Genomic DNA, 70,900 nt, shown 5'->3' on the forward strand with positions numbered 1-70,900 from the left:
CTGCTATTATAAACATCTTTGTGTATAGAGTGTTTTCTTCTTTTGACCTCTTTTCTTGGGGATAAGTTCACAGATAATAGTGATGTTTCTGTTATTCTGTTTGCCCAGTTGCCCTTCCAAGAGAGTGTTCATGATTTTTAAAGTTCCCCCAAATTAAATGTGTATCTGTTTTCCAGAATTTCAAAACTAGTTTTCTTGGGTTGTTACTAGTATAATAGCTATAAAATAAATCCTCAGTTTTAAGTTCTCCTTCCTTACATTTTAACTAGTTTTCATATTTATTATTTTATTTTTTCTAGCCTGTCTTAGAAGAAAGCATCCAAAAAAGACACTTTTAGAGGGAATCAGACGTGGCTCAAGCAATCGGGCTCCTGTCTACCATGTAGGAGGTCCAGGGTTCGATACCCAGGGCCGATAGTCACAATTCAAACATCTGACAAAGGACCTGCTCCAGAATCATATCCGCTCCCAAAGAGTCATTACAAAAAGGACAGACCCACCAGGATAAATGTGTCGTGAAAGACGTGCCAATGGCCGGACACCGATGGAAAGATGCTCAACTGCACTAGGCATCGGGGAAATGCAAGGTGAAACATAACGTGGACTGAAACAGATATTTTTACACCAATGTTCACAGCAGCATTACTCAAACAGCCAAAAGGTGGAAACAGCCCAAGTGCCCATGCACAGAGGACTGGGTAAACAAAAACATACGATGGCTATCTTCCAGCCGCAGAAGGAATGAACCGCTGATACAGGCCGTGCACAGATGGACCCTGAAGACGTGAAGCTAAGTGAGGGGAGCAGGCACAGAAGGACTAATACTGTCTTGTTCTGCTCATGAAATATCCAGAATAAGCAAATTCATACAGACAGAAACTCTATTAGAGGTTACTAGGGGCGGGGAGGAAGGGGAATGGGGGATTATTGTTTAATAGGTACAAAGTTTCTGTTTGAAGTGATGAAGTTTGGTAATGGGCTCTTTTTTAAAAAGATTTATTTATTTATTTATTTATTTTTTAGTCCCCCCTCGCCCCACCCTGCTGTTTTTGCTGTCTGTGTTCATTCACTGAGTGATCTTCTGTATCTATTTCTCTTTTTGGACTTTTCTTCTCATTTTTTCTCCTCTAGGATTCACTGGGATTCAATCCTGGGCACCTCTCATGTGGAGAGAGGGCCCCTGTCAGCAGCACTACCTCGGTTCCTGGTCTCTGCTGCACTTCCCCTTGACTCTCCCCTTCATCTTGCTGTGTGACTCACTTGCATGGGCACTGGCTCACCGCACGGGCACTGGCTCACCACGCGGGCACTGGCTCACCGCGCGGGCACTGGCTCACCGCGGGCACTGGCTCACCACGCGGGCACTGGCTCACCACGCGGGCACTGGCTCACCGCGCGGGCACTGGCTCACCACGCGGGCACTGGCTCACCGCGCGGGCACTGGCTCACCATGGGCACTGGCTCACCGCGCGGGCACTGGCTCACCGCGTGGGCACTGGCTCACCATGGGCACTGGCTCACCGCGCGGGCACTGGCTCACCGCGTGGGCACTGGCTCACCATGGGCACTGGCTCACCGCGGGCACTGGCTCACCACGCGGGCACTGGCTCACCGCGGGCACTGGCTCACCACGCGGGCACTGGCTCACTGCGCGGGCACTGGCTCACCGTGCGGGCACTGGCTCACCATGGGCACTGGCTCACCGCGCGGGCACTGGCTCACCGCGCGGGCACTGGCTCACCATGGGCACTGGCTCACCGCGCGGGCACTGGCTCACCGCGTGGGCACTGGCTCACCATGGGCACTGGCTCACTGCGCGGGCACTGGCTCACTGCGGGCACTGGCTCACTGCGGGCACTGGCTCACCGCGCGGGCACTGGCTCACTGCGGGCACTGGCTCACCATGGGCACGGGCTCACCGCGCGGGCACTGGCTCACCGCGTGGGCACTGGCTCACCATGGGCACTGGCTCACTGCGCGGGCACTGGCTCACTGCGGGCACTGGCTCACTGCGGGCACTGGCTCACCGCGCGGGCACTGGCTCACTGCGGGCACTGGCTCACCATGGGCACTGGCTCACCGCGTGGGCACTGGCTCACCATGGGCACTGGCTCACTGCGCGGGCACTGGCTCACTGCGGGCACTGGCTCACCGCGGGCACTGGCTCACCGCACGGGCACTGGCTCACCGCACGGGCACTGGCTCACCGCGGGCACTGGCTCACCGCGTGGGCACTGGCTCACCGCACGGGCACTGGCTCACCGCACGGGCACTGGCTCACCGCGGGCACTGGCTCACCGCGTGGGCACTGGCTCACCGCAGGCACTGGCTCACCGCGTGGGCACTGGCTCACCGCGGGCACTGGCTCACCGCGGGCACTGGCTCACCACGTGGGCACTGGCTCACCGCGCGGGCACTGGCTCACCGCGGGCACTGGCTCACCGCGCGGGCACTGGCTCACCGCGGGCACTGGCTCACCGCGCGGGGCACTGGCTCACCGTGCGGGCACTGGCTCACCGCGCGGGCACTGGCTCACCGCGCGGGCACTGGCTCACTGCGGGCACTGGCTCACCGCGCGGGCACTGGCTCACCGCGCGGGCACTGGCTCACCATGGGCACTGGCTCACCGCGCGGGCACTGGCTCACCGCGTGGGCACTGGCTCACCATGGGCACTGGCTCACTGCGCGGGCACTGGCTCACTGCGGGCACTGGCTCACTGCGGGCACTGGCTCACCGCGCGGGCACTGGCTCACTGCGGGCACTGGCTCACCATGGGCACGGGCTCACCGCGCGGGCACTGGCTCACCGCGTGGGCACTGGCTCACCATGGGCACTGGCTCACTGCGCGGGCACTGGCTCACTGCGGGCACTGGCTCACTGCGGGCACTGGCTCACCGCGCGGGCACTGGCTCACTGCGGGCACTGGCTCACCATGGGCACTGGCTCACCGCGTGGGCACTGGCTCACCATGGGCACTGGCTCACTGCGCGGGCACTGGCTCACTGCGGGCACTGGCTCACCGCGGGCACTGGCTCACCGCACGGGCACTGGCTCACCGCACGGGCACTGGCTCACCGCGGGCACTGGCTCACCGCGTGGGCACTGGCTCACCGCACGGGCACTGGCTCACCGCACGGGCACTGGCTCACCGCGGGCACTGGCTCACCGCGTGGGCACTGGCTCACCGCAGGCACTGGCTCACCGCGTGGGCACTGGCTCACCGCGGGCACTGGCTCACCGCGGGCACTGGCTCACCACGTGGGCACTGGCTCACCGCGCGGGCACTGGCTCACCGCGGGCACTGGCTCACCGCGGGCACTGGCTCACCGCGCGGGCACTGGCTCACCGTGCGGGCACTGGCTCACCGCGCGGGCACTGGCTCACCGCGCGGGCACTGGCTCACTGCGGGCACTGGCTCACCGCGCGGGCACTGGCTCACCACATAGGCACCCTTGCCGTGGGCTGCTCGGCTCGCCTCTCAGGCACTCACATGGGCCCTCGGCTCACCACACGGGCACTGGCTTGCCACGTGGACACTCACATGGGCACTCAGCTTACTGTGTGGACACTTGGCTCACCACATGGACACTGGCTTACCGTGCAGGCACGCTTTCTCTTCTTCTTTTTCACCACGAGACCCCAGCGATCGAACCCAGGTCCTCCCATATGGTATTCGGAAACCCTATCACTTGAGCCACATCTGCTTCCCAGTAATGGACTCTTTTTGGATTCTTTTTAATTAAAATACCTTTGACATCCATCTAACTTGGATATTAGCACAAAATTGTAAATTTTAACTAATGCCGCTGAACTATACACTTAAAAATGGTTAAAATGGCAAATTTTGTGTTTTATCTATATATATTACCACAATAAAAATAAATAACACAATGTAATACCAACACACTCCTGCCGTAAGGAAAAAGGAACAGACACCCAGGTCTGGCCTTTCCCAGCGTCTCCTGAGGCTGCCACCTGCGCCCAGGACCAGCAGCAGGCACACCCGGCGGAAGTCAGGCACGTGTTCATCCAGTACGGGCGGAATGTGCACGGCAACGCCACTCAAGTACCCAAACCACAGTGACCCGCAGGTGCCGGAACCACGGGAGAAATTACCACAGGGGACACAGGAGGACAGTGAAAACCCAAGAGCGCTCACTGGATAGTCCTACTCCATTTATTCGGGTCCAGATAGTGCCTCAGGGGCTTTGGGAGACGCTACCATCCTGTGTCTTGGTCTGGAGGCTGGTTTTGTAAAATATTCATAGAGTCCATCATGGTTTACCCATTTCAATACTAAATATCCTCTGAGACCATGGTTTGTTTTTTGTTCATGGTTTGTTTTTTGTTTTTTTAAAGATTTATTTATCTCCCCCCCCCACCCCAATTGTCTATTCTCTGTGTCTATTTGCTGCGTCTTCTTTATCCGCTTCTGTTGTTGTCAGCGGCACGGGAATCTGTGTCTCTTTTTGTTGCATCATCTTGTTGTGTCAGCTCTCCGTGTGTGCGGCACCATTCCTGAGCAGGCTGCACTTTCTTTCGCGCTGGGCGGCTCTCCTTATGGGCGCACTCCTTGCGCGTGGGGCTCCCCTACGTGGGGGACACCCCTGCGTGGCACGGCACTCCTTGCGCACATCAGCACTGCGCATGGGCCAGCTCCACACGGGTCAAGGAGGCCTGGGGTTTGAACCATGGACCTCCCATGTGGTAGACGGACGCCCTAACCACTGGGCCAAGTCTGCCGCCCGAGACCCCGTTCATGAAGAGGCCTGCTGAGGAGATACTTGAAACACATAAAAACACATTTGTGTATCATTTAGATCTTTGCCTACACCCTATTAAATAAGGGCTTTTCTTCTATAATCTTTTCATCTTTCTCTAAAGATGCGTCTCTAGGTGTTTCTATAGATATTTACAATTTGAGAAAATTTTAATTTTCATATTTAATGAATAGGTTTCCCCCCACAACAAGATTTTGAATGTAAATGAGTGGAAGGTTTGCTATTTCTCTGGGGAATCTTTTCAAATAATTTTTATTTATGTTGCCCTTGGTTTTTCTCTTCTTATGTGTTTTTCAAGAGCATTTTACCACACACTCCTGTGTTCTCTGACTCCTGCGTCTTCACAAGGTCCTTGGAAGCAGGGAGAGGACGATGCTGCCAGCCCCTCCCTAGGTTGACCCAGGAGAAGGGGGCGCTTGGCCCCGCCGAGTCCAGGGCCGGGAGAGGGAGGCGGGGCCTCTCGTTCAGCCCCTTCCTGTACCGCGTCCCAACCTCTGTAAACGGCTTTGGGAGAGGAGGGCCCTCACATCGGCAGCGCCTGGGCTGCCCCTGCCCTCGACCAGACCGACGGCCAGGCCTGGTGCTGGCAGCCGCATTCCACGGAGGAGACAGACGGTCAACGAGCCCCAGCAGGTGCAGGAAGTCAACAGGGCGGCTGCATGGCGGCCGCCCCCCCAGGAGGCCGCTCGAGCCACCAGCCCAGGGCAGGCTGTCCAGGGGCAGGCGGGAGCGTCCGGAGCCCGAGTGCAGGGCCTGGCTGCGGGGGCTCGGCCGCCGAGCCTCCTCCTCTGGGGGCTGCAGGCCTGTGCAGCCCTGGCCTGGGCCCTCAGCACCCGAAGGCTTCCTCCTGTAAAACGGGGACGGTGATGTCAGCTTGCAGGGGTCGCTGCGAGAATTGCAAGGTGTCTGGACATGACCTTCCTCAGGTGGTAGTTTATTTGAGGAGGCTTGGGAGCATGATGGGGATTGTGGGGCAAAGAGCAGCGGCGGAACCTGCCGCCCAGCTGGGCACCGGACAGGCTGTCGTGCTGGGGGCAGCAAACGCTGTTTCTCGTGAGCCGTGGCTCCCCGCGTGGACAGCCTCCTAAAGGCCAGGGCACAGGGCACCCTGCTCAGCGGCGGGTGCTCAGCCGGCGTTTGTTGGATGAAATTGAGCCGTATTCCAGAGGTAGAGCCTAGACGTTTTTATATCGTAAAAGTGCCTTGATTATAGGAATGTAGGAATATAAGGGATTGGGAAGCGGGAAAAATAATCCATTTCCACATCCCCCGATGATGCCCAGCAAACAATAAGCTGTCATTTTCCCCTACGTATATTCTTAGATTTTACACAATATTCTTAAAACTACCATCATTTTTCAGCCTTCCCCCCACTTATTCAGTTATGGTCTATCTGATAGAACAGTGAGACTGGAAGCTTCCACGTTGTTTTATCGATGAATCCTTTAATAAACGAAATCTTTTGTCGACCCCCCACACGCCCAGCTGTGCTAACATTTTCTTCAGCTGCGTCCATCCTCCGAGTCAGAGGCCTGGTGCTTACTGAGGACAGCGAGTCAAGAAACGATGGGGCGCTTTCGAGGAAGACAGACCTGGGGGCTGGAGCCTCCACTGATGTCCCCGACACCCCCAAACCGCAAGCTGCAGGTGGCCTGGCTGGAGGCGCCTCGTGGGGCGCGGCCAGGACCTCAGGGGACGCGTGGGTGCCTTGGGGACCAACCCAGGCAGCTCTGGTCCTTCAGAGGCTGGGATTTTGCCCGGTCCCCGCACCTCCAGACCTGCACCCCACCCCTGCTCCTGCTGTGGGGCCTGACGCCTCCCACCCGCCCTCTCCTCAACCTGCTACCCAACTTCCACTTCCAACACTGTTCTCGGAGATGGCGGAGAGAGCCTGTGTGTGCTCTGTGCTTCCTCCGGGCAGAGGCCTCTCTGGTCCCGGTTGGGGGACGACCAGCACGGCATCCGTGTGTGCACTGCCCTCCCAACAGAGTCACAGGAAGGGACCAGAGCTGTGTAAAATAAGTGGTGTACAATACAGTGCAACACAACACACCCAACACAACACAATAAAATAAAACGAAGTTTTTAAAAAATATTTTTTTTATTCCCCCCCTTGCTGCTTGCTTTGCTGTCTGCTCTGTGTCCACTCACTGCGCGTTGTCTGCTTGTCTCCCTTTGTTGCCTCGTCTTGCTGCGTCAGCTCTCGGCTGTGCGGGAGCCGGCCATCAGCTCTCTGCGGCACACGGGCGAGCTTGACTTCACAAGGAGCCCCAGGACGTGAACCCACGGCCTCCCATGTGGTAGACGGGAGCCCAGATGATTGAGCCGCAGCCGCTTCCCTAAAATGAAATTTTTTTCTTTAATGAAATTTTGATAACACAAAGACAATGCACTTCTGGAATGTACAAGGGTATGCAAATCCCAGCAGAAAACAATACCAAGGGATTAGGAAAGAGTTGTTTGTTGAGAAGTAATACTTTCATGGGATATTCAGTGATTGTCTGGCAGAGGGAACACCGAAGTGACACCTGGGCTCCAGCAGCAGAAGGGACGCCCCTGCCGGTCCCCGGGCACGCGGCGGCCTCGTGGCCAGGGCTCGGGGCGCGGACCCCGCACGCGGGCTGCCCTCGCATCTATTCTGATGAAACAGGGGCTCCGGCTTCTTCCTCAACCACCGTTTTCAGGGGGGACCGCGCGCCCCTGGGGGCCTGACACGACCTCGAGGACGGGAAGGGGGTCTAAGCCGTCTTCTGGGAACGCCGTCAGAACCGCGGCGCCTCCTGGGCCGCCCACGTCCGCGGAGCCCTGGTCCCCCGAGGCCGAGCGGCCGGAGGCGGCTTCGCGGGGCGCCCGGAGGCGGCGGGCGGCGCTTAGGAAGTGACGTGCCGACCCGCGGGCGGGACTTCCGGCGCGGGCGGGCGCTGCCTTTCCGGAGTACGAGAGCGGCCTCGCGCCCCCCGCCCGGGTCAGGCTGCGCCGAGGGCCCGAGGGGCGCGGCCTGCCGTCTCGGGGGCCTCCAGGCTTGGCGAGGAGGGGGCGGCTGAGGGGGCGGCGCCGGGGGTGTGCACCGCCGGACAGGGCGGCGCCCCGCGTGGACCCGCAGTCCCGGGGGTCCCCGACGCCCACCACCCGCCCGCAGCGGCGGCGCAGCGCGTCCTGCAGGTCGAGCCCTTCAGCAGGGAGGACGCGCCGCGCCGTCGCGGGCCCACCGCCCCGCCGGGCCCACCGGTCCCGGGACCTCGGCGCACCCCGGGGCTTCCGGGGCGCCAGCCGCGTCACGGGCCCCCGCCCCCCAGTCGACTGCTCTCGCTCTGCTCCAGTTTTAAACGGCCTGTTTCCACCCGCAAACGTGGGCCGCACCTCATGCTCCACGTGGGAATATAGAACACCCGACAGTCTGCCGGGCGCCGGCCGAGCCCCCGCGGGGCCAAGGCCGGATTCCCAGGCCACGGCCCGCCCGGCGCCACCCCGGCGGTGTCCCGGGGAGCGGGCGCTGCCCACGCGGCTGCGCCCCTCCGCGCACTGGCTCCTTCCGGCCGCCGCTGGCTCTGCAGTCCGCCCACCGCGCTGCTCCTGCGGCGAGTGAGCCCCAAGGGCGCAGGGTAGACCGTGCTCGCGGCGCTTCAGAGGTAGTGTCTGAAACAGAAGGGGGCCATCCCGGGTTAGTCGCGGAGGGGCCCTGATGCAGAACACGGAAGCCTGTTGGCCTTTATAAAGGGCATTTATCTGGCGTAGGAGCTTACAGACACCAGGCCATACAGCACAAGTCACTTCCCTCACCAAAGTCTCTTTCCACGTGTTGGAGGAACACGGCTGCCCACGGCTGCGAGGGCTCAGGCTTCCTGGGCTCCCCCCTCCCAGGGCTGGCTTCTCTCTGGGCTCAGGTTCCTCTCTTCCCAGGACTTGCTTCTTCCTGGGCTCAGGGTTCCTCTCTTCCTGGGCTGGCTTCTCTTTCCTCTGTGAGCTTACTTCCCCGGGGCTCCAGCTTAAGGCTCCAGCATCAAACTCCAGCATCAAAGCTCCAACATTAAAAACCCTCCAACTCTGTTCTTTGCCATCCCTTTTATTGATGTGGCCCAATCAAAGCCCTAATCATAATTTAACCACACCCAGGTACAGACCAATATCTATTTCTGGAATTCATAACTATATCAAACTGCTACATATCCCATACTATTTTTCTTATTACACGTAGAAATGGTATTTTGGGTAATTTGGGTTAAATGAAATATATTGTTAAAATTAATCCCACCTGTTTCTTCATACTTTTTAATGGGACTAGGAGCAAATTTTAAAATTACATGTGGCTCACATTCTATTTCTTTTGGACAACGGTACTTTAGAGTATTCAAAAACTTCCATTTTTTGAGCAATTATGACCTGCCAAGCACTGGCTACGTGCTTTACATACTATCTTACTCAATCCTGACAACCCTAAAAGGTGATACTGTCCCATTTATATGACAATAAGAGAAGTGAAGCAAGAGAGGTTGTCAGAGGGAGACTGTCATAAAGTGGCAATCTGTTACTGTTGTGTGCATGTGCCGCGTGCGACACGCGTGGGTGTGTGAACAATGGCACCTTCACAACTCAACACAGGCGCCTCTTGTCATCAGTTTGCTTGTACATACTCAACGCAATGAGCTGCTCTGCTTCTGGGATGGCTGAGCAGCTCCTTTAGGGCCAACCTTCCTGGGGTTAACAACATATAAACAACTTGGAATGTTCTGGAGAGCAACCAGAGCAGGCAGACGCTTGAGGGGAGCTACGGCTCGGAGACGGGCTTGGCACTGGGCAAGGACAGGGGCTACAGCTTTTAGCCCCTTCTCTGCACTGTGAGCTGACAGAAAAATCACAGAATTGCTGGCCTGAGGAATCAGAACAGAGATGAGGGAAATCACAGATGCTGCGAAGTGCAGAGATCCCGAAAGGAAGAGAGCCAGAGCAGGGAGAGCCAGGACTTGCGCAACTGAACGCTGCATCGCAGCATGGTGGCGGCCAGGGCGAGCTGAGGTGTGCGTTGCCACCCCCCTGAGAATAAAGTCTGAAGTCTGAGGCCCACCAAGTTACAATCCGGCTAAAAGTGGGAGGGAACGGGCACGGGCAGGAGCACTGCCAGAGACGTGACAGTGTGAATGCAGTTACGCCTTCCTGTGGCGTGGGGCCTCGTAACTGGATGCATCATTGAGGCCCAAGCCAGGCTGGGCGTCCAGCCTCATTAGGTCTTCTTTAAACTGAGAGCTGAAAGCAGAAACACACAGGAAAAAGAGAACCGCCACCTTTACCCTGCCACGTGCAAGGATTCCAGGCTCGCCTACAGCTGCAGAAAGAAGCCCCAAGAGGCCTGTGGAGGTGCCTGGGCGGCCGCAGCTGACCTCCAGAAGAAAGCAGAGTGCCCGGCAGGCGCAGCAAGACAACAGACCTGTTGACAGCCGACCTGTGGTGAGAAAGCATCGGACAACGCCTCGATTTGGACATTTTCTCACAGCCTCGGACCTGTGATTTTACCCTAAATAAATTCCCTTCATAAGAGCCAACCCATTTCTGGTATTTTGCATTGGCAGCCCTTCGGCAAACTAAGACAAGAGGTATAGAACAGGATACACAATCTGTAATACATTATTCACAATGTCCAAGATACAATCCAAAACTATTAGACAGCTGACATCAGGAAATTGAGATCTCTCAAGAGAAAATAGGCTGACTGAGCCTGAGAAGATGCAAAGACTGGAATTAGCAGACAATGATTTGAAAGGAGCTATTACAACTACACTCAAGGACATAAAAGAAAGTATGCTTGTGAGAAATGAAAAGATAGGAAATTCCAGCAGAGAACAGAAACTAGAAGAAAAGAGGAATTATCAAAGAAAATTCTAGAACAGAAAAATTAAAAATTCCTTCTATGGGCTTGGCAGAATGGAAATGACAAAGTCAGTGAACTTAAAGATATAGCATAAAAATTATTTACTCTGATGAAAAGAAACAAGTTTGGGGGGACAAAAAAAAAAAGAACACAGAATCAAATCAAAGGCTTGAGGTTTAGCATGTTTGTAATTGAAGTTCCAGGAGAGGAGAGAAAAAATGGGACAAGAAAAATACGTAGAAAACCGCACACCTAGACACACCTGAAAGAAGACAAAGAGACATTATAAAAAGGGGATCAACAACTTGAATGTCCACTGACTTGTCTTAAGAAACAGTGGAGGCCAGAAGATGATGGAACAAGATCTTTAAAGTGATGAAAAGAAAAAAAAAATAAAAGACAATTTATCACCAACAGTCAGGGCTACCAAAAACGCCAAAGGAAGTTCTTCAGGTTGAAAGAAAATAATACCAGAGGGAAACTCAGAAGTGGTAAATATAAGGCGACACTGTACATACACATATAACTTTTTTTTTTTTTTGGAGGTACCAGAGATTGAACCTGAGACCACGTACATGTGGAGGCTTTCAACCACTGAGCTACACCGGCTTCACTAAAGTGGTACAATATTAACATGAAGTAGACTGAAAAATTTTAATGTACATTATAATCCCTACAGAACCACTTTAACAATTAGGCAGAGTATAGCTAAAAACCAACAGACAGACAACCAGCAGGATAGTGGCAGAGTAAGGAGCTCCTAGAGTCAGCTCCTGCTACAGGGCAGTTATAAATGCCCAGAACTCTCTGGAGCTGCTGAAGCACCTGTCTGGGGGCTCCAGGAGGCCAGAAGAACATCCTGCAATGCCCTTGGGGGAGTGGAAGGAGATGTCTCATCTGCAGAGAAGACTTGTAAGTAGAGGCTCCACACCACGGAGGCTGGTGCCATCCTCCATTGGAGGCACAAGCTGCCTCGGGAGCTGTTCCACGGCTGAATTGAAAGCGCCACTTCCCAAAAATGGGGGAGGAAGAGACGGTTGGGCACCAATTTCAGCTGCTGATGAGTAAATTCAGCAGGCTAAAGTATAATCCTGAGAACAGCTAAAGTTTGAGCCTGTCCAAGTAGAAAGAGGCCAGGAACCGCCATCTGAACTCTGCGCCTGGCACAAGGGGAAGCAGGGCAGACTGAGAATCCCAGTGCTGGTGGGGACCGGTGTCTTTCCACCCAGGTCAGATTGCAGCTCTAGCCTAGGTCCCAGTGCCACCTCCAGCAGGGAGGAAGCTGCAGGGACCTGTGCTAGCCCCTTCGGGAAATTACCAGCCAAGCCGCAGAGGCTGGTGATTATCCTACTCTGGCAGCACAAGCTGCCTCAGGAGCTGTTCTGTGGCTGGAATTGGAAGCTCCATTTCCCAAAAACGCGAGGAAGAGACGGTTGGGTGCCGATTTCAGCTACTGATGATAGACTTGGTTGGCTAAGATATAACCCTGGGAACAACTGGGGTATGAATCTGCCCAAGTGAGAAAGAGGCCGGCGACCACTATTTTGACTCCGCCCCCAGCCAGAGGGGAAGCCAAGACCAAAAATCACAGTGATGGTAGGAACCAGTTTCTTTCATGCAGATCAGCCTGCAGCCCCAGCCTGGGCTTCAGCACCGCCTCTGGCAGGGAGGAGGCTGGGGCCCCTGCACCAGCCTGTCCAGGTAACTGCAAGTAACTCTGGCTGGCACAGTCTGAAAACCAGAAGTCTACTGGGGCAACTGCAGTCATCTTGGACCCGCACTGCATAGATTGCTGCCCACAACTGCAGCTCCACCCCCGTTGCAGGCAGGAGAGAAAGAGGCATGAAGCTTCATCAGTCTCTCCGGGCAACTACAACCTAGGCCTGCATAACTTGGATTATTCCACACAGCTGTGACTCTGTCCCTACCCCTGGCAAAGGAAAAAAGTTGGGAGAAGCTTCATTGGTCCCTGGCGCAATGAGGGCAGCTTGAGCCTCCACGGTTTTTAGCACCAATTACATCCTTGACTCCTACTGCACAACCAGTAAGGGAGAAAGGGCAGGAAGCTCTAAACTAAAGAGAAAAACTGTGCCCAGAATACTCTAGTAAGCCAGATGCCAAGACACCAACAAAAAATGTCAATCCACACCAAGAAACAAGAAGATATGGCCCAGTTAAAGGAAAAAGATACGCCTCTAGATGACATAAAGAAGTTGAGACAATTAATCATGGATGTTCAAATCTTAATATACTCAATGAGATGGCTAAAGATTAAGGATATTAAGAAGACACTCGATGAATACAAAGAAGAGTTTGAAAGCATACATAAAAAATAATAGATCTTATGGGAATGAAAGATGCAATAAATTAAAATTTAAAAAATTGGAGTCATATAATAGCAGATTTGAGGAGGCAGAAGAGAGGACTGGTGAGTTTTAAGAAATAGCCTCTGAAAGGGAACATACAAAAGAACAGATGAAGAAAAGAATGGAAAAAATTGAACAAGGTCTCAGAGAACTAAATGACAGCAAAAGGCATGCAAACATACGTGCCATGGGTGTCCCAGAAGAAGAGAAGGGAAAAGGGGCAAAAGAAATATTTGAAGAAATTATGGTAGAAAATGTCCCAACCCTACTGAAGGACATAGATATCCATGTTCAAGACGTACAACGTATTCCCATCCAAAAAAACCTGAAAAGACCAACTCTGAGACACACACTCATCAGAATGTCAAATGCCGAAGACAAAAGATTCTGAGAGCAGCAAGAGAAAAGCAATGCATAACATACAAGGGATATCCAATAAGATTAAGTGCTGATTTCCCACCAGAAACCATGGAGCCAAGAAGACAGTGGTCTGATATATTTAAGATATATTTAAGAGAATAACTTCCAGCCAAGAATCTTATATCGGGCAAGACTGTCTTTCAAAAATGAGGGCAAGATTACAATATTCACAGATAAACAGAAACTGAGAGATTTCTAAGCAAGAGACCAGATTTTCAGGAAATATAAAGGGTGTGCTAGAACCTGAAAAGACAGGAGAGAGGGGCCTAGAAGAGAGTCTAGAAAAGAAGATTGTGTCAATAAAAGTAACTAAAAGTGTCGAAAGAGTGGTGAAAATAAAATATGGCAGGTAAAACTCAAATAGTCAAGAATAAACTTGCCCAACAATGTAAAGCACTTGTATTCAGAAAACTGCAACTCATTGTTAAAAGAAATTTTAAAAGGCCTAAATAATTGGAAGAACCTTCCATGTTCATGGATTGGAAGACTAAATATCATTAAGATGTCAATTCTACTCAAATTGATATACAGATTCAATGTGATCCTGATAAAAATTCCACCAGCATTAAAAAAGTTGAAAACACGATCATCAAACTTATTTGGAAGGGTAAGGGGTCCTGAATAGCCAGAAAACATCATAAAAAGGAAAAGCAGGGAAGCCTCTGTGGCCCAATCAGTTGGGCTCCCGTCTACCATATGGGAGGCCCTGGGTTCACGCCCTGGGGCCTCCCTGCGAAGGTAGGCTCTCCCGCACGCTATGGAGAGCTGTCCAGCCCCCAAGCACTGCGGAGCACTGCATGGCCTGCAGACATCACGGAGAGCCGACTCAGCATGGTGACACAACAAAGAAGGGAGACAAGCAAGAACACAGAAGAGCATACAGAGAATGGACACAGAGAGCAGACAGCAAGCAAGCCGCAAGGGGGGAGGGGAAATAAAATAATAGACTTCGAAGAATGAAAAAAAAAAAAAAAAAAGGAAAAGCAAACCCTCAACCCAGACTTTAAATCATATTACCTAACTATAGTGGTAAAAACAGCATGGTACTGGCATAAAGACAGACCAATAGAACCAAATTGATGGTTCAGAAGCAGACCCTCACACGTATGGTCATTTTTGACTAGCCTGTCAAACCTACGCAGCTCAGACAGAACAGTTCATTCAACAAATGGTGCTGAAAGAACTGGATATCTATAGCCAAAAGAAGGAAAGAGGACCCCTATCTCACACCTTATCCAAAAATTAACTCAAAATGGATCAAAAACCTAAAAATAAAAGCAAGAACCATAAAACTTCTAGAAGAAATTGTAGAAAAATATCTTCAAGACCTAGTGGTTTTAAAATTTTTTTATTTCTCTCCCCTTTCCCCTCACTGTCTGCTCTGTGTCCATTCACTTTGTGTTCTTCAATGTCCGCTTGCATTCTTGTCTTGCAGCACTGGGTAACGGTGTCACTTTTTTTTGTTGCGTCATCTTGCTGTGTCAGCTGTGTGCAGTGCCACTCATGCGTGGGCTGCATTTTTTTCACACGGGGTGGCTCTCCTCGCAGGGCGCACTCCTTGGCGTGGCTGCATTGCATGTGGGCCAGCTTACCACAGGGGTAAGGAGGCCCCGGGGATCAAACCCCAGACCCTCCACAGGGTAGGCAGACTCTATCAGTTGAGCTACAGCCACTTTCCTAGGTGTGGATTCTTAAAGGAGGTAAGAGGAGGACTGAGATGGACTACTGATGTTTAATGTATGCAGTTTTTATTAGCTTTACTGTAAAAGTGTGGAAATGTATAGAGTAGATAACACAGTGATAGTTTATAAATGGGGATGTGGCTGAAAATGTTCTCTAGATATATAAATGCCAATTGACAGAATGTTAGAGAATTATCTAGGAACTGAATAGCACAGTAAACCAAGAGGTGGACGAGAGTTGATGGTACGCATGCAAGTTTCCTTTGTGAGAGAGAGCAAATGCACATCACTACTGCAGGTGATGGGAATGAGAAGCATGGGAAAGACACAGCTGGAGTGACCTACGGGCTGTGGTTAGTAGTAATAATGTAATATTCTTACATCTATGCCAAAGATGTACTGTGTTAATAATGAGGCACTGTGGAAAATGTGAACCAAATGTACACTACGGACATGGTAACAATCAGATAGTATCTTACCTGCAGCAAATGTTCACCAGTGTGGTATGTTCATGGAGGGGTGTTTTTGGAAATTCTGTACACGTGCATGATTGTCTTATAAGTTTACAACTTCTGTCACAAAAAATATATTTAAAAAATAAAAGGGTGGGGTGGGAAAAGCACACCAAATGTAAGCTAAGGACTGATTAACGATTTTTTTAAATGATTTTTTTTTATCGCCCCCCTTTGTAGTTTTTTTGCATGTGGCCTGCTGTGTCCACTCACTGTGTATTCCTCTGTGTATTTATCTTTTATTTCCCCTCCCCCCTTGCACCTTGCTGGCTATCTGCTGTGCCCATTTGTTGTGCTCTCTTCTGTGTTCTTGCTTCCCTTCTTTGCTGCATCACATCGCTGAGGCGGCACTCTGTGGCATCTGCAGGCCAGGCGGCTCTCAAGCAGTGTGCAGGCCAGCCTGCCTTCACGAGGCGGCCCCCAGACGCGAACCCAGGGCCTCCCGTATGGAAGACGGGAGCTCATCTGATTGAGCCACAGCTATTTCCCAGTAGTAAGATTTTGACAATATTCTTTCATAATTTATAACAAATGTCTCATGCCAATGCAAGTGTCGGGGGAGGGTTGACGTGTTGGAACCCTATATGATGTTATGCATATTTGCTTTGTAAGCTCAAAACTTTCACTAAACACTTGTTTATGTATGTTCATGCATAAATGATATAAAGATAATAATAAGGTTGGTTGGGCAAAAAATACTTTGGTTAGTAGTAACATTTTAGTTAGTAGTAATGCTCTTTAATCATTAGTTAAAAAGGTTTAACAATACAAGTTATTGGTGGCAGGGTGAGTTATGGGAGTCCTGTATGATGTTATTTATGTTTGTTTTGTAAGTTTACAACTATTATTACACTTATTGTTTATGTATGAGTGATGTACTTCAGTAAATTAATTTAAAAAATACTTAAAAGAAAAAGATATCAAAGAAACAATGAAAAAACAGCCGATAAAAAATAATTCTAAAATAATCAACTAAATGACAGACCTAAATCCAACCATGTCAACTATTACATTTAATGTAATTACATTTAATTACAGATTTAACAGATACTCTAATGAAAAGATAGAAATTGTCAGGATAGATAAAAATGAAGGACCCAAGTATGTGCTGGCACTAAAAACCAACTTAACATATAAAGACAGAGTGCTAGAAAGTATATAGATAGAAAAAGGTATACTAGGCAAACAGCAAGCATGAGAAGACTGGAATGCCTTAAGATCAGATAGGGGAGCCGAGATGCTCAGGTGACAGAGTGCCTTCTTCCACACAGGAGATCCTGGGTTTGGTTCCCGGTCCCTCCTAAATTAGAGAAGACGAGCAGACACAGAGAGCAGATAGTGACTGAAAACAATGGGGGGTGGGGAGATAATATTAAAACAAATTAAAACAAAATCATCAGATCAGATCAGATCAGATAGGGGTGGAGGTGGCTCACGGCTGAGCACCTGCTTCCCACACAGGACGTCCTGGGTTCCGTTCCGCTACCTCCTGAAAAAACAAAAATAATAAAACAAACAGAATCAATTCAGGGAAGCTGATGTGGCTCAGTGGTTGAACACAGCTTCCCATATACAAGGTCCTGGGTTCAAAAATAAAAAATAAAAAAAATAAAAAATAAAAAATTCAAAGGCTATGAGCCAAAAAGCATTACAAGCGATAAAGGAGGACATTTTATATTGATAAAATGATCAGATCACTAAGAGAATATAACATAACGAGAGCTTCAAAATATGAAGCAAAAACTGACAGAATTAAAGACATTTCCACAATCATAACTGAAGATTTTACCACTCCTCTCTCAGCAACTGATAGGAAAAAATAATAATAATAAAGACAAGATGATCTAAACAACACTATCAGCCACCTAATTTTTTTTTTTCATTTTGTTTCACCTAACTTAATTTATATTACAAAATATATTTACTCAACAACTCAGAATATATCTTCTCTTCAAAGGTCAGGTCTACATGACACATTCACCAACACAGATAAAATGCAGGGGCCATAAACAAGTTTCAGTAAAGTTAAAAGGATTGAAATCATAAAATGATGTCCTCTGGCCTCAATGGAACTAAAATATAAATCATTAACAGTAAGACATTTAGGGGGAAAAAAAACAAACAAAACAGTAAGATATTTAGGGGAGAAAAAAACAAAATCCATGGGTCAAAGAAGAATATACAAAGGAAATTAGAAAATATTTTCAAGTAAGTAACAAAAACATATTAAAATTTCTCAGATGCACCTAAAGCAGTGCTTAAAGGGAAATTTATAGCTTTAAATATTTTATATTAGGGAAAAATATCTAAAATCAATGACTTAAGATTCATCTTAAAAAGCTAAAGAAGAAAGTAAATCCAAACTAAGTATTAGAAAGGAAAAAAGAAAACAGAAATCACCAGCATGACAATGAAAGAGGCTATCTCCATCAATCTTACAGACATCAACAGGTAAGAAGGACTATTATGAATAACTCTATGTTCACAAATTCCACAACTTAGATGAAATGGATAAATTCCTTAAAACCAAAATGACACAAGATGAAACCAAAACTCTGAACAGCTTTATATTGCTTAAATAACTTAGACTTGTTATCTAAAACCTGCCCACAAAGAAATCTTATGGCCAGATGGTTTTACAAATTATTTCTATAAATGTAACAATAAAAAAAGATAAAAAAAGAACTGGGTTATTAAAAAGTTAGCTTTTAATGGCCATTATGTAGGTTATAAGTGCCAGATATCCAAAGAAATAAGAAACCAGGTCTGATGAGATTCATTTCTTCTTCCCTTTTAAAGGCTTGGCAAACAAGGCTGGGTCTATGTGCTCCCGTGCCAGTCCTCTGACAGAGAAGAGCCTCGCTGCCCGCTCCTGGAGTGTGCCCCCGCACTTCAGTCCAAGGACCATCAGTTCAGACTTGAGCTTATCCAAGCCCAGCACCTCCAACTCCGCAACAGAGCTGAACGACAGCAAATCCAGAGTTTCCCGACCAACATCCTGAAGGAAAAAAAGAAAATAACTAAAACATAGTCCTTCCTATGAGCAAAGATTTTAATTGCAAACTACATACTATTTTCCAAAAAATTTTCTTCTAATTTGCCATATCTTGCTTCTGAATTTTTAAAAAATTTCTCTCCCATTCCCTCCCCCACTGCCCCCCACTGTCTGCTCTCTGTCCAGTTGCTGTGTGTTCTATGTTTACTTGCATTCTCCGCAGCACTGGGAATCTGTGTCTCTTTGTTGCGTCATCTTGCTGCATCAGCTGTGTGCAGTGCCACTCCTGGGTGGACTGCATTTTTTTCACGCGGGGTGGCTCCTTGTGGGGTGTACTCCTTGCGTATGGGGCACCCCTACACAGGGGACACTCCTGCATGGCACAGCACTCCTTGCACATGGCAGCACTACGCGTGGGCCAGCTCACCACATGGGCCATGAGGCCCTGGGTTAGAACCCTGGACCTCCTATATGGTAGGCAGGCGCTCTATCGGTTGAGCCACATCCACTTCCTGCTTCTGAATTTTAATAACCATCTAAATATGATTCTACATGCATTCTCAATACACATAATTAGTAAACACTAATTTTTTACTTAGATGTTATAAACAAGCATTCAGGAAAGTAACACAAGTACAAGGTTCCTGAACAAGATTCTTAATAGTACTTTTTTCTTGTCTCATTTTTCCAGGAAAAATACCCCAAAATATACCCAGCCTCTCTGCACACTATTGCCACAGAAAAGAGCAAGATCCTAAAAAGCTTAATTTTAATGAAATTACCATGACTATGAATTAATACCACAATCTTAATATTTTCTATTCTACTTGAATATTTAAGACTGTCAGAGCTCCTACTTATATAACTCATCAAATTCAAATGCTGTTCAATAGATTAGCAACTCTTCTATCCACCAATTACCTTTCTAGACTACAAGACAAAAGTAGGTACTTCCAAAGATGGATGCTCTGCAAAGAAGGAAATGTTCACATTTAGGGTTCATTTGGTTTCTATTTCTGTTTTTGAAGAGGAACTGGGGACTGAACCCGGGACTGCATACATGGGAAGCAGGTGCTCAGCCACTGAGCTCAATCTACGCCCCTGCAGTTTTCCTTCTTTAATATATTCAAGGACCCTATAAAGAATCAACTCAGAATGGATCAAAGACCTACATATAAAAGCCAGAACCATAAAACTACTAGAAGATAATGTAGGAAACACCTTCCAGATCTTGTGGGAGGTGGGGGTCTCTGAAATCTCACACCCAAAGCTTGAGCAAACATAATAAAAAAATAAATGGGACCTCCTCAAAATTTAACATTTTTGCACTTCAAAGAATTTCGTCAAAAAGGAAATAAGTGCTCGCTTCGGCAGCACATATACTAAAATTGGAACGATACAGAGAAGATTAGCATGGCCCTGCGCAAGGATGACACGCAAATTCGTGAAGCGTTCCATATTTTTTAGTAGAATTTGGAAAAATAAAATAAAGTAAAAATGAATAAGGGAAAAAAAAAAGGTAATAAGACAGCTAACTCAGTGGAAGAAAACATTTGGAAATCACATACCACATAAGAGTTTACTATCCATGATATATAAAGAGATGCTACAACTCAACAATAAAAAGACGAGGGAAGCATATGTGGCTCAAGCGACTGGGCTCCCGTCTACCATATGGGAGGTCCAGAGCTTGATTCCTGGAGCCTCCTGGTGAAGGTGAGTGGGCCCAAGCAGTAAGCTGGCCCACGTGGAGTGCTGCCCTGTGCAGGAGTGCTGGCCGGCATAGGAGAGTTGGCGCAGCAAGATGATGCAACAAAACAAGACAAAGAGGAGAGACTACAAGAGACGCAGCACACCAGGGAGCTGAGGTGGTGCAAGAGACCAAGTGCCTTTCTCCCACTCTGGAAGGTCCCAGGATCAGTTCCTGGTGCTGCCTAAAGAGAAAACAAGCAGACACAGAAGAACACACAGCAAATGGACAGAGAGAAGACAGCGAGTGCAAAACAACGAGACCTTCACAAGTCTGAAGGTGAAGGAAGGTTTAAAAACAAAACAAAACAAAAAACAACCCAATTAGAAAATGGGCAACCCAATTAGAAGATGTGCCTCAAGCTGTTAAGCGCCCACCTCCCACATGGGAGGTCCTGGGTTTGGTTCCAGTACCTCCTAAAGAAGGTGAGCAGACATAATGAGCAGGGAGCAGATGTGGCTCAAGTGGCTGGGTACTTGCCTCCCACATGGGAGGTCCTGGTTTCGGTTCCCAGTGCCTCCTAAAGAAGACAAGCAGACAATGAGTGGAAACAGTGAGCAATGAGCAGGGACAATGAGCAGACAGTTGAAGGAGCCATCTGAGGGTGAGGGAGAGAACAAACAACAAGCAAAACAAACACAAAAACCAACTCAGGGAGGCCGATGTGGCTCAGTGGTTTAGTGCCAGTTTCCAACATACAAGGTCCCAGGTTCAATTCCCAGCACCTAGTACCTCAAAAAACAAAAACAAAAAGGGGGCAAAGGACTTGCACAGACATTTGTCCAAATAAGAAAAACAAATGGAGAAAAAATGTTCAATATCACTAACGATTAGGGAAATCCAAATCAAAGCTACAGTGAGGAATCCTTTTACACCTATGAGAATGGCCACTACTAAAAAGACAGAAAACTACAAGTTTTAGAGGATGTGGAGAGACAGGAACACTTATTCACTGTCAGTGGGAATGTAGAATGTACAGCCACCATGGAGGACTGTTTGGCAGTTCCTAAGATATACATCTACCATGTGACCCAGCAATTCCACTACTAGGTATATACCCAGAAGAACTGAGAGCAGTGACATGGACAGACAGATATCTGCACACCGATGTTCACAGAGGCATTATTCACAACTATCAAAAGATGGAAACAACTCAGGTACCCATCAACTGATGAATGGATAAACAAATTGTAGTATATACACACAATAGATTATGCAGCTATAAGGAGAAAAATGAAGTCATGAAACATATAACAACATGGATGAGCCCGATGGACACTATGTTGAGTGAAGCAAGCCAGACACAAAAGGACAAATGCTGTATGACTGTGCTATTGTGAACTAAATATGTTCTGTAAACTCATGGAATTAATAACCAGAACATATGTCACAAGAAAACAGAATGAGGTTAGAGAATGGAAAGCTGATGTTTAATCTGTGCAGAATTGGTAAAAAGGTTATAAATCTTTGGAAAAGAACAGAAATGGTTAAAGATCATAGTGTCTGTAACCAACAGAGCTAATAAATGGGTGTTAATAGTGACTGAAAGGGAAAGTCTTAGGTCATGTATATTACTAGAAGGAAAGCTCAAAACTGTAAGATGGGACTGTATAGCATAGCAAAACCTTATGTGAAATTTGAGTATGGGTAATAGCATACATATAAGACTTTTCCTCTGAAACAGAACAAAAGTACATTAATGTTACCAAATGTTATTATCAGGCAAAAATACAAAGGAAACTAGACAGTAGTGTATGGTAATATAATAATAATCTTCCATAAAAGGTAAAAATATATATTAAGTGAAAAAAACGAGACAAAGATACCACATATTGTTTGACCCCATCGATACAAAATATAAATACAAATAAAGTAGAGAGAAACAGAATAGCTGCTATGTATGGTAGAGGAAGGATAGAGAAATAAATTGAGGTGACTTCTCAGGGGAAGAGTTTTTTTGTCTTTGCTTTTTAAAAAAATACATTATTTTTGTTGTTATTGGAGTAATAAAAATGCTCTAATAGTGATTGAAGTGATGAACGCACAACTGTGATTATACCAAACACCTGTGACTGTACACTTTGGATGTATTTTATGCATCAATCAAATTGATTATATATATATATATACACATTCAAGGAACAATACTTTTTCTCCGTTAGTTCTTAAATATTAAAGAGCTCTAGGGGCAGAGTCTTTGTATTTTTCTATATGCGCTTCCTTAAAAAAAAAAAAAAAAAAAAGCCATTTTGTTAGACTTCTGAGTGAACCTTAGCTTCATTATTCATGGCCAAATCCTAATAACACCAATTATGTGTACGTGGAGAATTTTATATAGAAGTTATGAATATAACAGCTACAATTAACATTAACAAGAAATAAAAGTCAAATCAGGTCTTATTCTGTTGTTCCTTTGAGCAACATAAAAGTTACATGCTCACAACTGCAAGATGGTATAAGGGTAAAATTAAAGCCCCTAGCATAAAAAATTCTGCCACCCTCCCTAGAAAGGGCAAGCTATCCATTTTTGCTTATTTGTTGCAGGCAGGGGAGGTGGTGGTTAAATAATGATGGACTTTGTGTTATCAACGGAAACCAAGTAGGGAAGCAGCTGTGGCTCAACTGATTGAACTCTCGCTCACCATAGGGAGGGCCTGGGTTCTCCTGGTGAAAAAGGAAACCAGCCATCCCAGAGCTACACAGTCAGAAGCTACGCAGTAAAAAAAGACCATGACGCAATCGGATAGGAAAAATTAAAAAAAAAAAAAGGAAACCAAGCAGTTCAGGTTTCTTCCTTTCTAAAAATCAAAGGATTAGACTGACGGGTGTGCATTAAAGATTTTTGCTGCAAATCAGTACAATGAAGGTCGTGAATAATCAACTACCCAAAGGGAAGTGTGCACAATGAAAATAACTTTTTAAACTGGCTGAATGTAGGACTTAAAATTTAATTATGAGCCAGTCCGCTTCTATAGGGAAGATCTTCATATCCAGCTGACAATTACTGTTCAAATTGCATCTTATACGGGAAAGAGAAAATGTCTAACTGCAGATTTAGTGATAGGGAAAAAAACCCACATCGTGTCGAATCTAAAAAGCTATCTATTATAATGGGCCCCATTATTTTATGTATCATTAAAAAAATTAATACAAATTAAGCTATAATATGAAACTGATATACATCCAATTTCAAAGACGTTAAAATGTGAAAAACATCTACCTTGGAACTGATGAGCTATGGAAACAAGGACACCACCTGGTGGCAAACAGTATAAATTCCAGAGCTAAAATAATCTAAGGAATATTTTGAGGACAAGGCCATCATCTACTCTTCTGAGTATTAAACAGCCTATGCACTAAGCAGCTGATGGAAAAAGCACATTTCCATTTCAATGATTTACTGTGGAGATGACACTGACTTCGCTCCAGACGTCCACCCCCCGTTACTTACTGGGTCTGGTGACTGGCTCTCCTCCGTGACAATGGGAACGCTCTCCCCGCCTCCTCCAGGTGCGACCTTGGCAGCTCTGGCCCCAACAGTCCTGCCTTTTGTCTCTTCCCCTCCACCCTGAGCAGCGGCAGCGGCCTGGCCTCCCCTAAGCTCTTCGCTCTCTGGCTCCGTCTTGGCCCGGGTCCCCACGCCTGTTGCCATCTCCCCTTCCACCTGCTGCTCAGCAGACGTCCCTTCCAGCTCGGCACACCAGTCTTCCGACACGCCAACCCTGGGGCCACTCGCCCGGGTCCGTAGATTTCCTGGCGCTCCAGAGTCTGTACTCAACACACCCGCCCTTTGAGAACCAAGGGGAAATTCGGCTGCCATCCCAACACCATCGGTGCCAGTTTCTGGAACCTGGAAGCTCCTTCCTGAAGTAGCCGGTGCCTCTTCACTGTCGTCGTCTGAGCCCTCGGAACTGGAGCCCTCTGCATTCACTAGTCCATCCACGCCCAGCCTATCCGAAGCAACAGAAGGGTTAACACCATTTCTATCTTTTGTCCAGGAAAGACTTTGTCTGAATAAAAGTGTCTGCTAGCTTGCAATGGAGAACAGGTTAAAAGAGGTATTTCCAGAGGTATAAATAGGAGAATTATTTTTAAATTCAATGAGACCACTCCAAACACTCAAGAAGGATCTCAAGTTGTGAATCTCCAAAAATAAAAATGATTTTGCTTAAAGTTTTTTCCCTATACTGCATTAACTTCAATTAAATAAAATTAGGAAAGTCTTATGTTTTGAATTAAATAATATTAGAAGAAAATCTTATGATTTAATAATCATCCCAAACCGGAAACGACCGAAGTGTCTACTGACTGGACTTTTCAACACCAAAAAAATAATTCAAGTACAAAGCAATTCATTTTGTGATTTTTCACTAGAAGTAAAAAAAAAAAACTGTTCTTTAGATTCTATTAATGACATTTTTATAGCAGAAACCATTACTAATAGGTACAATGTGACAATCTTTGAAACCTGAAGACCCTTGAAAATCGCTGAGTTCCCATCAAATATTATTTATAAACAATTTAGTTCCACATAGACAAGATGGCCCTGTCAATCTTCCAAAGTAACAATTTGGAATGAAAAGGAAACATGCTCACCAAAAGCACGTCCTCTTCCCTGACCGGGCTCCTCTGCTCGTCTCCGACTGGTGAGGCCGTTTCCGACTCTCACTGCTTTCTGCCGACACCATCTTGCTGGAGGCAGCCTGCATACCTAACCAGAAATTTTAACAACTCAGTTTCCACTATCAGGATAAGTTTAATTTAAGAAACTAAAAAATCGGGATCACAAAAAGAGCTGCAAAGGAATAAAATAGCTCTAGATTTAAATTCCCTAAGATTTCAACTCAACTTGATATGTGGTTAAAATGAGATCAGTCTCAAATTTATACAGATTTAAAATAATAAACCTTCTGGAATCAGATTTTAAAACAGGACATTATAGCACCAATGTCCAATTTTTAACTTTGAGGCTGTCAAATAAATAAACAGCTCTCCCCAAACCTAATTAATCATGTGCAAACGTTTGTCTTTCCTGTATTTATTCAACTGTACCCACATTAGGCCACATATAAGGCTTTGCATGCTCAATAAAGAAAAAAAGTTAATTGGAACCATGTTCATAAAATACCACTAAAAATTCGACCTAAAACAGGAAGCAAATACGTTGAAGTCCGGATACCTCCCCAACACTCAGCTTATTCCCAGGAAGGACAAAAAGCGTTCTTCCCTGGGGCCCCTGGAACTCAGAGGTTAAGCAGGTCAAAAGCTCTCCGGGGACGTGTTCATTTTTGAGCGTAGCGGTCCCACAGCATTCATTAGATTCTCAAAGAGATCCGCTACCTCCCAAAAGCTTAACACCTGCTCTTTATGGACAGTCTCGGGCAGCAGTCTCCAGGGATCCCCACTGCCCACAGTGAAGAACGCGCATTCCCACCTTTGAGGACGGAATCCTCCAGGCGCTCAGCCATTTCGTGGCACTGCTGCTGGTAGTCGGGGCTGGTGAAGCAGTGCTTGGGTTCCACAAGCTTCCGCTGCAGTCGCTCCAGGCGCTTCTGCTCCTTCTCAGCCTCCCGCTCAGCTTGCTGTTTTACCCACTCAGCCATTCTGGGGACGGGGAAGAAGAGAGAACTGAGCGGGCACTTACACGTGATTTAACAAACTCCTCCACCGAACAAAGGCACTCTTGTTCCAGCTGCGGCAGCTACCCAAAATGTTGGGCCATGCTTATTGGTGTACCATTACTGGTAATTATTAAACTATGGAAAAGGTTAAATCTGGTAATGTAATAAACCAGGGCATACATATTTAGGTTTATACTTCTAATATGTATGGCACATGTATCAACCACTGTTGATGGGCAAGTATGTTTCTCTCTTCAAAAAAAATTAAAAGTAAAATGTGGGCATCTTTACGCTTTTTCATGATTGACATCTCGTAGTCTCCTTCCACTGAGATCCCGGCAAGCTTCTCGATTGGTTGTCTTCTCAATCTGAGCACCAAGGGCTCGGAGCATAGATCCAAAACCTGAGCAAATATATGTGGAGAATGCAGGTTAAAAAGGGAGAAAGCTGTATTTGTGAAATTAGTGCTACATCACAATATTGAAGGTGAGCCCCACTGCTTTTAAGGAGATGGACATTATGGCTCTGGCCAAGGCAGCAAAGCTGAAGGGATCGTTACACCTGATTCGACCTCATGCTTTCCGCCCTTCGTCTTTCTGAAGTATTGACTCCTAGCGAGCATGTGGCAGAGGCTTCCAGCAGCACCAGAGACCCCAGATTCGCAGATTAAGAACTTGAACAACTGCGTGGTGAGATCGTGCAATGAATTTAAAAGGAAGGGTAATTTTAGCTGCCACTGGCTGTGCGGACACAATTCGTTCTTACTGATCCAATCCCAAGTGCAGACCGGGCACAGCCTGAGATGCCAACCCTCTGAAAACCAAGTCAAATCACTGCAGATTTTGAGGCTTGGGGAGCACGTGCCAGTGCATCAGAAAAAACACCACAACGGTTCATTCTGCTCTCACTCACACCATTTCTTCTCTCTTCTTAAATGTGTTTACAGAACCAGGACCCTAACCTACCCCACTCTATAAATGTTTTTTATTTCTTAAGGTGACTTTAAAAACTCACTTGGTAGTAAAAAACCAGACAAAATCTTGATAAAAGCAAAATATTTTATTGTTTTAAAGCTCTTGCCCCAACAAGTTGGACAGAATAATGGTCATTTCTCTTCATCTAATCCTCCCCCAAAGTTTTACAGCCCGGGCTGCTTAAGAGGCATCTGGCTAGAGAAGGAGGGCATTGTATCATATATAGTATTTCTTCCTCCAAAAGAATAAAACAGAAAAAATGTAGAAGAGTTGACAACCACCGAGATGGTGTAAGGAATGTCTAGAGTCACTCCTGCTACAAAGCAGTTAGCAAACACCCAGAGCTCTCTGGAGCTAGCTCAAGCACCTGTTTGGGGGCTCCACGTGGCCAGAAGAGCATCCTGCAACATCTCTGAAGGAATGGGAGGAGGCTGCCCAACTGCAGAGATGATTCGTGAGTAGAGCGCTCCATGCCCTGGAGGCCGGTGCTATCCTCTAGTGGAGGCACAAGCTGCATTGGGAGCTGTTCCCATGGCTGGATTGAAAGCTCCACTTCCCAAAAATGGGGAAGGAAGACACAGTTGGGCACCAACTTCAGCTACTGATGAGTGAACTTGCTGGGCTAAAGTGTAATCCTGAGAACAGCTAGAGTTTGAGCCTGTCCAGGTCAGAAGGAGGCCAGGAGCCGCCATCTTAACTCAGCACCTGGCACGAGGGGAAGCGGGGCCGACTGAGGATCCCAGTGCTGGTGGGGACCGGCTTCTTTCCATCCAGGTCAGACCGCAGTTCTAGCCTAGGCCCCAGCCCCACCGCCAGCAGGGAGGAAGCTGGAGGGACCTGCGCCAGCCTCTCTGGAAAATTACTGACCATGCCACAGAGGCCAGTGCAGTGGGAGCACAGGCTGCCCCAGGAGCTAATCTGTGGCTGGAACTGGAGGCTCCATTTCCCCAAAACAGGGGAGGAGGAGACGGCTGGCCACCAATTTCAGCTACTGATTAGAAGACTTGGCTGGCTAAGGTATAATAACCCTAGGAGCAGCTGGGGTGTGAACCTGTCCAGGTCCGAAAGAGGCCGGTGGCCGCAATTTTGACTCCGCCCCCAGCCAGAGGGGAAGCCAGGCTGACCGAAAATCACAGTGACGGTAGGAACCGGTTTCTTTCACCCAGATCAGCCTGCAGCCCCAGCCTGGGCTTCAGCCCGCCTCTGGCAGGGATAAAGCTGGCGGGCCCCGTGCCAGCATCCTGGGGCCTCCTTGCAGAGGCAGGCTCGCCCGCACGCCGTGGAGAACCACCAGCCCCCAAGCACTGCGGAGAGCCAACTCAGCAAGGCGACACAACAAGTAGAAACAAAGAAGAGCGCACAGTGAAGGGACAGAGAGAACAGATAACAAGCAAGCCACCAAGGGGGGAGGGATAAATAAAAATAAACACAGACACACAGAAGAATGCACAGCAAATGGACCAGAGAGCAGACAGCAAGCAAGCCAAGAGGGGGGGACGGAATAAACAAACAAACAAAAACAGCATGGTACTGGCATAAAGACAGACACATAGACCAATGGAACCAAAATGATAGTTCAGAAACAGACCCTCACATGTATGGACAAGTGATTTTTTATTAGACTGTCAAAGCCACACAGCTTGGGCAGAACAGACTATTCAACAAATGGTGCTGAAAAAACTGGATATCCATAGCCAAAAGAAGGAAAGAGGACCACGATTGTACACCTTATCCAAAAATTACCTCAAAATGGTTCAAAAACCTAAAGGGAAGCGGACTTGACCCAGTGGTTAGGGCGTCCGCCTACCACACAGGAGGTCCACGGTTCAAACCCGGGGCCTCCTTGACCCGTGTGGAGCTGGCCCATGCACAGTGCTGATGGGTGCAAGGAGTGCCGTGCCACGCAGGGGTGTCCCCCGTGTAGAGGAGCCTCACGTGCAAGGAGTGCGCCCCGTAATGAGAGATGCCCGGCGCAAAAGGAAGTGCAGCCTGCCCAGGAGTGGTGTCGCACACATGGAGAGTTGACACAGCAAGATGACGCAACAAAACGAAACAGAGTCCCGTGCTGCTGATAACAGAAGCAGACAAAGAACACGCAGCAAATAGACACAGAGAACAGACAACTGGGGCGGGGAGGAAGGGGAGAGAAATAAAATAAATAAATCTTTTGAAAAAACAAAAAACAAAACTAAAAAAAGCAAGAACCATAAGGCTTCTAGAAAAAATTGTAGGAAAGTGTCTTCAAGACCTCGTGGTATGTGGTAGATTCTTAAAGGAGATAAGAGGAGGACTAAGATGGACTACTGATATTTAATGTATGAAGAAATTTTAATTAGCTTTGCTGTAAAAGTGTGGAAATTATGTATAGAGTGAATGGCAACACACGGTGAGTAACAGCTGGTTTATAAATGGGGACGTGACTGAAAATGGTAGTCTAGGGATGTAAATGCCAACTGACAGAACGCTGGAGAATAATCTAGGAACTGGATAGCACAGTAAACCCAGAGATGAATGAGAACTGTGATTGATGGTACAGATGCGAGAGTGTACTTTGTGAGCTACAGCAAATGTACATCACTATTGCAGGATGGTAGGAATGTGAAGAAGCATGGGAAAAATACAGCTGGAGTGACCTATGAACTGTGGTTAGCAGTAATAATATAATATTCTTGCATCTATGCCAAAGATGTACTGTGTTCATAATGAGGCAATATGGAAAATGTGTGCCAAATGTATTGCTATGGATGTGGTAACAATCAGATGATATTATCTTATCTGTAACAAATGTTCCACCACAGTGTGGTGTGTTGATAGAGGGGTGCTGTTTGGGAATTCTGCACATGTGCGTGAACATAACAAGTTCTGCCAGAAAAAATAAACCTAAAAAATAATAATAGGGTGGTGGAAAAATACATCAAATGTGAGATAAAGACTATGATTAGTAGTAAGATTTTTGACAATATTCTTTCATAATTTGTAACAAATGTCTCCATGACAATAATGCAAGGTGTTAGTGGAGCGCTGATGTGTGGGACCCCTGTATGATGTTATGCATATTTGCTTTGTAAATTCAAAACTTTTACTATACAGTTACTGTTTATGTACGTTCATATATAAATGATATGAAGATAATAATAGGGTGGGTTGGGAAAAAATACTTTGGTTAGAGGTAATATTTTGACAGTGCTCTTTAATTGTTAGTTAAAAATGTTTAACAACAATGCAAGGTATTGGTGGTAGGGTGAGGTATGACAGTCCTGTATAATGTTATATATGTTTGTTTTGTAAGTTCACAACTATTACTACACACTTATTGTTTTATGTATGCTTATGTATGAGTGATATACTTCGATAAACTAGAAAAAAAAGTAGAAGAGTAAATAAAGGATTTCACAAGGCAAAACAGGCTGGCAACCACAGAGATCAAGAAGTTTGTGAATTAGGGAAGCAGACTTGGCCCAGTGGTTAGGGCGTCCGCCTACCACATGGGAGGTCCACGGTTCAAACCCCGGGCCTCCTTGACCCGTGTGGAGCTGGCCCATGCGCAGTGCTGATGCGCACAAGGAGTGCCCTGCCACGCAGGGGTGTCCCCCATGTAGGGGAGTCCCATGCGCAAGGAGTGCGCCCCGTAAGGAGAGCTGCCCAGTGTGAAACAAAGTTCAGCCTGCCCAGGAATGGCGCCGCCCACACAGAAAGCTGACACAGCAAGATGATGCAACAAAAAGAAACACAGATTCCCATGCCGCTGACAATAACAGAAGCGGACAAAGAAGAACACACAGCAAATGGACACAGAGAACAGATAACTGGGGTGGGGGGTGGAGAAGGGGAGAGAAAAATTTCTCGGAAAAAAAAAAAAAGTTTGTGAATTTGACACACACGGCTAGAGATTAGATATACTACAACTAAGCGATCAACAGTCACGTCTTACCTCCTTTCCCACCACAAAGTCTGGGTTCCAGACTATAAACAGCGCCGTGCTGCACCATGTCATTGCTGTTAATGAGTGCTCCATTGCATCTTACAAAGAAGTATTCCACTGGAACATCCTGGAAACAAGTTTTGGGGTTTTTAATGTCTTTTATGAGACAGTACAAGTTTCTTGCAGGTAAGGACTTAACTTATCTTTTTATTATCCTAGCTACAAACAGTGTATGTTTCATTAATATTTGCTGAACTGAAAATAAAAACACTATTAGAAAAAAAAGTCATTTCATATGATGCATTCTGGATATGATTTTTTCCTAATATTACCTACTTATGATATACAAAAGAACCTTCAATCTTTAGGACGAAAAGTAAAACCTGCTTCTTTCTTCTCTAGCAGGAAATTTGAGTCAAGGTAAAAAACTGTACAGGGTTCATTTGCAACAGCTCCAAGGGTCCCCTTTTCTCTGACTTTTGAAAATATGTAACATCAAGTTAAACATCAAGAGTGGGGAGTGGATGTGCTCAAGTGGCTGAGTGCCTGCTTCCTACATGGGAGGTCCCGGGTTCAGTTCCCAGAGCCTCCTAAAAAACAATAAGCAAAACAAATGAAAAAAAACAACAACACAACTCAGGGTTACCTATGTGGCTGAGTGGTTGAGCACTGGCTTCTTACATACAAGGTCCCGGGTTCAAACCTTAATACCTCAAAAAACAACAACGGGGAAGTGGATATGACTCAAGTGACTGAGCTCCTGCCTACCACATGGGAGGTCTCTGCTTCAGTTCCTGGTGCCTCCTAAAGATAGTGAGCTGGCACGATAGGCAGGTGCAGCAAGCTGACGCAAGAGACACAAGAAAAACAGAATGAGAGACACAATAAAGCACGGAACAGAGGTGGCTCAAGTGATCAGGTGCCTCCCTCCCATATTGGAGGTCAGGTGCCTCCTGAAGAAACAAGTTAGGGAAGGAGACTTGGCAAAACAGATAGAACATCCGCCTACCACATGGGAGGTCCGCAGTTCAAACCCAGGACCTCCTTGACCCGTGTGGAGCTGGCCCACGTCCAGTGCTGATGCGCGCAAGGAATGCTGTGCCACGCAGGGGTGACCCCGGCATAGGGGAGCCCCACATGCAAGGAGTGTGCCCCACAAGGAGAGCCACCCCACGCAAAACAAAGTGCAGCCTGCCCAGGAGTGGTGCTGCACACACAGAGAGCTGATGCAGCAAGATGATGCAACAAAGGGAGACACAGATTCCCGGGTCACTGACAAGAGAAGTGGACACAGAAGAACACACAGTAAATGGACACAGAGAGCAGACAGCTGGGTGGGGGGGAAGGGAAGGGGAGAGAAATAAAATTAAAAAAGTAAATCTTAAAAAACAAACAAACAAGGAAGACAGACACAGCAAGTGCAAACAATGAGAGAGTAGGGAGAAATAAATATTTAAAACAAAACAAAAAGCATTCTTTAAAATTACTGGGACCTAGGAGGTATATAATTAAATCTATACTCTGTCAAGAGCAAAGAGATGCAAATACCCACAGGGCAGGAAAATGCCCTACTGGTACTCCTGAAGCGGACACTATCATGTGCTAGTTCTGAGCTGTTACACACAGCTATTCCAAAGGGACCCGTCCAATCCTTCAACAAATATTAACTAGGTGCCTACTGATCACCAGATAAAGTTTCAGGATGGAGGACTACAGAGGATAAAAAACAAAGTCCCTGCTTCGTGGGGCTTCCATTCCAGCAGGCAAGACAAATAATAAACAAGTTACAACTTACATCAAATGGAGATAAGCAGGGTAAGTGCATGAGGGTGGTGGCGATCTAGTTTTCAATCAAGTTAGTCAAGAGAAACCTCCCTGACCTAATACAACTGAGCGGAGTTAAAGAAAGTGAGGGGACAGCCGTGCAGCCATCTGGGGGCAGCAGTCCAGACCCCACAGGGAGCAGTAAAATGGCCAAGGCAGGTGGAACGAAGAAAACAAAGTCCTTATGAACCATGCGAGGACTGTGCCTTTCACTCTGAATAAAACAACCGTCAGGTTTTGAGTTAAAGAATGAGATGATATGACATGCTCTTAAAGAGTCACTCTACTTGTGGAAGTGAAAATAAGACGACAAAAGGGGAAACTAAAAATCAGGAAAATCAGTAAGGAAGGTACTGAGAATCCAGGTGAGAAATACAGGGTACTTGGACCAGGGAAGCAGTGGCAGAAAGTGACAAGAAATTATAAGATTCTGAAGATATTCTGAGGATAGAGGCTACAGGATTTGCTAATGGCCTGGGTGAGGGCTGAGAGACCAACTGAGGAATTCGGGAAGGTTCACTTTAAAAGTATAGTTTGAACAATGGGAGAATAGAGTTGCCATTAACTAGGTTGGAGAAAACTGGGGGAGGAAATTTTTGGGAAAACTCAGTGCCACTTTGGACATGGTAGTTTGAGATGTCTATTAGACAGCCAAGTAAAGATGTCAAGGAATCTGGTAAGTATCTCAGCCTGGAGTCTGGGGCAGAGATCTGGGCTGGAGACTTACATTGGAAGCTGTCAGCACGCTAATGGTACAGTCCAGCCAGGCAAGGGGATGAAATCATCTGGATGAGACAGCAAAGACCAGAGGACAGAGGCCTGGCCCCTCCAAGTTCAGAGATGAGGTGATAAGGAGGAGCTCGTGGGGTAGGAAGAGAGCAGGGGGGTGAGGTGGACAAGGGAGAGCATCCATCACGGAGGAAGGAACGGTCAGCTGTGTCAAATGACACTGGCAGGCCCAGTAAGATGAACACTGGACAGGGCAACAGAGTGACAGGGACAAAAGCCTAACTAGAACGGGTTCTAAAGGAGAGAAATTTTACCATCAAGGTCAGAGGGTAGCAGACATGGACCAATGGATAGGGCATCCGCCTACCACATGGGAGGTCCAGGGTTCAAACCCAGGGTCTCCTGACCTGTGTGGTGAGCTGGCCCACGCACAGTGCTGATGCGCGCAAGGAGTGCTGTGCCACGCAGGGGTGTCCCCTGCATAGGCGAGCCCCACATGTAAGGAGTATGCACCATAAGGAGAGCGGCCCAGTGCAAAAAAAGTGCAGGCTGCCCAGGAATGGTGCCGCACACATGGAGAGCTGATGCAGCAAGATGACACAACAGAAAGAGACACAGATTCTGGGTGCTGCTGACAAGAACACAAGTGGACACAGAAGAACACACAGCAAACGGACACAGAGAGCAAACAACTGGGGGGAGGGAGGCGGGAAGGGAAGATAAACTTAAAAAAGAAAATAAATAAATCTTAAAAAAAAAAAAAAAGGCCAGGGATGAAAGGTGGTGGCTGGAAGGGATGTGCACTCATGTTGGAATGAGGTAGGAAAAATGCGGCAAAGAGGGAGAACACTGAAAGATGCAAGGGAGAGAATTAATGCCAAAGTAAGTTCTTTAGTAGGTGAACAGGGATGGGATACTAAGCACAAGTGGACCATTTAAAATAATGAGGACAGTCATCCCAGTAATAGAAGGCAAGGTTGAGTATATGGCACATAGCAGAGGTTTTGATAGGAGGATGAAGGTATTCTCTTCTTACTGGTTGTATTTTTTCAGTGAATAGAAAGTTTAGGCCTCAGGAGGGAAATACTGGGGATTTAAAGAGAAGACGTAAAGAATAACCTAAGTGAGTCAAAGAGTGATGAACCAAGCAATGTTTATCAACCTTTTTCACACTACGGTACACATTTTTTTAAAAACTGTGTGGCCCCCGCTGGGGACAGTAAGTGAAGATGCTGAAGATCAACCAAGGTTCTGAGCAGTCTCAGGCTCAGTACGGCCGCCTGAAGGCTGTTCTCAGCAGCCCTGTGAGACTCTGTGGAAGCCCATTCTGAATATGGAAAATACGGAACAGCCAAGCAGCACTAAGGTTGGCGTTTGTGAATTTATACCTACCAGGGTGGCTACATTTTTCTCTGCCACACTCACTGCCCATATGTGGGGCAAAACAGATGAAGAGTTGGATTCAAGTTGGTTGGCGTTTTCCCAGAACAACACAATGGCAGGAGAGAGGAACTCAGGATATAAGCAATGAAGTACTTAACACAAAGCTATTCTTATGTGTAAAATACTGTCTACCTCAAAGAACTGTGGCAACAATTAAGTGAAATATGTATAGACCTCCTACTTGTTTAATGTTTTATAAATTGAAATTCACTTTAGTTTCTTTTAAAGTTTATATTTCTACTGGATAGGGCATTTCTGAAATTCTAAATAACTTTGCAGGGCATTAATATGAAGGCAGAAAGATTATACATCATAGTTTATTTCTAACAGAATTGCTTATTAAATAAGACAACTAACAAAACTGCATTTTTGACTGTTTAAGATTCTTGTCAATAATCCCTAGTAAAAAGAGAACCAAAAAATTTAGAATCAATTTAACTCTTTTCTGTATATATACACACACACACACATAGAAAGTGCCTATAAAGCCCTTCAAGCACAGCGTGACTCACCACAAACCTGCAGCCCCGCAGCAGGAGGGAGGGCTACACACCCGAGGAACCACAGATGTCTCACCAACAAGAGAAAAGATATGGGATTTGGGGCAAGAGTGGAGTTTAGGTGAAATTTAAATGAAACAGTATTTTGAAAGGCTAAAAAGAGAAAAAAAAAGGGCACGACTGTGTATAAAAAAAGGGTTAACATTAGATCTGAATTGTGAAGTGGATCCAGACTCCCGTTTCCTTGGAAACCACGAAGTTTAAGTGTGGAATGTCCTGCTCAGAAATCCCTACTATGAAACTCTGCTCCTGTGTTGGAAATCCAGTGTGATTTTCTGTATCGAAATGAATAGAAAAATACGAAATAAAAAATAAAACAAAATTTAAAAAATGACTTAGATCCTCAAGGCAAGAAGGGTATATTTCATTCCTGCTAATTAGTATCAAAGAGCAAAGTTTCCTATACTTTATGATTTTGAGACCAAGATTTCTCAGTGAAAAAGTAGACCCTCAAAGGGATTCCTGTATCTGCACCATGAGAAACATTGTTTCCTGCTAACGCTGCAGATGGTTTTATCTGTGTCTGTTATACCAGCCTGAAAAACAGCAGGAGAAATTCTGACATTCTCAGTGGGAGCTACCTCTAACTTTGTGACATGTATAGTCTTGTTCTAAAAAGCACAGGTGTGAAATCAAGCTATTTTTATGTTACAGTAACTTATCAAAAGCCCTTTTATAAGTTTTCATACTTGTCATGTTTCATAAGTACCTGACTGAATCCACTCATTTATCTTGCTTCTTAAAATATTTAAAAATTCGTATTTTCAACACTTCTCATAGTTACGATCCTATTTTTTTCTGGCCTCACCTTGGATCAATTGTCGGTAAACTATGAAAACTGCATTCCTGAGAGAAGAGTTATTTACAGCAATGAAAATACAACTTTTTTGGAAAATACTTCCCCATTCAGATGATTAACAGTGCTGCTGACTGTTTTTAGACTGGATTGCCATGTAGGAAGAAAAATGGGGAAGCTGAAAAACCACCTTCTTTGCAAACACACATTGCTTCTTCATGGAACCAGTCCAAGTGTTAACAGTTGTTAAGCTTATAAATAGCAAGCAAAGGAAAAAGCTTGGGAAGCACGGATGAGGTGTGGTTATATAGACTGTACTAGATCAAACGCCAAAATTAAAAATAAATTGAGGGAGACCATCACATTCTTTAGAAATCTGAACAGGGTTAACGTCATAAAATGGTAAAAGTTTCCTTACATGAGGACTAAGTAAAACCACGCAAACAGAAGTCTCCGACAGGTTTTCAAAAATATGCACGGAGAAATGAGCAACAAATAATTAGTGAACACATCTAAATGACTCGCCCCAGGAACCCATGTCTCAACAGGACACATGTGTGAATGCTTGATCCTGACCAGATGATCCCATTCCCTTCAACCACAATCCTTTCGCCTGTATTCAAATATGACATACCTCTCGAGTTTGGAGCTAACAGGACTGAGTGACAAGGGAGCAAAATACACGTTACATAACCAAAAGATGCATGTAAAACAAATGTCAGGAAATGCGCCTTACAGGCCATCTGGCACAACTGCCTCATTTACAAATAAAGAAACTGAGGCCCTAAGTGTGGGTGACTGGGGGGTGGACTAAGCGTCTGTGGGCGGAGTTTTTTCCTCTTCTGTGCGGAGGCAAAACCACTACCACCACGAAACAAAAACGAAGGAAGGCCTCCGTATCAACCAGAAGGACCTTAACACTGTCTCAAAAACGGAAACCCCCTGACAGACGCACCCCGACATACCCTCCCCACGCCCAGCTCTGCCTCCGTCCCCCTCCTTTCCCTCCCAGGAGGCCGCAAACCTCACCTGATCTTGGCAGTAACGGTGGATAAAATCCCACACGGAGCACCTCGCCGAGGCACACCGCACCGCCTTGCAGGGGAAGCCCGGGCCGCGAAGCCACACCAGCGCGGCAGACTCCGCCATTTCGCGCAGCGCCCGAACGTCGAGACTCGCAGAAATACGGGGCGCCACTGCAGCCCGGCGCGTCTCGATGACGCCACAACCCCGCCCGGCGCCCCGCCCCCGGGCTTCCGCTCCCCGCCCTTCCCCGCGGGCGGGTCACGTGAGCCGGGCCTGGCGCCGCGCTGGCGGGGGAGGGGCGCAGGAAGGCCTGGGGCGGCCGAGGAGGCGCGCGCGCGAGGCCGCGTTGCTAGGAGCGGTTGCCAGGGCGCGGCTCGAGGGACTCGCCGCAGTCCGCCGCGCTGGGGGTCGGTGTGGGGCGCGTCGGCTGCGAGCGATAAGCCCGCGGCGGGCCCGGGCGGGGCCTTTCCTGCCGTCCGCGCGGTTATTTTTGGTCGCGGGAACCGGGGCCTGGGGAGGCGCTGTGAGGAGGGCGGCCGCCGCCCCTGAGGCCGTGCGGGGGTGGCTTCCCGGTCCCTGGCCGCGCGCTCGGCCTCTCCTTTCTTCCGCTCCAGCTCGGCCTTCCAAACACTTGACGGCGAGTGAGCCCTGCGGAGGCGCTGGCGGGAGCCGCCTCGGGAAGCCGCGCCCTCGCCCTCGCTCTCCGCGGTGGGGGCGCCGCGGGAGCTGCCGAGCAGGCCGAGCCCGGAGGAGGCCCGCGGGGCCGCCCTCGCCGCCGCTCGAGGCGTGGCCGTGGAACGCACCGCCGAGGGGAAAGCAACGAAAAACTAAGAACCCGTTCCCTGCGGAGGTCTGAGGGAAATAGAATCTCAAGGCTTGTGAAATGAGGAATTCTGTTGTCTTTATTTCACTTACAGAGAGAAAGTGTGAGAAAGCCCCCCCCCAAGAGGATTCCAGTAGATAACGAAAAACCACCAGAAAATAAGAAAGGGTGCGCCTGGAGAGCAGCGTCAGTTCCCGGGGGACGTGGCCAGCCCGGGCGGGAGGGGAGCGCCGGCGCACTCCGTGAGCTCGGCCCCGCTCGCAGGGACCTGCGGCGCCGAGGCCTCTTCTCCGCGGCTTATTCTTAGTTTCTTGTCTCTGGGGTTTAAAAATGTCTGTTTCGAGGGTCTGGGGCCTTCCCCACGCCCACACAAAGTAACCAGATAGAGGATCAGTTCAGATTTACGTAATGTTTGTACTGCAGGTCAATGCTTTGTTACTGTGAGGATTTACTGATGAAGAAAATTCACAGCCGTATTACTAGCATAGCTAGCCCTCCAAAGACCCAAAGTGTGAGTGGATTGTTCGTTTTTGGTCCCTCTGTTGCTTTTAAATTCCTATTATTAAAAAGTATCTTCAAATATGGATGAGGAATTTGCCATTTAATATGTGAAATAACTATTTTTATCTTTGTAAAGATGCAAATTTCTTGAGCAGTATGGAACCTTATTAAATCTTCACAATGAGCACCCAGTGCCATGGCTTCCACAGAGTAGATGGAAACAATATTTGGTGGATGGTTGATGAATTACTAAGGCAGTAGTTCAAATTACTCGTTCACAATTAATACCTAAAAAAAACTATTTTGCACTAGCATAATTTATAATTTGGATTGATCACTATCCTTTTAAGATTTCTTTATTTCTCTCCCCCGCCTCTCTGTTTTGGCACTCGCTGTCTGCGCTCTGTGTGTTGTGTCTGCTTGTCTTAGGAGGCACCGGGAGCTGATCTGGGACAGGAGTGGAGAGAGGCGCTCACTGTCTTGCACCCCTCAGCTCCCTGGTCTGCTGCTTTGTCTCTTCCTGTCTCTCCTCTGTGTTTCTTTTTGTTGCATCATCTTGCTGCACCACCCCTCTGCGCGGGCCAGCTTGCTGCGCTGGACCTCCTGTATGGCAGACAGGAACCCAGTCTCTTGAGCCACATCCATTTCCTGGATTGATCACTATTAAACTCATTTAAAACCGGAGAAACTGAGGCAAACTAACCGTTAGGGCTGTGTCTGAGAACACGGTGCACAGCAGTGGAAAAAATCTAGACAGTTGTTGAGCGGGGCTGCTGCGTATGTGGTGGCGTCCAGCAGGCCAGCCGGGGGTTGTGGCCAGAAGAGCGGCCGCAGCCATCTTCCCCCCTTCACGGGGACAGGCAGAGAAGGGGCTGGGAAAGCTAAATGGTGGGAGGGGACGGCCCCTCTATGAAAACAGTGTAGTGTGTCCCTAGGACTGTACTTGGTATTTTCAATAAGCCTTGTGGGCTTTGTTTCTGCCCATCTTCTCCAAAAGGTGGATTCTAGACATAGGTTTGCTTTTTGAGGACTTGTTTAGCTGCCAGGAAAGGGACACAGAGAGAATCCTGAGGCAACGTGGAGTAATTGTCCACTGCCAGAGATGACAACACAGACAACGTGTGTGGCAGCTTATGAGCGGTGCCCCACTTGAGCCACACGTCGTGCTGGACTGACAAGCAGAGCTGTGCACTCCGCGATTTCCACAGCCAGCCAGCCTCCTACACGGGCGAATCCAGGCTGCTCTCCTGCGTGCCGTGAGGCCGAGTCCTGTGCCTTCTTCAAGCTCCGAGCGGGGAGGAGTAGTCGTTAGGACAAAGGACAGTAGTGCAGGCGCTCTCCTGCGCCACAGACAAGGGACTGCCATAAACTCCACCCGGGAAAGCGCCGAGGCTGCAGCCTGGGAGCAGTGAGGTCAGCCCTTCGGGTGGACACAGCTCGGGTTAAGCGACCTGGGCGGTGTGGGAGGCGGGGCCTGGTGGACCCAGGAAAGGCCCTGCTCCTCCTCCTTCCTGCACTGGGTGGGGAAACAGGACAGTCCAGGGTGGGGTGGCTGGGAGGTAGGAGCGCTGTGTTTACGCTGAGCGGGAAGGAAGTGGAGGGCGCAGAGGAGACCTAGCGCCCTGGGCGCAGTGCTGCCCGGGAGGCTGTCTTCTGGAAAGGAGCTCCCCCCTGGAATTTTTTTCAACATTAAAATTCGATTCCTTTCTAATAAATAAAAGTCCAGGGTCCTTTATGAATTCTGCCTAGCTAAGTCTTTGAAAAGGAGGTTTCTCTGCTGGGGAAGTGGTAGGGCTTCGGAGTATTTTAAAAATTATTTTACGTTAGTGTGTCCACTCACTGGGGTTATCTTTGATAAAGAAATAAACTTCACTATTTTATTTCAGCTTTGGCAACCAAAGAGGAAATATTAATATTCTTTGGTGAATAGAGACTGACCAAAAGTCTTCTTTTTTTAAGGAAGTACTAGGGAGTGAACCAGGCCCTTACCTAGGAAGCAGGCGCTTAACCACTGAGCTACACACACCCTCAGATGTTTATTTTCCAAAGTTTTTACTGTGTGAATGCATATGCTTTACACATTTGTTTCTGAATGACTGAAGAGAAAAATGATTGTTGTAATAATTTACCTTTCCATCACAAGGTATGGTCAAAGTTTATAATTGTGAAATATTTGAGATTTTTTTTTTCCGTGAAAGGTATGTACCTTATCAATTAAAGATCAGAGGCCACTGGGCAACTGAATTAAGATTCTGGTTTGAATAAATAAACTAAAATTATTTTAATAACTCAGCTCTCTGGCTAACATCTATCTGAAACATATTTTTAAAAACTTAAAGGAAAAACCTGGGAATAAACCCAAAGCTCTCTAAGCTGCCAGATTCTGTGCATTTTTCTCACAGAACCCCAAGCACGTATTCATTTCACATTCACTCTTATTTTAAAAAGAAGCCTATTAAGTGTGAGAGTCTGCTTACCAGCATACAGACATCTAGAAATAAATAATATGAAGCAGGAGACAATGGGAAAGAATGAGGAGCAAAAATGGGGAGTCTGGAGTAGGAACAGGAATAGGTGAAAGACAAAACTGCCTAGGGAAGAGGCCCAAAATCACCGCGCTGGGAATGTTTTCTAATGGGTCAAATGCGTGACATGGCACGATAGACCTAAACGTCCCTGCGTTAGAGCAGAGCCAAATACAGTGGTGACACTGAGAACCAAAGCTTGAGGGGAAGTCTGAGTTATGTGCAGACCCCCACTTTAGCTGACTCGGCAGCGTGATACACATTTGAGAAAGATTTCCGCCAAAACAGGTTAGGATTTAAAACATTCCTCAACCTGCAGGGTCAATCCTAACAATCAAGAAAACTCAGCTATCTAGAGTAGCATGCTCCCTGAAAGTTCCACAAAGGGTCCTAACTGCATATTTAGGCTTTCCACCAAATAACTTTTGCATTCTAATATATTTCAAACAGAGAAGATGAATTGCTTTTTGTACAAATAATTTATTCCTTGTTACTATAACATTAATTTTAACACATAACTTCTTTTCTAATTACCCAAAATCTTGGAAGACAATCTGCCACTCAGGATAAGAAGTTAAAGAGGCAAATGGTAAAAAAAAATTCTCTCATCTTCCATAAATTAGTAAAGAACTTGCCTCTGAATATTTACTACAAATTTACAATCCATGTATCTGGAATACATAAAGGATTCATAAAGGAAATGAAATGCATATTTATCCTGTCGTGACTATCAGAAATGCCTGGATAATTGATAGAGGAAGAAGAGTAATGCATATTATCTACTGTTATTAGGGGATGCAAAAAAGTCATACACAGCCCGTAGATGGTATCAATATTAAATTGAAGCAAAGTTTCCTAAAGTGTAACCATGAAATCCTAGGTCACTACATTGTACTGCTAGGAAAGAATTCCATTCCCAAACAAATTTGGAAAACTCCCATTTATATGCTCTCTTTTGGAATTGCACAAAGTACCTTCATATAATAAATTATTATTTTTTCTTTTCTCCCCTCCCCACCCCCCATTGTCTATTCTGTGTCCATTCGCTGTGTGCTCTTCTGTGTCTGCTTGCACTCTTGTCAGCGGCACTGGGAATCTGTCTCTCTTTGTTGCGTCATCTGCTGCGTCAGCTCTCCGTGTGTGCAGCGCTTCCCCTGGGCAGGCTGTGCTTTTTCGTGCCGGGCGGCTCTCTTTGGGGTGCACTTCTTGTGCATGGGGCTTCCCTACATGGGGGCACTCCTTGCGGGCATCAGCACTGCATGTGGGCCAGCTCACCACACGGATCAGGAGGCCCTGGGTATCGAACCCTGGACCTCCTATATGGTAGGCGGACGCTCTATCAGTTGAGCCATGTCTGCTTTCCCTATCTTTCTTTAATCTAACATTTTGGAAACTTATTTGACTATGGAACCTCTTTTCAAGTTACACCTATTAATATGCCCTAAGTTTAGTGTTTGGGAAAGGCTGAGGTATGGTAAACTACGGAGTTTCTAAACAAAAATACCAGAGATACTAACTACAAAGTCACTGTCTCCAATTCCTCAGGATATCTTGGAGCTCAGTTCACTTCAATCCATAAAAAATTTTTTTTTTCTCTGCACACCATCAAAATCCACTCCACAGATACTGGCGTGCTAAGTCTTTCACCTTTCTGCCTCTTGGAAGATAATTAATTACTGAACACAACTACACTATTTGTTCTTTCCATGGGTCTGTGCAGAGTCAATAAACACAAAGGAATTTACTGTGTAAAAATGAGACTATGTCATTATAGCTCACTCTGAAGATGTGGAGACCTGCAGCAGGAGTGGGTTGTTCAACTTAACCATTCATTTCTTACCTCCTAAGTGCAGAAAAATAGGGGTATTGGGAAGGGACTGGACTGAGAGATACAGTAGCAGTTTGATATTATTGATGAATTCCAAAAACAAATATTGGCTTATGTTTGTAAACTGATCTTTTCCTCTGGGTATATGAGATTATATTGGACTTAAACAGGTAAACCTCTTACTTAATCAGGTAAACCTCTTGTGTCAGTAGGGCATTGAGTACCCACCCCTTGGTGGGTGGGGACTCACAGATAAAAGGCATGGCAAAGAACAGAGTTGACAGCTTTTAATGTTGGAGTTTGATGCTGAAGCCTTAAGCTGGAGCCCCAGGAAGTAAGCTCACAGAGGAAAGAGAAGCCAGCCCAGGAAGAGAGGAACACTGAGCCCAGGAAGAAGCAAGCCTTGGGAAGAGAGGAACCCTGAGCCCAGGAAGAAGCAAGCCCTGGGAAGAGAGGAACCCTGCACCCAGAGAAAAGCAAGACCCTGAAAGGGAGGAACCCAGGAAGCCTGAACCCTCACAGATGTCAGCAGCCATCTCACTCCAACACGTGGAAATAGTCTTTGGTGAGGGAAGTAACTTGTGTTTTATGGCCTGGTGTCTGTAAGCTCCTACCCCAAATCAACACCTTTTATAAAAACCAACCGATTTCGATATTTGCATCAGCACCCCTTTGGCCGACTAATACAGATACCAAGATGAAAAAAAGTGAGGGCCTGCTCTCCAGACACTCTATGATAAATAAAACACAATTCTTAAAATATCTCACTCAAATAAATGCTATAATGGATATCCAGGCACACACAAACAACATCTTATAGGCATATAGAGGAGAGAGAAATAGTCAAAGAATTTGGGTCTCGAATAGGTCCACAATGGATAGTATTATCAGGTAAAAGACTGTGCCAAACATGCGCGCACACTTTATATGTGAAGACACAGGAGGCGAGGACAGCGTTTGTTCAGAGAATGGCAAGAAGCCTGATGTGACTGTGAGAAAGAGCTCACACACCGTGGACAATGATGGCTGGAGAGGTAGATTGGGCTTCGAATGCCAGGCTGAGAAGACGGGACCTCATTCCATATGCAAGAAGAGACATCCTCAGAGTCTGTTTCAGAAAAATAACCCTAGGGAGAGCATGGATGCATAAGCAACAACACAATAATAGTCACGATTGATTGAATAGCCAAGTGACTTGATCTGGGACACAGAGCAATTAGGTGTCAAAGACAGGATTTCAGCTAGGGTCTGACTGATCCCACAGCATGAAGACCAGTTAAACAGAGGAAACAAAGGCCTGTAGACAATGGCAGCAAAAGGAAGAGAATGGATGGGAGACTCGAGGAAGCAGAACAGAGAGCTGGCTCCCTGTCTGCTCAGGGTGACCTGCATTCCTTGAAGAGGGTAGAGAAGATCATGGAGGACGGGACAAGGAGACGTTTGGTAAATACCGGGCTGCTGCACACAAAGCAGGAGCCCAGCTTAGAACGTTCCCACTGTGTCCACAACGTGCTTCTTGCCAAGGGCCTTTCCTCTGTCTTTTTCTTGCTACACTTGGGCTCCATGTGTAGCCCGTCAATGTCTGTGTCATGAATTTATGGTGATATTCTGTTATTATCTGCATGAATCTAGAAAATGCTTGTGTTTTTGCATCAGGGATCCTGTGTGAGTAGAAAATCCAATGAGAAGGGCTGGATGCCGTGTGATACTGATGGAAGGAAGTTGCAGATGAGATGTAACCCAAGCCCGGGAGCGCCCCTGGGTGTGGGTGTTCTACTACTGGCCATAGACTTTGTTTGTGGGGCTGAAACTATTATTTGCTATTGACGAGGCAAGAGAGGGACTATGTTATATTGACATTCTCTAGGGTTTATTTTAGGGTAAAACAGTGACTTCCTGGAAATACCATTGTTTTTTCATTGAAATCTTAACCTCCACAAGATGGAGGAAATAAAGATTGGATTACTCCGTCCAAATTCTCTTTTATCACCTATAATTCCAACCATTCTGATTCTACTGGCTTCTTTCCAGAGCCTACCTGCTACGGAGGTCTCCTGCGTCCTAAACTCAAGAGCCGGCCTCCACCTGGTGTCCTTCTGTCGCTGCCATTCCCAGTGCCTTCGCTCCACACAGTGCGCCGCGCCCCTCCACACGCCGCGCCCCTCCACGTCCTCTGCGGGTCTTGGCCTCCTCCCCCAACTCAGCTTGTCCACTCCTGGAGCCCCCACGCCCCTCACGTGCCCCCGAGCTCTCCCAGCCTCATCTCCTGTCCAGGCGTCTTTCTTCTACCTGCTCAGAGGAACCCATCAACACCCTCTTACTCGCACAAGAAAAGGAAAAGCCCTGAAAACAGGAAGAGGAGGAGAAGGCCTCTGAAGGCAAATCGCAGAACTGATGAGCTGTCTGGGCTCGATGCGTGGAAAACACCTAAGGCCCTCCTGCCATCGGAACGTTCTCCATGGATTTCCAGCTCCGTGCACTCAAAACAGAACTTGTCGCTAAACCCGCGTCTTCTGTTTTCCCACACTCACGAGTGTCACCGCCTCCTGCCTCTCCAGGCATTGAGTTGGAAACATGGAGTCGTCCTGGTGGCCACTTGCTGCCGTCTCCCGGTCTTGTCAACGTCTCGGGCCGGCGGCCTCTTTCCAGCCCCCTGCACCCTGCCTGCCGCCGCCTGGCTGCAGCTCTCCTGGCCTTGTGAGTGCCGTCTCCATTTTCAAACCTCTTCACCCGTCCTCCATCCTGCTGCCCCGTGATCGCCCTGAAACCAAATTTAATCGTTTCCTCCCCACTGCGTAAGCGCTAATGTCTCCGGGAGAGCGCCGACATCTGAACTGGCCCCGTGGCTCCATCCTCACCTGGTCTCCCCCGGGACTCGTGTCGGCTGCGCTGCCTGTGCCTCCCCAAGCGCATCGAGGCATTCTGCACTTGCTCAGGTCGCATCTCTAAAGCTTCTCCTGTGCCTCCTTCCCTCCCTGGCAGCATCACCGCCCCCTCCTTTGCCCCCACTGGGCGCTATCGACAGGTCTAGCCCAGCACCAAGAACGCCGGATGCCCTGTCGACCCTCGTCTTTCTGTGACAGATTGTAGTCATATCGGCCCCGAGTTGGTTTTTTCATTTGTTTGCTTGTTGTTTGTTTATTTGTAGGAGGTACCAGAAACCGAACCCAAACCCAGAAACTCCCATATGGGAAGCGGGCACTCAACTGCTTGAGCTACAACAGCTCCTGTGAGCCTTAATATAATATTAAGGGGAAAAAAGTAGTTCCTAAAGATTACAGGCAACATGATGACCTTTTAAAATTTAAAGTGATGGAATAAAAATATGTTTTTTAGAAATACATAGAAAAATAGAGGAAAAAACAGAAAATTGAAATACATAGAGATAAAATAAATTTATATGAAAAAGAAAGCAAGCATATTAGTTTCATAGGACTATCATTAAAAAATAACACAGGGAAGCGGATTTGACTCAATGGATAGAGCATCCGCCTACCACATGGGAGGTCCAAGGTTCAAACCCAGGGCCTCCTGACCCGTGTGGAGCTGGCCCATGTGCAGTGCTGATGTGTGCAAGGAGTGCCGTGCCACGCAGGGGTGTCCCCCGCATAGGGGAGCCCCATGTGCAAGGAATGTGCCCCTCATGGAGAGCCTCCGTGCACGAAAAAAGCACAGCCTGCCCAGGAGTGGCACCACACACACGGAGAACTGACGCAGCAAGATGACACAACAAAAAGAAACACAGAATCCGAGCAGACACAGAAGATCACACAGCAAATGGACACAGAGAGCAGACAACTGGGGAGGAGGGGAAGGGGAGAGAAATTGTAAAAATCCACAAAATTGGTGGCTTAAAACAAGAGAAATTGGGAAGTGGTTATGGCTCAAACAATTGGGCTCTTGTCTACCACATAGGAGGTCCAGAGTTCAATGCTCAGCCTCCTGGTGAAGGCAAGCTGGCCCACGCGGAGTGCTGGCCTGCGCAGAGTACTGCCCCGCAGGAATTTTGCCCCATGCAAGAGTGCTGCCCTGCACAGGAGTGCTGGCCCATGCAGAGACCTGGCACAGCAAGATGATGCAACAAAAAGAGACACAGAGGAGAGACTTAAGAGACGCAGCTGACCAGGGAGCTGAGATGGTGCAAGAGAATGATCGCCTCTCTCCCACTGTGGAAGGTCCCAGGATTGGTTCCCAGAGCCGCCTGATGAGAATACAACAGACACAGAAGAACACACAGCGAATGGACACAGAGAGAAGACAATGGAGGGAGGAGGGGAAAATAAATAAATCTTAAAAAAAAACAAAAAAACCCCGAGAAATTGATTTCTCACATCAGGAAGCCACAAGTGTGAAATGAAGGTTTTGGTAGGTCAGAAACCTCTGAAAACTCTTTCCTTCCCTTCCCAGCATCTGATGGCTCCAGGCTCATGGCTCCATAATCCAAACTCTGCCTTCTCTTCTGGTCGTGTCTCCTCCTCATCTCCACGTGGCCTTCTCTTCAGGTCGTGTCTCCTCTTCCATCTCTATAAGGACACATTTCATTGAACTTGGCTTCCACCCTGAGCATAATCTCGAGTTAATCCAGGATGATCTCATTTAATTACATAGGCACAGACCCTTTTTCCAAATAAGGCCACATCTGCAGTTTCCAAGGGTGATGGCGTGGACAGTTCTTGGTGGGCCCTTCCACCCAGCATAGCCAGTGCAGGCAAACACAGGGTTCCGTACCAGGGGTTCCATTCATCCTTAGTTTCCTGTTGGGGTAGGCTCGTGAGTGCTTATTCCACAGTTTAAAATTACTAAACAAAATAGAGACATACATGAACCAGTGATAAGGTATGCTTAATCCAATTATGAGGTTTAAAAAATGGGATGAAATAAAAGCTATAGAAAAAAGTCTTTGAAGGTATGTTGAGCTCCAAGAATGGCAAGGCCAATAATTTTGGTGCTGCTGCTCAGACACTTCCTGATAAAGACATTGTAAAGGCTGGTAGACCAACACGATGCAAACATTCTACCACTATTTATTCATACATTCTTTTTTTTTTTTTTTAAGATTTATTTATTTAATTCCCCCCCTCCCCCGGTTGTCTGTTCTCTGTGTCTATTTGCTGCGTCTTGTTTCTTTGTCCTCTTCTGTTGTCGTCAGTGGCACGGGAAGTGTTGGCGGCGCCATTCCTGGGCAGGCTGCACTTTCCTTCCCGCTGGGCGGCTCTCCTTACAGGGCGCACTCCTTGCGCGCATCAGCACTGCGCATGGCCAGCTCCACACGGGTCAAGGAGGCCCGGGGTTTGAACTGCGGACCTCCCATGTGGTAGACGGACGCCCTAACCACTGCCAAGTCCGTTTCCCTACTCATACATTCTTTGGCTTGACCTGCGTAGGCAGTCATTGTTTTCTGCCCAGCACCCTCTTCTACCACCTCTCCCTCTACTGGCCCCACATTTGTCTTTGGCACCCCCACCCCCTGTGGAGCTGCTGGAGTTTGGGTGTGGGGGCTTGGCCTGCCCCAACCCAGCAGGTGGTCTGATTGGCACAGGTTGGTCAGGGCAGTCCCCTGCCTCAGTCGACAGTCTCCATTGGGACGAGTTCCTGGTCTAAACTGGCCTGATTGGGGACAGTGACAGACGGGGGTGTGGGGCGTGGAGTCTTCTGAGCACTGACACTGACTGTCCCTTTTAATCCTCAAAGGCAGATACTATTATTATCGACATGTTTTCTATAGAAAACTGGGAAACAAGGAAGTGAAGCAATTTCCCAAGGTTAAAAGCCGGTGAGTGCAGACGCCAGGCCGGCTGAGCCCGCACTCCACCACGTGTTTGAAGAGGCGGTAACTGGCCGGGCTGGGTCAGCAGCTCGCTGCACAGCCTCCATGCCCAGAAGGTGCCAAACGGCCTCACTGGGTAACCAGGACAGGTCTGCAGAGACAGGTGAGGCTAGAGACGTGGCCTGGCCTTCAAGAAACCCCGGTGGAGTTTGCGTGAGGCAGAAAGATAAATAGGAGACCCTCATTCACGTAATCAGTGAACGCACGCTGCTGGACCTTTCTTGGAGCAGCTCGGAGGCTTTGTGTGCCCTCCCTTACAGCCCACGGAAGGTTATCGGGGACGTTTGTCTTCATTTTGCAGGGTCCCAAACTGTGGCAGTTTGGTATTATTTATGAATTCCAAAAAAAGATACTTGATTATGTTTGTAAACTGTTCTGTTCTTTGGGCGTGATCCCCTTTGTATTAGATTCAGCTGAGATGCCTTGATTAAATTATGTTAAATTAGGATTGAGTCCCCACCCCGCCTGGTAGGTGAATCAGTCAATCAAGAACTGGAAGCAGATACACAGAGAAGAACACAGTGGAAGAGGGGCCCCAGGAAGAGATAGCTTGCAGCTGAAGAGAACAGAGCAGCTGAGAACCCCTGAGAGAAGAGCTTTAGGCCAGCCGACAGCTGAGAAAGGAAAAAGCTGGGCCCAGGAGCCTTACGAGGAAGAGGGAGGCTGGACCCTCACAGACGTCGCCGCCATCTTGCTTCAACATGTGGCAACAGGGTTTGGTGAGGAAGTAACTTTGAGTTGGACTCTTTAGCACCTTGTAACCGAAAGCTTCCACCCCAAATAGATACCCTCCATGAACGCCAACAGACTCCTGGTGCTTGCATCAGCACCGCTCCGGCTGACCCAGCGCCTGTGACCACGTGGGAGCCGGCCTGCCAGGTGCTTCCCGAGCTGGCAGGCTCCCCGCAGCACCAGCCGATTTCTTCCTGCCAGGCTGCGGCCCAGCGTCCACAGCCTCCCGCAGCTTCCCCAGGCGGCTTCTGTGCCTTAGGGAGGCTCTTTGTCGGGTGACCTCCGGGGCTGAGCGGGCAGTGCTGGAAGGGGCCTGATGACCAGGCGAGTGTTTTCCCAACAAGGTGTCAGCCCTCTCTTGGTGAAGAGGACAAAGGAAACTACTTTTTGCTTTTCTCATGAAGAAATTGGGTTGCAAAGAAGGGACTTCTTGAAATTCCTGTGGATTTTAGTAATTAACCACTAAACTGAGGTTTCTGCTGAAGCAGAAATCATCGACAGGTTAGGGCTGTCAGCTGCATCCCTAATGCCTAAGTATTGTCAGACTCTAGTTCTATTTTAATGTGTTATTAAAACATCCATGATCTGCTAGTTTTGCATGCACCCGTATGAAAGCAGTACAGGAAGTTGAATAGAACTAGGTAACTATGGAATTCATAAATATTTGATTAGTAGTACATTTTACATAATTTTCTTATATTAAAAGGCTTGTATGCAAAAAAAGGGGGGGGCAAAAATGATTACGTAACTAAGCTTGGGCACACCCCAGGTAAATAGAAAGCATTCCTCTCTCAAACCTCCTCCCTCTGGAATTAACTTTATATGTATGTTTTCCTATAAACCAGTGGTTCTCAAATTTTAGCGCCACCACAGAGGGCTTGCAGGGTGCCTACTGGGTTCAGTAGGTCTGGGGTACGGCCTAAGAATCTGCATTCCTACCAAACCGCCAGGCACTGCTGCTACAGGATCCCAGACCTCCCTGGGGGAAGCACTGCTAGAGCGCACAGCTGTGACAAGTCCTGACATCTCTTTGTCTTAGGACATTCTAAAGAAGGCATTAGAAAATCTGGAGTTCTCTAGGGCCTTTTCCTGAATGCGATTCTACAGTGAGGATGCACAGTTGCCCACTTACTGAGGGATTTGTTTTCCAAAGGTAATAAGCCAGTTGTGTGTGCCTCAGGAGCATTTTCCAAAAAAATACTACACGTGGTGGTTGGGGGTCCCAGCCCAAATCACAGAAAGCCTTTTTAATCCACTGTTTACCTTATTAATAGCGCTATTTCAACTACAATTTACTGAACTTTCCATCTCCCCTTTGGTTCCTGCACTCATCTTCCAACCGGAAGTGCCGCTCGCTCGGCTCAGCTTCCTCCGTGCTAGGGAGGAGCCCGTGAGGTGCCCGGAGCAGATCCTGAAGGGCTCGGGGCAGGAGAGGCAGCTCGCTGGGGTCTTTTCCTAATGTCTGGCCAGGGCTCGGCACGGGGCAGTGCCAGCAGTGCCGGCAGGAATGGCGGGTCCCAGCTCAAAGCCCACACCTCCCAAAAGGGGCTGGAATGGCGCCTTTTATCGTGATTTTTGTTGTTTTAATTAATTGTAGGCTTCTCCACATGCCTATCATGGCTGTCTGGCCACTTCCTCTTTTTTTTTTTAAGATTTTATTTATTTTCCCCTTCCCCCAACCCTGCTGTTTTTTGCCGTCTGTGTCCATTTGCTCTGTGATCTTCTGTATCTATTTTTCTTTTTGTTTTCTCATCTTTCTCTTCTAGGAGTCACCGGGATTCGATCCTGGGAACCTCTGATGTGGAGAGAGGTTCCCTGTCAATTGTGCCACCTTAGCTCCTGGTCTCTGCTGTGCTTCACCTTGACTCTCCCCTTTGTCTCTCTTTTGTTGAATCATCATCTTGCTTCATGGCTCACTTGCACAGGCACTGGCTCACCATGTGGGCATCACGCGGGCACTCGGCTCACCATGCGGGCACTGGTTCGCCATGCGGGCACTCGCACGGGAACTCGGCTCACTGCATGGGCGCTGGTTCATCGCATGGGCATTCGACTTACCATGTGGGCAACCCGGCTCACTGCATGGGCGCTGGTTCATCGCATGGGCATTCGACTTACCATGTGGGCAACCCGGCTTGCTGCGCGGGCACCCGGCTCGCTGCGCGGGCACGCTCTCTCTTCTTTTGCACCAGGAGTCCCCAAAGATGGAATCCGGGCTCTCCCATATGGTAGACGAGGCTTTATCACTTGAGCCACATCTGCTTCCCTGTCTGGGCACTTCTAATCTCACACATTAGTGTGACTGAAGCTGGCCCTTTCCAACCAGGAAACGTTTCAACCTGATCTGGGTGCTGAGGCGGGAATTAGCTCTGTACGTTGGTTTTTCATTCCTGGAAACGCAAGCTGGGAGGGGCTTTCTGATCTACCAGGTGTGAGCCCTGCCTGGGGAGGGTTGGCTCCGCTGGTAGGCGGCCGCATTGACTTTTCCCAGCACACATGAGGCCTGCTTTAACAGCACCTTGCTGTGATTTACTGCTTAATTATAGCTCTATCCATGTCTGTCTGAGTGGGCAAAGTTTTGGAGCACTTTGCTTTTCATGTAACCTAGGGGCTCAGAGATACCCACCCAGAGAAGATATGCCTTGTGGTTAATGAATTATTTCTAAAGTGGTATCAGGCCAGGCCAACCAAAACAAGGATGCAAGACTAAAGTAAAGTAAAAAGAATGGAAATGTGACTAAGGAAAATGGAAGCTGGAGAAGAGCTGAGCTTAGATGTCGGAGCAACATTCTCTGGTTTAGGGCAGAGAGAGAGAGAGAAACAGAACTCCGGCCAGGTCTATACTCGGACCAAAAATCTCTTTGACCTGCAACTACTCTAATCTGCAGGTTCGAATCCAGGGAACTGCAGGCATAATCCCGGTGTCCGCGCACCCACCGGTGAGGCTCAGGAAGGTGATGAGAGCAGAAGAGACGCAGAGAACCCAGCCGGGGTCCAGCACCTCCCTGCCCGGCGATGGCAGGATCATCTTGGTTCACCTTTGCCAGGAAGTCATGAGTCTGTTCTGTTTGGATTTTTGTTACCACTAGCCTTATTTTAAATTTAATTCCCCTGAAAATCCCTAGCGGCATTGGGAAGGCACGGCACGCCACCATCAGCGGGGTAGCCCCCAACTCTCTTCCTAATCTGAGAAACCCGGGGAGAGCCGGGAAATTTGACGTGAGGCTCTGAAGGAGTCAAGGACCGTCGTAACCCTGCTGGGCTCTTAGGAAGTTCCTTCCTCTGGAGAGCTACAGGCCGCGTAAACATGAATTATTCTCTCGACACCGTTTGGAGGTTAGCAGGTATTAGGATCCTACCAGCCTCTCACGACCCTGCTTCTGCAGCTGGAGAGTCCAGGTTCCAACCGTAAACAATGGGCAGTATTTCCTGCCTGACTTCCAGGGGAGATGAACCTGCGTGTCAGTACAGAGCTCTGAGCCAATGTCTGGGAGCTGACCAAAGAGCTGAACCCCTCAAGGGGTTTACAGTCTACTGAACGCCTCACTAAGGGCCACAGGCAAACTGCTCTAGGCAGTGCGATCTTCCTTCGCGTGAAATGAGGTTTTCTGTGAGAGAGCCCAGCGTGGGTGCTGCTGGCCCGCAGAGCTCCCCGGAAGGGTGGAGTGGCTCTGGTTACTCTGCGTGTACGTGCACGTGCCCGTGTTCTGGGAGGGAAGAGGGGAGAGTCCTGAAAGAAATACGAGCTTGCTGGAGGAGGGGACTAGCGGATGGAAAGCTAGGTGTGTTGGGACCAGACAATGAAGGGTCTTAATACCAAATTCTCAACATTTTAGACTCCCTGGGCATTCCAGAAGAAAGTTTGCATAATTTATGCATTATATATGGGAAACTAGCCCATGTGAACAAAGTTCACGCTTGACATGAAATAATAAAAGAACAGAAATTGTTGCAGAAAAAAATGAAGCGGATGGTTAGGAGGAGAGGCTTTAGCTGGAGTAGTGACTTAACCAAGCCCAGGTCCGGACCAGCAGCACCAGCGGCACCCGGGACCTTGTTAGAAACGCAAATTCTCCAGGTCTCTGTGCAGAACGATTGCCTCAGAAACTCTGGGATGGACCCGGCAATGAGCTTTAACCCACTTCTGAGCTAAAGAAATGATTCTTCTTTTAGCAGGCTCAAGTATAGCAGCATTCCTCCATCCATTTCATGCTCTATGTATGCAGAAAACAATCTATTAAAGTAGTTGTCTGAATTAAAGTCTTTTTTAAAACTTTTATGTAAATTTTAAACTTACACAAAAGTAGAGAGAACAGTACAATTACCTTCACATACTCATCACCCAGATTTAACAACCGTCATGATTTTGCTGCACTTGTTTCATTTTTTTTTTTTAAAGATTTATTTATTTATTTAATTCCCCCCCCTCCCCTTGTTGTCTGTTTTCTGTGTCTTTTTGCTGTGTCTTGTTTCTTTGTCCGCTTCTGTTGTCGTCAGTGGCACGGGAAGTGTGGGCGGCGCCATTCCTGGGCAGGCTGCACTTTCTTTTCACGCTGGGCGGCTTTCCTCACGGGCGCACTCCTTGCGCGTGGGGCTCCCCCACGTGGGGGACACCCTTGCGTGGCACTGCACTCCTTGCGCGCATCAGCACTGCGCATGGGCCAGCTCCACACGGGTCAAGGAGGCCCGGGGTTTGAACCGCAGACCTCCCATGTGGTAGGCGGACGCCCTAACCACTGGGCCAAGTCCGTTTCCCGCACTTGTTTCATCTTTCTCTGATTTATTTTTCAATCTTGGAAATGATTTCAGTTCACCCTTACATACCTCAGTGTGCATCTCTTTAAAATATGCACATGTTCTTACATGACCATCATATCACAACCTTCAGAAGGAACGGTGCCTCCTTGTGTCATCTAATACCCAGCCCAGCATCAAGATTCAAGAGTCTATTTAGGGAAACGGACTTTGGCCCAGTGGTTAGGGCGTCCGTCTACCATATGGGAGGTCCGCGGTTCAAACCCCGGGCCTCCTTGACCCGTGTGGAGCTGGCCATGCGTAGTGCTGATGCGCGCAAGGAGTGCCGCGCCACGCAAGGGTGTCCCCCGCGTGGGGGAGCCCCACGCGCAAGGAGTGCGCCCGTGAGGAAAGCCGCCCAGCGTGAAAAGAAAGAGCAGCCTGCCCAGGAATGGCGCCGCCCACACTTCCCGTGCCGCTGACGACAACAGAAGCGGACAAAGAAACAAGACGCAGCAAATGGACACCAAGAAGAGACAACCAGGGGAGGGGGGGGGGAATTAAATAAATAAATAAATCTTTAAAAAAAAAAAAAAAAAAAAGAGTCTATTTAATTCTATTGTAGCTAACTATTTTCTATGTCATCATATTCGTTTAAAACAATTTATGCCCATCAACAAATGGATAAACAAATGTGGTACATACACACAATGGAATATTATCCAGCCATAAGACTGAAGGAAGCTCTGAGATAGGCTGCAACGTGGAAAAACTTGAGAACATTATACTCAATGAAATAAGCAGACACATAAGACAGATATCGTATAATGCCACTTAGAAGAGATGTCCAGAAATAGCAAATTCAGAGAAAGCAAGGAGAATAGAGATTACCAGGGAATGAGAGGAGAAAGGTGCATATGTTTGGTGGATATGGAGAGTTTGTAAACAAACTAATATAAAGCACGAATAAAATTTAGAAAGCTACTAAGATGAGAAAACCTTTTTTTTTTTAAAGGTTTTGAATGTGCTTGTGTCTTTTTATTTTATTTTATTATTTATTTATTTCTCTCCCCTTCCATCCCCCACCCCAGTTGTCTGTTGTCGGTGTCTATTTGCTGCGTCGTCTTCTTTGTCCACGTCTGTTGTTGTCAGTGGCATGGGAATCTGTATTTCTTTTTGTTGCATCATCTTGCTGTGTCAGCTCTCCGCGTGTGCGGCACCGTTCTTGGGCAGACTGCACTTTCTCTCGTGCTGGGCGGCTCACCTTACAGGGCGCACTTCTTGAGCATGGGGCTCCCCTGCACGGGGACACCCCTGCATGGCAGGGCACTCCTTGCGCGCATCAGCACTACGCATGGGCCAGCTCCACACGGGTCAAGGAGGCCCGGGGTTTGAACCGCGGACCTCCCATGTGGTAGGCGGACGCCCTAACCACTGGGCCAAGTCTGCCCAGTGGGAAAACCTTTTGACATCCCTCTTTGTAAAATACCTTTAAAAAGAATATTCCTTTTAGATATAGATAAGTTTATCAGCATTTAGAGGCATCCTTATTATCTACAGATTGGGTAATATTATATGTGAAATGAATTTCCATCTTGGATTTCATTTTCTGATACCATCATGCTAGTGTCAGAAAACATGATTAACCAGGATAAATCTTGGTTGGTCTCTCAAAGCACAGTTTACTGCCGTTCGTCAATACCTGCCCTAAGCCCAATGCCGTCAGCCCAAACTGCTCTTGAGGCGTGCGGCGATTCTGACACTGCCCTGGAAATACCTGTTGTTATTATTTCAGGTTGGGTATTAAAAGTATAGTAAATTTTGTGTAATCTATCTATCTTAAAGAAAAAAAAAAGGTAATAAAAAAAGTATAGTAAAACGGTCTCAGGACCTTCAAAATATTTTTAGTTCTATTAATTTCCAGAGTAAAAATAATAATTGCATACTACTAAAATTGCATAATTAATTAAAATATTAAAATGCTTAAGCACTTTGCCAAATTTAGCTCATTTTTAAATAAAATTTTATTGAAGTATATCATTCATACATGAACATCCATAAACAATAAATATATAGTAAAAGTTATGAACTTACAAAACAAATGCGTATATCATCATAGAGGGGTCCGATATATCACCCACCACCAACACATTGCATTGTTGTGAAACTTTTGTACAAACTATGAAATAGCATTGTCAAAATATTACTGCCAGGGAGTGGATGCGGCTCAAGCTGTCGAGCTCCTGCTTCCCACATGGAAGGGCCCGGTTCAGTTCCTGGTGCCTCCTGAAAACAAACAACGAGCAGAAAAATGAAAAAAACAATTCAGGGGAGCTGATGTAGCTCAGTGGTTGTATGCTGGCACCCACATGTGAGGTCCAGGGTTCAATCCCTGAGCCCCGTACCTTAAAAAAAAAAAAATTACTACCAATTATAGATATGACATGTTTTAAATTGACAGACACCTTGATATGTATAAAACAGTGAATTTCATTAGTATATGCATAAGACATGCACATAATGTACACAGGTACTTTATATTTTTGTAAATTATAATTTGAATGATATGACAAAATACAGAGAGTAAATTTGGGGCAAAACTCAACTGTACCACCTCTTGAGATTTGATGCAAAGACTGTGGGTTTAATTATTTTGTTTTCCTTTTTAAACTTTTTTTTTTGTCTGCAGAGAGGCTCTGTCCTTCTCTTTTGTTCTCATCACCTCTTCTGCTTTCCTCCTCCCAGCTTGGGCCATTTCACAAATGAGTTTTATGATGTTTTGTTTAGACTGATTTGTAAGTTTGGAAATACGGTAAACAAATTGATAAACTGCAAAGTAAAGTAGATGTATAGAGGGCAAGAGCAATCCAAAAATAGTTGCCTGCCTCTCTGTGTTTTTGCTCTCCCCGTAATGAAGCTCACTGCCTTCAATTATAGTTTGAGACACTGTGTTGAAATCTTTAATCTCTGAGTAATGACTGGACTTTAGTTTCCTAATTGACACCTGTGCATTTAGCAGCTCTGCCAAAGCCCGAATCTGAGAATGAGCATGCAATTCAAGATGTCGACTCTATAAAAACATCTCTGCCACCTGCCACCTTAGCGTCAGGGCAAAAATGTTGTAACAAACAAGAGAAGGACAAATATCATGTATGTTGTGATTCCACTTTTTTTTTCACAACTGGCCAAGGACTTGTTAGAGTTTACAGGTCAAACCAAAAAGTCCTTGTGTGATCAGCGCACTGTGCCGTGTAGCTAGGCGCGCAGAAGGAGCGGCCTGCCCCTTTTAGGTGGATTCAGTTTCTTGGGAGGGTCCCCAGGAGGCAGCGCTCCACCCACCCCGCGGGGACACCTAGAAGCTGTGAAACCAGCTTGGGAGGACTGAGAAGAGGCTGGCAGAGAAGTCACTGGCTTGTACCCAGGGCACCAACATTTCTTTTCCTAGGTGGCAATCTACCAAGGTTTCTGTTGGGCGTCATCCACCCACCTGGTGCTGATAGCTTCATGTTGTTTGGAACAGGATGCCATTCACTGTTTGCAACCTCCCTCCTTGGTGCGCCTATGCCCCAGTGTGGGAAGGGACCCAAAGTCATGTGCCCTGAATGATGTGTCTCCTCTGGCAGAGGTGAAGGTGGAGTGGGGTGGGATTACAGACCCAGGTGAGGTGAAGCCGGGTGGGATTACAGACCCAGGTGAGGTGAAGCCGGGTGGGATTACGGACCCAGGTGAGGTGGAGCGGGGTGGGATTACAGACCCAGGTGAGGTGGAGCGGGGTGGGATTAGAGACCCAGGTGAGGTGGAGCCGGGTGGGATTATGGACCCAGGGGAGGTGGAGCCAGGTGGGATTACGGACCCAGGGGAGGTGGAGCCAGGTGGGATTATGGACCCAGGGGAGGTGGAGCCAGGTGGGATTACGGACCCAGGGGAGGTGGAGCGGGGTGGGATTAGAGACCCAGGGGAGGTGGAGCCGGGTGGGATTACAGACCCAGGTGAGGTGGAGCCGGGTGGGATTAGAGACCCAGGGGAGGTGGAGCGGGGTGGGATTACAGACCCAGGTGAGGTAAAGCCGGGTGGGATTACGGACCCAGGTGAGGTGGAGCCGGGTGGGATTAGAGACCCAGGTGAGGTGAAGCCAGGTGGGATTAAGGACCCAGGTGAGGTGGAGCCGGGTGGGATTAGAGACCCAGGTGAGGTGAAGCCAGGTGGGATTAAGGACCCAGGTGAGGTGGAGCCGGGTGGGATTAGAGACCCAGGTGAGGTGAAGCCAGGTGGGATTACGGACCCAGGTGAGGTGGAGCCGGGTGGGATTAGAGACCCAGGGGAGGTGGAGCCAGGTGGGATTACAGACCCAGGTGAGGTGAAGCCAGGTGGGATTACGGACCCAGGTGAGGTGGAGCGGGGTGGGATTAGAGACCCAGGTGAGGTGGAGCCGGGTGGGATTATGGACCCAGGGGAGGTGGAGCCAGGTGGGATTACGGACCCAGGGGAGGTGGAGCCAGGTGGGATTATGGACCCAGGGGAGGTGGAGCCAGGTGGGATTACGGACCCAGGGGAGGTGGAGCGGGGTGGGATTAGAGACCCAGGGGAGGTGGAGCCGGGTGGGATTACAGACCCAGGTGAGGTGGAGCCGGGTGGGATTACAGACCCAGGGGAGGTGGAGCCGGGTGGGATTAGAGACCCAGGTGAGGTGGAGCCGGGTGGGATTAGAGACCCAGGTGAGGTGAAGCCGGGTGGGATTACAGACCCAGGTGAGGTGAAGCCAGGTGGGATTAGAGACCCAGGTGAGGTGGAGCCGGGTGGGATTACAGACCCAGGTGAGGTGAAGCCAGGTGGGATTAGAGACCCAGGGGAGGTGAAGCCGGGTGGGATTAGAGACCCAGGTGAGGTGGAGCCGGGTGGGATTAGAGACCCAGGGGAGGTGGAGCCGGGTGGGATTAGAGACCCAGGTGAGGTGGAGCCGGGTGGGATTAGAGACCCAGGGGAGGTGAAGCCGGGTGGGATTAGAGACCCAGGTGAGGTGGAGCCGGGTGGGATTACGGACCCAGGACAACAGTCCAGGTGAAAGCGCTGCAGGTAGCGCACAGAACTGCGCCTTCGGCTGAGGAAGGGGGAAGCGATTCTGACTCGCTGTTCACTTCTCTGGGGAGGCAGATGCTTCTGCGTCCGACCGCTGTGTCTGGAGCGATTCCTTCTCAAGGTGGACAACCAGCTCCGTGGGAAGCGTGGGGCCCGTATTCCCAGAGGCCACGGCCCTGGGCAGCCCACGTTCCTCTGAAAGCGAGCGTCGCTCTCGTCGCCAGCACGAGGTGGGACCTTCCTGAGGCTGCGGGTGCCGCAGCAGGGGCTGCTGGGTGCTGCTCCCAAAGGCGAAGAGCCTGGCAGCGCGCATTTTAGGAGGCAAGCTGAGCCGCCTCCGAGGCCAGCCCCGCCCTGCAGGACGGGAGAGGTCGGCCGGGGCGTCTCTGGGATTTGGTCTTTCCAGGCTGCAACCCAGAGTGAGAACCCTTCCCCATTCCAAATTCAGGGAACGAGGATCCGACCTTGTCCCAGAGGCAGCGCTGGGCTCTCGCTAAGTCTCTATCGGCCCCAGAACGGGGGTTTTCTCCTCACCTCACGGAGGAAACTAAATCCTGAGCGACAAGCACTCAACCTAGGGCAGAGCCCGGTCCGTCCGACTGCGAAGGACACGTCCTTTCCACGCTCTCATTTTCCACACGCAACTATGAATACGTTTTCCAGCTAGAGGAACGCGGCCATCCCCGCAGGGGCGGGCGCGGGGCCCGGGTTCCCTGGTGGAGCCCACGGGCCCCGGCTCCAGGCCGAGGACGAGCACGTTGGCGGCACGCGGTGAGAAGACCCCTCGCCCGTGAAGGGCAGCAGCTCGGTTCCTGGCCCGGGACGCTGAGCTGACGTCTTCGCGCCCTTTGTCAGGTGTACTTCTCAGTCTAGGCAAGAAGGGGGCTGGCAGTACCTCTCGGGAGCTTGCTTTCCTCCCGTGCTCTCCCTCTCGGCACCTGGAGTCACTAATCTGAAGTTTGTCAGATCCTCTCCCCTGTGACAAACTGGGAGGAGGAGCCGAAGGTCCCTGAGAAGCGGCGTCGTTTGCACCCCTTATTGTTTCTGAGGCAGCCGCCCCGAGGCCCGCGGCGCTCCTCACCCACGTGCACAGCCCCTTTGCGCAGTCGAAGTGCGGCTCTGTCTCCAGGGCAGGTGTGCCCAGGAGCGCGGTGTGATGCCAGCCGGTGAGCCAGAGGCAAAGCAGGTGGCTCCTGCTGCGGGGGTTTCTGGCCGTGTTGTCAGCGCTGGGCCTCCGCTCGTCTCCGCAGGGACCTCGAGGGGAAAGCAGCGACTGCTCTGGAAGCTGTTTTCCCACAGAGTGAAAACGGCCTGTGGCTCCCTCCTGAGCCCACTGGCTAAGGACCAAGATATCCTTGGCTTGAACGAAATTAAAGTGATTTAAATGAAAACCCATGATATTTGGTTTTGGAAACTCTCAAAATAGAATAGAGTAGAAGGTAGCTGTGTTCACTCCTCAGCAAGGCGTGTGCGTGCTGCCCTGCGTGCCGGCAGCGGCCAGCGCTGGAGGCTCAACGAGGAGGAAACGCGCAGGGCCTGCACTGGTGGGCCTTACCAGCCAGCGAGAGATGAGTGCTGAACAAATACAGCACAAATATGTACGAGCTGAAAGCTGGACGGTACAGTTCATTTATAAAATCGTAAAAACCCATAGGAGAGTACAGATTTTTTCAAAACACACATTATATATTACATGTAAAAGCCTAAAAACACGAATGGGAAAGAAACAACAAAATTCTTGGTAGTGGCTCCTCTGAGCAGGGGGAGAGGACAACAGAGTGGGAGAGGAGAGAGTGTCCAAGAAGGATTACAACCTAATCTATTTTGTGTTTGATTTAACCAGAAAGGAAAAGATTTGAAATAGATACGGCAGAAAGCCGACATCTGTTAACAGTTAACATTAACCCATGTCTATGTGGGTGCTTTCCTATACTTACCTTTTCATAATAAAGCATATTTGCAAACATTTTATATTACAGCTATGATTAAATGCTAAAAGGAAAGGTGCTCGGAATCTGAGCGTTTAACAGACTTGGAGTGGGGGTCGGCCAGGGAAACGGCTCCAGAAGGCGGCAGGAGGACTTCCCACCGGGAGGGGCCATCCAGCTGGCCCGACACAGCCAGGGCACTGCGCCAGCGGCCAGCGGCGGGGCTTGGGCTAGCGTACCACGGTGGTGAGGATGGAGAGAACGGGGGGAGTGACAATAAAATCCACAGGACTTGGTGGCTGAACACAAGGGAGGCGGGAAGAGGCAGCGGGCTGAGGCCAGGCGTTTGCACAGCTGGACGGGTGGGGCACCTGAGCTAGGGGAGCTCAGGAGCGGGGAGAATCATGGATGCTGTTTTGGATGAGTCGATATTGAGGTATCTTTGAGACTGTCGAGGAAAATTAGAGTATAATAAACAAGAAAGGGGCGGCGGACTTGACCCAGTGGTTAGGGCGTCCGTCTACCACATGGGAGGTCCGCGGTTCAAACCCCGGGCCTCCTTGACCCGTGTGCAGCTGGCCCATGCGCAGTGCCGATGCGCGCAAGGAGTGCCCTGCCACGCAGGGGTGTCCCCCGCATAGGGGAGCCCCACTTGCAAGGAGTGCACCCGTAAGGAGAGCTGCCCAGCACGAAAGAAAGCGCAGCCTGCCTAGGAATGGTGCCACACACACGGAGAGCTGACACAGCAAGATGACACAGCAAAAAGAAACACAGATTCCTGTGCCGCTGACTACAACAGAAGTGGACAAAGAAGACACAGCAAATAGACACAGAGAACAGACAACCGGGGTGGGGGTGGGGGGTGGGGAGAGAAATAAACAAATAAATCTTTCAAAAAAAATAATAAATAAACAAGAAAGGGGCAGTAGGTGCTGGCAGCCCCAAACCGCTGGTCACTGCTGCTCCCTGAGCTCAGCGCTGGAGGACTGACGCCTGCTGCTTCTGCACCCCTCCTCGGGGACGAGGCCTGTTTCACTCAGGGCCAGCCGTTTAGAGGGCACAAACCTTGTTACACAGTGAGGACTTAGGATGTCGCCTGTCATTTAAAAACCCCAGTTTAGCTACCTCTGACTAACTTGTTGAGATTATTGTGGTGGTTCATTTTCCTCTTGTCCACCCCCAGAGCTATAGACTCTTTCCTCAACTCCTAGTGCTTGCTGATTTCAGTTTCCTTCCAGCTGGACTCCAAGTCTATCCCAAAATGCAGCTTGGAATTGCTTTTTTCTCTGCCACCCAACTTTTACATTGATTCATACTGTCTTGGGTTGGGTTGCCCCAAAATCAGACCCTAAGACAGTATTTAAGTGCAACTGGTTTATTTGGGAGGTGACCCCAGGATGACTGGGGTGCAGGGAAGTAAGACAGGGAAGAGACGGCCAAGGAAAGGAGCATGGGGGGGGGCGGATGGCCTCAAGCGGTTGAGCACCTGCCTCCCACATGGGAGGTCCCGGGTTTGGTTCCTGGTGCCTCCTAAAGAAGACAAACAATGAGCAGACAGCAAGTGCAAACAACAAGCAAAGAAACAACGAGCAGACAGACGAGGGAGCCATGGGGGGCAGCGAGGGAGCTCTATTAAGCAAGCTGCTGCTGTGGCGACTGCGCCCCGAGCTCAGGCCTGCTGGGGTCTCTGAGGGACGGGGAAGGACTCGCTGCTGAGCCGTTCCACGAGCGCAAGGACGAGGGGAGCCTGCGACACCCACCGCCGCGGGCTGAGGCCGCTCCTGGGGCTCGAGCTCTGCAGCTCTGCCTTTAGGTGGAAAGAAAGCCGTCGGCTGGAGGGTCACAGCCACCGGAACGTGCTAGAACGCTGAGTGGTGGAACCCCGAGAAGCTGAGCTCCCAGGGGCCAATGGACCCTAAGGAGCCCGTGTCCCGGACGCACAGCCTTGTGGGAGGGTGCTGCACTCACCTCTAACCCAGAGCGCGCAGGGGCAGGGGTCGCTGCCTTACAAGACTCCGTCCCGGTGGCTTTCCTGCCAGCTGAAGACGCAAGCCGCCCTCTAGTGAGAGGTCCACGCGCAAGGCCGTGGGGCCGCAGGGAGTCCAGAGGCCCTGGGGGGCTGCGGGGAGGCCACAGGACTTGGGGGGCCGTGGGGAGGCCCTTGGGGCTGCGGGGTGTCCAGAGGCCGGGAGCCTTGGCCCACAGCCAGGACAAGGCCAGGGCAGCCAGCTGAGGGTGCGTGGAGGCAGAGGCGCCACGTCAGGCCCCAGACAGCCCGAGCCCTGGCCAGCGCCGAGATGGCGGCCTGGCCGAGGCCCGAGCCCGACCCGCACGTGTGAGGTGGTGGAGGGGGCTGTTTCAGCCTCTGGGGTCTGGGACCTCCTCAGGCCGCCGCGGGAGGGAGCTGGCTGCTGGTCCTGCGCGCCTCCAGTCGGGAAGGGGCCCTCGCCCCTGCTTTTCTTCTCGTGCCTTCACCGCATGCCCCGATGGGCAAGTGCTTCCCGTTTAAATAAATGCTTTCCTTTTTTATTTATTTCAAAGGTTAGACATGTTCACTGTAAAACATTTACAAAAAAGAAACAAACAAAAAGAAAATAATGAAATCCACCCAGACTTGCTTAGGAAAAGACACAGCTCAGCCCCTCGGGCAGCAGCGGGGGGACGCCGCCCTCCCAGGCCCTCGGGTTGGGGTGCAGACACCGGGGCGGCCACGAGCTGGCGCCGTCCTTCCAGCAGCGAACGGGGACTCCTGGCGCGGGTGGAAAGGCAGCGTTGGGGCTCGGGAGGCGAGGGGAGAACGGCGTGACGGGGCGCGGGGGACACAGGTTGTCCTGCACGACACCGCAATGACGACGGCCGTCACAGACTTCACCAAAACCTCTGAAGTTGTGCGGGGCGAGTAACCCTCGCGTGAGCCAGGACCTGCTCGGCCCAGGGCTCCGGCCGCGGCCACCGGCTGGGCAAGCGCCCCACACGTGAGGGACGCCGTTAGCGGGAGGAGTGCGGGGCACCTGGGATTCCCCTGTGTCTTCAGTGTAACATTTGAGTAGTCTGGAGCCTCTTTAAAATTAAAACATTTCCATTTAAAAAAATAAATTTAGAAAAATTTTTTAATGTCAAACTTTCTTCCTGGGGGCTCTCTGTTTTTGATTCCTTGTAATTCAACATTTTTTTCACCTCTGTTATGGGATGAACTTTTACCCAAATATAAGTTTATGATTAGAAGAAGATTGCGTTTACATGGATTGTTTTTGTTTTTAAATTAATGGATTAGGACCCATTTTGTGGACTAATGTCAAGGATACTTATTTACTTTTTTTTTTTAAGATTTATTTCTCTCCCCTCCCCTTCCCCCCACTCCCAGTTGTCTGCTCTCTCTGTCCATTCACTGTATGTTCTTCTGTGTCCACTTCTGTTGTCAGCGGCACGGGAATCTGTGTCTCTTTTTGTTGCATCATCTTGGTGTGTCAGCTCTCCATGTGTGCGGCACCATTCCTGGGCAGGCTGCACTTTCTTTCGCGCTGGGCGGCTCTCCTTACGGGGAGCACTCCTTGTGCGTGGGGCTCCCCTATGCGGGGATACCCCTGCGTGGCAGGGCACTCCTTGCGCGCATCAGCACTGCGCATGGGCCAGCTCCACATGGGTCAAGGAGGCCCGGGGTTTGAACCGTGGACCTCCCATTTGGTAGACGGATGCCCTAACCACTGGGCCAAGTCCACTTCCCTACATGGGCTGTTCTTGAATGTTTCCAAAGAGGAGCCACTCAAAATACCCGTGTAATTGGGAAGAGAAATTATTCCCATGGACACAGCAAACCATCATCCAGCCTTTGCTCACAGGTTCCTTGTTCTACCCAAGGAGGAAGGAAGGCCCAAGCAATGGAAGCAGTGGGTCTGGCCGTCGGCTCAGTAAATAAAGGGTCCCTGAGCCTGGAATTAGGCGCCTTTAGCAGGCGAGGAGCGGCAGGCACGGCTGAGCTCCCTGCACCGCTCCCCTCTTTACTCCCGGCAGCTCTAAGCCCCCCGAGGAGGTCCCCAGGCATTTCCCCCTTTGCCTCTTCCTTCCCGGCTTCCGGTTTCAGCTCCTGAAGCAAAGCGGTGTGACTCCAGCACTGGGAGGCCGGCTCGGGCCAGGCCCGCCTTCCTGCAGGTTCCCGTCCTTCTGGATCTCGCTGGTGCTCCCGGTTCCCTGAGCCAAGCCCTCAAGTGCACTGACGCCAGCCCTGCCCCAGGAGCCCGATGCGTGTCCGGCGAGTGCTCCCACGAACGGCACCAGAGTGGGCCAGCGTGGCTAGAGGACAGGCTGGCGGGAGGAGGAGGGGTCCACACGTCCACGAGAAGACGGCTCCCGAGGTCAGCAACCTCGAAGGCCCAGGGCCGGCAGGAGGCCGCGGTCAGAGCGCAGCTCTCGTCAGACGGCGGCCCTGGAGCAGGCACGGTCCCTCCCAGGGGACGAGGCCTTCTGCCGCGGCGAGGGGCGCCTGCGCGGGAAACGGGGAGCTGTTCCTCTCCGCGCCCTTCTTAAGGCTGTGTCCTCAGTTTACCGGCCTGTCCCTGATCACGGAGGAGGTGGGCACCCGCCTGCCGTGGCCATCTGGGTTTCCTCCTTGCAGACCATGTGTCTCCCTTGGGTTGTTCGTCTTTCCCACGTGGCCCCCCAGCGGCAGAGATTTACCCTGTGCCTGGCACACAGCGGGTGCTCCATGAATCTGTTGAATTAATAAATGAGGAAATTCTTGCAGCTTTAAAGCAGAGTATGGATAGTAATCCTCTACCGTAAGTGCTGAAATTTTATTTCAAGGCAAGACTGTCGTTTGTTAATTGTGATAGCTTTTGACATCAGAAGCTTTCAGCTTCGATGTGCACTTATTATCTATCTACCTTCCTGATTTCTCCTTTGCAGTGTGTGTTGCTTATGAATTTCTTTCCTACCTGAAATCAAAGAAAATTCTTTACTTTTCTTCTAATAGTCTCAAAGTTTTTTTTCCCTTACTTTCCGCTGTTTTACCCACCTGTGTAATGTGTTTTATGCATAGTGGAAAGTAGTGATTGGATGTTGTATACAACCTAATGCGGATTTCGCCAGTTATAGGTGCTTTTGTGCGTGTGTTTAGTTTAGTGCGGGTGCATCACATAAGGAGACTCACGTGGCCACCCAAAGTCTCGTCAGCGTCCCTCACGCACCTCCTCTCCCAGGCCCCTGGTGACCCATCTATCACCTGTCAACCCAGGAATGTTACGTAGATGGAACCAGCACTGTTCACCTTTCCACGCAGCACAATTCCCTTGGGAGCCTCTGAGCTGTATCAGCAGCTCCTTCAACTGCAGAGCAATATTCCAGGTATACACACGACAGCTTGTTTATTCACCTGTTGAAGGATAGTGCTTGTTCACAGCTTAAACGAATAAGTAAATAAATACCACAGATAAAGCCGGTGTGAGCGTTCACGCACAGGTCAAGTCTTCACGCCTCTGGGGTGGCCAGACTCGTGTGTCACCTCGCCAGGCAAGGTGCCAGCTGTCTGCAAGCAAGCTCTGGGCTCCTGTAACACAGGGACATTTGCCGGCCCTCGTCATCCCTGAGTGGACCGCGTGGATGGCTGGTCACACCTACAATCAGCTGGGGAGACTAAAGCCCGAGTGACGCCTCGCCCACTCAGCTGAAGGCTAAGAGGGAAGTGAAGTCAGCAGTCGGGGGGGGGCCTCCCCAGCTCCACCTCAGAGGCCAGCGTCGCCTGGGATCATCGAGGACCTTCGTCCAAGCCCTGGCTGCAGCCCGCCCTGCGGAGTTTGGACTTGGCACCCCACGGTCGCGTGAGACGAGTGTGCCAAGGCCCCTGTACTCACAGCTGTCTCCTGCTGGCTGCTTCCCGAGAGCGCCCTGACACGGATGCCAAGCCCGTGTTTAGATTGTAAGAAACCGCCCGAGCGGCGGGGCCGTTCTCGGTTCCCGGCAGCCCTGTATGCGGTTTCTCTGCGTTCTTGCTGGCATTTGGTGGTGTCGCTATTTTTCATTTTAGCTGTCCTAATTATTCACGTTTCTTCCTGGTTATTTCAGGTGCAGATGGTGGGGTATAAGGTGGAGGGCTGTTACTTTCTAGGCTATATATCATTGTGTATAAACCAATGTCGTGTTATACAAAACAATAACGAGTTCTAACCCAACAGGTGGTGAGAGGTGAAGACAGTTACTCTAAACTCTTCTACAGAGGAGCTTATCCATGAAAGCAGGGGAGAGCAGGGGAGAATAATCCCCAGGGGATTCTCTTTTCCCTAAAGGCCGAGGAAAGACCCGACCGCAAGGGAGAGGCTGGCAGCTGGCGAGGCAGGGGGCTGCGTGCGGCCGTGCCCATTTGTCCACGGCCCCGTCCCTGCTTGCTGCGGGTCCCCAGGCCCCTGCCCTCAGCTCCAGGACCCCTGCACAACTCGGGGCCCAGCCGGTTACTGTCCACACCGCTCAGGCCGCCTCCGGCTCGGCCTCGTCTCCCACAGGGCCAGCGCCCACCCGCGCCAGGGTCAGGACCCCTCCCTCGTCCTGCAGCCCAGGGGTCCCCGTGTCCATCCCCCACCTCCGTGGACAGCGTCTTCATCCAGTCTCTTGGGTCGACCCTTAACCTGCCACCTCTCCTCCGCCAGGCCCCTGACGGACATGTCCGGAGAAGGAAGACCCCGAGGCAGCCCGGAGGGACCCCAGCGCTAAAGTGAGGGCTGGGTGAGTGGTGGGAGACAGCTGTGCAGGGAGGAGGAGCCGAGGGGCCACAGCTAGAGGCTGCTCTCTCTCCTCTGAGACCGAGATTCCAGGAGGGATCGTTCTGCTGCCTCTGCAGCCTGGAGGGTCTTCTCCGCCCTTCTGTTTTGGCTGCTGAGCACCTAGGACATTGTGAAGGAGCCAGACGAAGCCCTCCTGCTCTGGTCTGCGACCCTGGACACGGTGTGGGCTCCTGGCCTCAGCTTTCTCTTCTGTAACGTGGGGACGTGCACATTGGCTTCACAGGCCGAGGTTAAAGGGGTGATCCACGCAGAAGGCCTGGGACAGAGCGCGGACGTCGTGTGCTCTTGGAGGCAAGGGGGGGCTTGCCCACCGGAGGGGCAGGCGGGCAAGAGGCCGGCGAGGATGGGCACAGAAGAGGTGCGCCCGGCCCAGCCAGGGGCAGCCGCGTTCATCCAAACTCCTCATGGGGCCTTGACTCCGTGCCAGGAGCTGGGGCAGCACAGGGGAGGCGGGGTCCCTCCAAGGAAGGACAAGGCGGCTCCTGGCAGGGTCCCCTCCTGCGAGCTCGGCTGGAGGGGCGGCGGGCGCAGCTGGGGAAGCCGGAGGGAGAGGGGCTCCTCTGGCTCTCTTGCTGCCCGGGCCGCGGGTCGCCCGCTCTGCGCCCGGGTCGCCCTCGTCTGTCTGGGGACCCGTGACTTCTCGACTTTCTCTCAAGCAGCTGCTCTCTCAACCTTGCCTGAAATGCTCGAGAACGACCCCGTTGGAGCCCACTGACGATGGCTGCCCCGGCAGCTACGGGCACTGACCACCAGCACAGCTGAGGCCAAGGGGGAGGCGGCCGCGGGGCGACGGCGCTGAGTCCCGGCGCTGAAGGAGGGTGCTGGGGGGCAGGCATTCTCCTCCCCACAACTCCCCTTCCCAGAGCCTTTTTCCCTTCACAATTTTTCTGGATTTCCTCCTGGCTGCTCTCAATGCTCTGCCCAGGGTTTCCCCGCATTTTTTCTACCCCACTCCCAACATTTTAATGAAAACCTTAAACACACAGAAAAATCATAAAAGTAGTACGATAAGGATTGAAGTGATGCGTGCACAACTGAAGCAGGCTAGTAAGGAAGGGATCAACAGACGATCTGGAACCTGGCAGAGGGTCCGCGTGGACCAGTAACCCAAGACGGCTGCGGGAGGACCCTCCCCAGGATTCGCTCCGTGGAAGCCAGGAGAAGCCCCGGATATCCCCTAAGGACTCTCCATCCCCTCTCCTGGGGATTGAGGGTGGAGTAATCAACAGCAAACAGCTGGGACCCCTCCCCTGCCTTTAGCAAAGGAGTGGAATAATTAACAGTCCAAAAAGCAGGTGCCGGGCCTAAATTCACACTCTCCCGCCTGTGGACCCCTGTTCCTGCACTCTGCGCCCTGCTCTCGCCGTTTTTCCTGTCACGATGGCTACACAAGTAAAACCTGGGCATTTATAATCTATAACGGGGAATTGTTGTCTGTAAACCAGCCCACTCTATCACTTTTCAGTCCCTCTCTCTCTACCTGGGACCCACGATCTGTTATTTTCTCCCATTTCTTGTCCCTCCCTACCTGAATAAAGTACTGCCCTAACTCACTCAGCGTGCTCTTGAAATTCATTTCTGCAGCATAGCCAAGAACTTAGACAAGATCTGGTAACACAACTATGTGATTATGTCAAAGACCATTGAGTATGCGCTTTGGAGGAATTGTATGCTTTATTAATATGTATCAATAAAATTGATTTGTTAAATATAAAGAAATAGTATAATAACTACCATATACTTTATTTGCTTTCTTCTCTCTTCACAGTTTCCATATGTGCTTTCTTGTCTCTCTCATTCTCTCCTTTGGAGAGATAAGGACAATCCTCTACATAACTCTAATACTATTTTTGCACCTAATAAAATTAACAATAATTCCATTTCATCCAAATCATGTCCATATTCAAGTTTCCCTGATTATCTGTCCTGACTGACTCTCAACCCCTGAGTCTTCTTACCATCCTGATGCAGTTCAATGCTTAATCCAACTGCCCGCTACTTTACAGTGAAAATTTCTTGGCAGGAACCAAAGAACATAAAATTAACAAGAAAAAGCCCCAGAACTCTGGGAGAAGACGTCCTGTTTCTGCCAATGTTCTACTCCGGGAACAGCAAGGCCACCTCGGGCCGTGGCCGTCTGCCCACATCCTGGGTTCTTCATTTCATCACCCATTGCAGAGCACCTGGTTTACTGGTTTGCACACGTGGTGGCTCACAAACCACTTGACGGTGGCTGGAGGCGTTCCAAAGAAGCAAAACCTCAGGAGGGAGCATTGCCCATCCTAGTTCTCTCAGGAACGGCAGTCCACCTGGGTGGAGCGGGGCATGGCTTATCCCAGGCCACGGCCAGTCCAGGAAGGGAGGGGCGGTGGCAGGTTGATACTGTTTATGAATTCCAAAAGTAGATACTGGATTATGTTTGTAAACGGATCTGTACCTGGGCATGATAAGTTATGATTAGGGCTTTGATTGGGCCATATCAGTAGGGCGTTGAGTCCCTGCCCCGTGGGTGGGGACTCACAGATAAAAACCATGGCAAAGGACAGCGTTAGGGTTTTCTGACGTTGGAGTTTGATGCTGAAGCGTTAAGCCGGAGCCCCGGGACGTCAGCTCACAGAGGAAAGAGAAGCCAGCCCCGGGAAGAGAGGACCTGAGCCAGGAGAAGAACACAGAGGAGATGGCTCCTTAGACACGGCAGAAACCCCAGGGACAGAGACAGAGCCGTTCACCTGATAGTCTAGAGCTGACCTTGTGGAGGAAACAGAGGCGCTGAGCCCAGAGGAACCCAGGAAGCCTGAACCCTCACAGCCGTCAGCAGCCACCTTGCTCCAACACGTGGAAATAGACTTTGGTGAGGGAAGTAACTTGTGCTTTATGGCCTGGTAACTGTA

The 70,900-nt window shown here is 49.2% G+C and overlaps 1 protein-coding gene, 2 long non-coding RNA genes and 1 other non-coding gene across 5 annotated transcripts; 2 read left to right on the forward strand and 2 right to left on the reverse strand.

Annotated features, from left to right (window-relative positions):
* Positions 1–6,864: 6,864 nt before the first annotated feature.
* LOC139436250 (uncharacterized) lies at positions 6,865–8,286 on the reverse strand. The gene is made up of 2 exons (XR_011645341.1): positions 7,221–8,286; positions 6,865–7,121 (listed from the first exon to the last, which is right to left on the reverse strand). It is a non-coding gene; the product is annotated as an uncharacterized lncRNA (long non-coding RNA).
* An 8,329-nt stretch (positions 8,287–16,615) lies between these two features.
* On the reverse strand, positions 16,616–37,460 carry SDE2 (SDE2 telomere maintenance homolog). Of its 2 annotated transcripts, XM_058309365.2 has the most exons (8): positions 37,269–37,453; positions 30,897–31,014; positions 26,283–26,394; positions 25,805–25,974; positions 24,967–25,081; positions 23,822–24,320; positions 20,784–20,890; positions 16,616–18,623 (listed from the first exon to the last, which is right to left on the reverse strand). In XM_058309365.2, exons 1-7 carry the CDS (start codon positions 37,386–37,388, stop codon positions 20,831–20,833), a joined length of 1,194 nt encoding a protein of 397 aa, XP_058165348.1. In that variant the 5' UTR covers positions 37,389–37,453; the 3' UTR covers positions 16,616–18,623; positions 20,784–20,830. The 2 variants fall into 2 exon arrangements, with proteins under 2 accessions (XP_058165348.1, XP_058165347.1); XM_058309364.1 differs by lacking the exon at positions 20,784–20,890 and having other exon boundaries at positions 37,269–37,460.
* On the forward strand, positions 19,979–20,084 carry LOC111764573 (U6 spliceosomal RNA). The gene has a single exon (XR_002797156.1). It is a non-coding gene; the product is annotated as a U6 spliceosomal RNA (small nuclear RNA).
* A 29,205-nt stretch (positions 37,461–66,665) lies between the features above and the next one.
* On the forward strand, positions 66,666–69,562 carry LOC139436251 (uncharacterized). Its single transcript, XR_011645342.1, has 3 exons — positions 66,666–67,150; positions 67,875–67,950; positions 68,233–69,562. It is a non-coding gene; the product is annotated as an uncharacterized lncRNA (long non-coding RNA).
* The last annotated feature ends 1,338 nt before the right edge of the window (positions 69,563–70,900 follow it).

Source organism: Dasypus novemcinctus, chromosome 13, assembly GCF_030445035.2.
Source record: "Dasypus novemcinctus isolate mDasNov1 chromosome 13, mDasNov1.1.hap2, whole genome shotgun sequence".
NCBI lineage: Eukaryota > Metazoa > Chordata > Mammalia > Cingulata > Dasypodidae > Dasypus > Dasypus novemcinctus.

Excerpts from the sequence above, each read along its gene's own strand:
- SDE2 (XM_058309364.1), bottom strand. The coding sequence starts at position 37,388 with ATGGCGGAGTCTGCCGCGCTGGTGTGGCTTCGCGGCCCGGGCTTCCCC. Across the intron at positions 26,395-30,896 it reads ACTTTGTGGTGGGAAAGGAG|GTTTTGGATCTATGCTCCGA; the intron begins GTAAGACGTGAC and ends ATATTTGCTCAG. Across the intron at positions 24,321-24,966 it reads GGGAAGAGGACGTGCTTTTG|GCTGGGCGTGGATGGACTAG; the intron begins GTGAGCATGTTT and ends TGCTTCGGATAG.